This window comes from Gopherus evgoodei, chromosome 7, assembly GCF_007399415.2.
Source record: "Gopherus evgoodei ecotype Sinaloan lineage chromosome 7, rGopEvg1_v1.p, whole genome shotgun sequence".
In the NCBI taxonomy this organism is placed as follows: Eukaryota; Metazoa; Chordata; order Testudines; family Testudinidae; genus Gopherus; species Gopherus evgoodei.
In genome coordinates, this window is record NC_044328.1 from 109,973,783 (window position 1) to 110,045,604 (window position 71,822).

The 71,822-nt window shown below is 45.9% G+C and overlaps 1 protein-coding gene across 8 annotated transcripts; it reads right to left on the bottom strand.

Moving 5' to 3' along the window:
- Nucleotides 1-5,461: 5,461 nt before the first annotated feature.
- Nucleotides 5,462-43,265, bottom strand: SLC41A3 (solute carrier family 41 member 3). Of its 8 annotated transcripts, none has more exons than XM_030570072.1 (13): nucleotides 43,140-43,265; nucleotides 40,577-40,749; nucleotides 37,560-37,709; nucleotides 36,910-37,226; nucleotides 23,061-23,168; nucleotides 21,523-21,594; nucleotides 20,430-20,574; nucleotides 16,711-16,857; nucleotides 13,520-13,664; nucleotides 12,845-12,924; nucleotides 9,204-9,338; nucleotides 8,073-8,221; nucleotides 5,462-6,410 (listed from the first exon to the last, which is right to left on the bottom strand). In XM_030570072.1, the coding sequence occupies exons 4-13, from the start codon at nucleotides 37,198-37,200 to the stop codon at nucleotides 6,225-6,227; spliced, it is 1,458 nt and encodes a 485-aa protein (XP_030425932.1). In that variant the 5' UTR covers nucleotides 37,201-37,226; nucleotides 37,560-37,709; nucleotides 40,577-40,749; nucleotides 43,140-43,265; the 3' UTR covers nucleotides 5,462-6,224. The 8 variants fall into 8 exon arrangements, with proteins under 8 accessions (XP_030425932.1, XP_030425933.1, XP_030425931.1 ...); XM_030570073.1 differs by lacking the exons at nucleotides 40,577-40,749; nucleotides 43,140-43,265 and adding exons at nucleotides 39,089-39,133; nucleotides 40,072-40,265; XM_030570071.1 differs by lacking the exon at nucleotides 40,577-40,749.
- Between the last annotated feature and the right edge of the window lie 28,557 nt (nucleotides 43,266-71,822).

Consider the following 71,822-nt stretch of genomic DNA (forward strand, 5'->3'; position numbering starts at 1 on the left):
CTGTACCCTCCATAATATTTGTGAACGGAAGGGTGAAAGATTCAGTGAGGAATGGACCTCCGAGGTTCGACACCTAGAGGATGAGTTTGCTCAGCCAGAGAGCAGGGCTAATAGGGAGGCCCAGGAAAGGGCTTCCAGGATTAGGGATGCTTTAAGGGAGCAATTTGATGCTGAGAGCCAACAGTAATGTTTGATGCATTTGATGTGCTTTGCTTTACCTTGCTGTATAATATTTACCACTTCCAGCAACAATATAATGTAGTGAAATAGAAAAAAAGAACTTTATTCAACATACAGTACATAACAGGCAAGGGGGTTGGGGTGGTGGACTGTAGATTCTCAGGTTTTAATATGTCCTATTTTGATCACTATTCAATGGCTGCTGCACTTCAGGATTACTATGCTGCAGGGTAATGGGGGTGGAGTGAACAGAGTAAGAATTATAGTTCTCAGGGCTGGTAGGTGATCTTACAGGTGTTGGGGGCAGCTGGGGATAATAAGGAACTGGCTGCTGGAGAAAGTTGTTTTGTGGAAATACTGGGGAACAAGGACGAGGGCTTTGGGAGGGCTGTGGGTTACCACGGTACATATTTGTCTGCATGGCTACAATAGACTCGAAAGACTCAGTTTGGCGAGCCAGGAGGCTTATCGTCTGCTTTGTGTTTTTTTTGGAAGACAATTCCTTTCTCCTGCTTTCTGTTTGCCTCCATTCATGTACACTCTGTCTCCATTCATGTACAGTCTTTCTCCATTCATAGGTCTTCTCTCTCCATTCCTCTGTCTTCCTACTTTCTCTGTTGTAGTGGCTCATAACAGATTTCATCAATTCCTCTTTTGATTTTCTAGGATTCCGTCTCAAGTTCTGCAACCTACGTGAGGCCGGTGATCCGGCTGCAGTAGTCAAGGTCACTAGACAAAAGAGAGATAGAAACATGTAATACACAGAGGCTACATTGTTTATTATCACTTGGTGAAGGACTTCTTAGACTTTTGGTAGCATCCTTCTCACATACCTCACATAACACAGAGAGGGCAGGCAAGCTAAGTCATGGCGAGCAATGGGGTGAGTGGTTTTGCCCCGATTTCCCCTTGGGAGTGGGAATTGACCAGTGGGTCACTGGGGTTTATCAGCAATGGGTACAGGAGGTAGCTGGTGTCCTGAAGAGGGGACAGTAGTGAACAGGAAGGTGGTGAGCTAGCTGCTTGGGGGGGGGTGGTCTATGGTCCGCATTCACGCTGTCCTGCTTGGGGGGGGAAGCAACGCGGTGCTGGATGCCTGCTTGGAGGGGGGGGTGGGGAACACCGGAGCACACCGCGGTGCTGGATGCCTGCTTGGAGAGGGGGGTGGGGAACACCGGAGCACACCGCGGTGCTGGCCCTGCTTGGAGGGGGGAGTGTGGAACACCGGAGCACACCGCGGTGCTGGATGCCTGCTTGGAGGGGGGGGGACACCGGAGCGCTCCGCAGTGCTGGATGCCTGCTGGGAGGGGGGGGTGGGGAACACCGGAGCGCACCGCGTGGCTGCCTATGTGCTGGGAGGGGGGGGTTAAAAACAGAGCGCCATGGGCTGGGGAAACGCGAACCTGGCGCCCTGCACTCAATTATCCCTGAACTCTCAACAAGGTTTCCTACTGCCAGACATATCACTGCTGCGTGTTACCTGGGAAGAGAGGGAGGGTCTTCTACAGGAATGTGGATACCGCCCTGGCCCCTATGCAGCTTGCCTGTGTGCAGCCATGGTCCCCCCACCCCTCGCTGCACAGTGGATCGGACGAGTTAGCCTGACCCGGACAAGGACCACGGTGGCTCTCCCGATCAATCTGAGAAAGCAAATTGCAAATGCTCTTGCAGCAACATTTCAAGAGATTACCGAGGCAGATTACAGAGACGTGATAGAGCAAATCAATGGGCTATTCCACGTTTAGGCATGCATGCAGGCAGCCATAACCAAAATCCTCCTCTCCCAAAACATAAACATCTACTTACCCCGAGCACGATCCTCAGCTTCTTCCTCAACATCAACTTCCAGCTGCTGCGACTGGCTAGCCTCCTCCTGGCTTGAGAAGAGCTCCTGGCTGCATGTGTACTGGGACTCCGGGGTGTCTCCCTCCACGCCAGTAGCCTCACTGTCGCCATCCTCTACACCCTCCCCCACTTCTCCCTGCTCTGAACTCTCCATCGTGCTCCTAGGATTGGCAGTGGGGTCACACCCAAGTATGGCATCCAACTCCTTGTAAAAACGGCAGGTTGTGGGGGCAGCTCCTGAGCGGCGATTTCCCTCATGGGCTTTGCAGTAAGCACTCCTCAGCTCTTTAATTTTTACCCTGCACTGCAACGCGTCCCGTTCATGGCCCCTTCTCATCAAGGACTGCGATATCTGCCCATAGGTATCATAATTTCTCCTTCTGGAGCGCAGCTGTGTTTGCACAGCCTCCTCTCCCCAAACACTAATGAGGTCCTGCAGCTCTGCATTGGTCCATGCTGGGACTCGTTTGGTGCGTGGAGGCATGGTCGCTGAGTGATTGATTGATTGATTGATTGATTGCACTCCAGGCCTGGCTGAGCAAACAGGAAGGGGATTTTTAAAATTCCCCGGGGCATTTAAAGGAGGGGTCAGGTGAGCCCAGGGCAGTGGAGTTTGCATGATTACCAGAGAGGCTTCTCAGGTATGCTGGGATACCTGCTTATGCCACGGAGGTCAGTAAAAACGCTGGTGAGTGTCAACACTTGATGACCAGTGCTGGTGATCCAGCGCTGGATCCTCTACACCCGAGGCTCGACTGAGTGTACGGCCAGCGCTGCAACCAGGGAGTTGCAGCGCTGGCCGTGCTGTGCAAGTGTGTACACCACCTAGGTTGCAGCGCTGTAACCCCCTCACCAGCGCTGCAACTCTGTAGTGTAGACAAGGCCTTAGTCTTGTTATGGAAGCTCCTTTGAAATAAGGTCTGATTATATATATATCTCAATCGAGAGAGAGAGAACAGGGTTAGAAGACAAATAAATGTCCCTTTAATATGCACTTTTACAAGCCCCTTGTACAGAAACCATTTTCTCCTGTTTTCAGTGGTTCTCAAACTTCATTGCACTTTCTGACAATAAAAATGGCTAAATGACTCCAGACAGGGGCATGGAGGAGCAGAGCCAGAACCAGAGCCCTGCTGCCCTGGGCTTCAGCCCTTGGACTTCGGCTTCAGCCCTAGGCCCCAATGAGTCCAACGCTGGCCCTGGCGACTCCGTTAAAATGGGGTAACAACCCACTTTGGCGTCCTGCAGTTTGAAAACTGCTGTGTTATATCATATCTCTGGAGGATAGAAAAGAACCACTTTTAATTCCTAACTCTGTTCCTTCCAATACAGCAACACAATTATTTTGCTGCTTGGCCAAACAGCAAGCGTTTCAATACAGCCAGACCTTAACGAGCAGCCTCTCTGTCAGTGCCATTTATGTCCCAGGCATATGACCTCAACCACCGAGACACATCTGGGATTGCCAAACCCTCCTGCACAAAAACATGTCAGCTAAAAGGTATAACATTTGCTTGACAATCATGCCCTTTTTACATAAATAGCACACAGCTGGGACTAATTACATGTTCCAGCCCAAGGACACTGTCAATATTTACAACCAGAAGAAGCTGGTCATTAAGAAATATTGTTTATTAAAAAAAATTAAAGCAATAATTCACTCTCCTAAATTCTAAGTGCAACCATGTGTCATTTACTGGGAATCATAAATCAGGAGAGTGACTGGCCCACAGTCACTAGGGGTAAAATTCAACCCCGTGCAGAGGGCCAGTACCAAATAAGGGTGCATTAGGCTTGTGCTGGCCCTTTCCTCCAGCATGAATTTCTCCAGGTGACTATCTGTAGGAAAAACTGCTGTAGGGTCAGATGATGGGAGCAACCACCTCTTCAGTGCTCTTCTGAAAAGAAGGAAAGATTTCTCATTAGGATCCCACCTGTAGGTTCTTTTATGCCCCTGTTGGACTGTGCTAACACACTAGGAAGAAGCTTGCCTAAGTCACATAGACCCCCACCCTCGTAGGGAAGATAGCAAAGACAAAGGAGTCCTTAGAAAGTCTGCACAGGAAGTTTGCCCTGCTGCTGCCCATGCCGTACCTGTTCTGTGGCAGGAGGACTTTGTTCTGTAGGGTCTCTCAAGCCAGCATCACAGTCACTTCTTAAAAAAAAATTGGTTATAGGCTTCAGATCTGCAAACTCCTAGACTGCATGGCGCCCCCTACCCCACACATCTGTAATTGCTCATGATGATGTTTCAATTTGAATGCAAATAACCCGTCTTCCTGTCTATGCTGTTGCAATTACCACACGTCCGCTCGTGGTTGAAACTGAATTGTGTTGACTTCACACAGGTGGCAGATGGTTAGATAATGCACAAAGGGCCGTGATTAGAGGACAATGTGACGTGAATGCTGTAATGCAACCATCCAGGAAGCTAACGTTCCATTCAGCCTGGGCTGCAGCACTTACAGTTGTGAACGGAAAAGGGGTCACTGGAGCTATGTTTTCAGACAGAACACGGCCTCAAGCAGTACCGCAGAGCTGAACAGCCCAGAATTTTAGGGGTGTTCACAAGCTAAACTGGGATCCGAATTTTGCAAATACCTTTCTTTATAATGGTCTGTCATAGGAAGATCCAGGCAGCACTAACGCTGGGATGTGCAACAGGGCCTAACAGTTAGGCACCCAAATCTGTTCATATTCAATGGTGCTGGTTGTCTAATTCTCATAAGCTCCTTTGAAAAATCTCAGCCTAAAACCTGAGGGTGCTCAAAAGCCAGATCAGGAGTTTAGGGTTCAATTCAATCTTTAAGCCACTGAAACTCAGTTTGCAATCTCTCCAGCTGCTGCATCTGTTAAACGTCTCGCAGACAAAGCACCTAGGCACTTCTGAAAATCCCCTTGGCTGCCTACCTGCATCTTTGGGTGTCTACATTTCTTTACAGATCTGGCCCCACATAATTTGCCTAAGGTCACAGAGGAGCGCTGTAGCAGAGTAAGGAACTGAACTGTGGTTTTTAGACTCCCAAGCTAGTGCCCTCAACCACTGTTCCACACTTCCTTTCTTAGGGCTGAGGAACACGACCAACCAAAGATTTCTACAGAAGTCAACAACTATCAACAGTGTGACCTATTGGACGCTTTTAGAATAGTCTGGACAAACACCTGCCAGGGATGGGCTAGGTTTACTTAGTCCTGCCTCAGCATGCCTCAATGGACTAGAGGGCCTCTATAGGTCCCACCCTGTCCTGCATTTCTATGCTATATGGTGTATTTTTAAAAGAGGTGGCTGGATTATGTATCCTAGCTGAAATGTGGCCCAAGCTGTGACAGGTCCATACAGTGCAGGTCTAGGTGCTAGTGATCTAACAGTTCCTTAGTCCAGTGCCAATAACAGTAATTAGGAACAACAAAATAATGGCAATAACCTGCCCCAAACTACAAAATGGTTTACATTTTATTTGTGTTTCAATAAACCATAAAAACTACTGAACAGATGTTCCTTAAACTGTCAAACAAAGAATAATCCACCTCGTCAGTTAGAGATGTTTGTTTAGGCAGGCCCTGGATGATTTTTCAGTGCATTGCAATCCAATGAGGAACATGCTCTTTGAGACACTGTATACAGAAGTTATGGAGAGAGAATTTTAAGGCCCTTATTGATTCTCCCTCCCTGAAGATGTGGTGGGGAGGGAGGAGGCAAGAAAATATTTCTTAGGCTCTAACTGCTGATCAGAGACATTGCAACATCCTCAACTAGGATCTGATCCAAAGACTAACTGAAGGCAATGGAAAGACTCCCATTGACTTCAATGGGGTGTGCATTAGTCTCCTACTTACCAGGTGGTTACAGTCATACATTTTTAAGCCAATCAAAATGCAGATTTCCCAAGATATGATCTGTTTTCCTTAACCCCTGGTTTTCTAGATGCACACATGAACAGAGTATACTGTTTTAGGATGTCGAGGTCGCTTTCAAAGCTGTCTAAGTCCAGACGGGTGCTGCTCCTTTTGATCTGAATTCAACAGCTGTAAGGCACTGCAGTGGTCAATAGGGGAGGGCAAGGATAGCAGACCCATTCAGTTTAAAGACTTAGTCTGAGACATAGTCTCTAACAACCGTGTTGGACCATGTTAAAGCACCATACTGAATGACTTGCTTGGTGGAGCAGCAATGGGCCAATGCTGCAGCAGATGTCCTGTTAGTTTCCCAGTTTCATCTCAGTCCCATTGACAAGCCAAACCAAGCGGAAGCAAAGTGCCAGGAATCCCGTGCCCAGGAGGTCGCCCAGGGCAGTGAGGTAGGGGATGGAGAAGTTGTCTGGATCCAGGGCCTTCCTCCACACCAGTCGCACAATTAGATCAGCCATGTAGAGCAGGATTCCCACCTGCCCAGAGAGAAGACAGACCCAGCTGTCAGTGACAGGCATGCATCAGGAATACGGTACCTATTGCTAGAATACAGTCATTGTGATGGAGGGACAGAGTTTCTGCCACTAATTAAGACAATGGGAGACGTAACCGTGAGCAGGATTGGGCCTAAAAAATTTTAGGGAAAAACAACTGGCCAGCCCTTAGAAGGTAACTTCTGTAGGCAGAGGTTTTATGCTTCTCTTTTACATTAGCGATTCAGGTCTTGTCTACCTCGTTTTTCTTGGCAGTCTCCCTGGTCAACTGGAGAACTAGTAGGTTTTTATCACATCGAAGATACGAAGCAAGTGAACCCTGAGCCACTGAAAAGAGAAGTGATATTTTATCTAGACTACTTAAAAATCTGTGTGATTTTTTCTGTTTTTCATTCACCTTTAACTCAAGATCCTGATAACCAGCTGGAGGAAAAGCTTGTGTTAAAGATTAAAGACTGCCTTTTTAATTCAATTCAATATTGCGAGAGTTCTCCCACTCCGTATCTCTCGGCCCTCCAAGGGACACCTCAGTACATCAGGGACCACGAGACTGCGCATTTCTAAAGGGAATAAACCAAGCAGAAAAAATACCAAGCACAACTTCCCTCCGCCCGCACCATTTCCTAGTCTTCATAGATCATAATGCAATTAAAAAGAGCACAAGCCTAGTGTTTTCTTCTCTGCTGGGTCCCCTAGAAATCAGCTCTTATGTTGCTCAAGTTCTGTTACTGGTGCTGTCATTTATTGCATGTATTTTCATATTTGGCTCTGAGTGTGGGAGTGGTTTTGCGATGGTGCATATGCACAATATGCACTTTTTTTTTAAACTATTTCAACTGTGGTGCCAGGGTTGCGGATCATATAAACACAGGCTAAGGATGGCAAGGCCAAGCCAACTGTGCAAAGAATTCACACACAGCTGCAAGCCTGACTGTAAAGGGAATCAAAAAGAGGAACAAAATCTTTTACCCTGCAAGCTAATGAACTTGTAGAATGGCTCATTTAAAAGGGTGAATGAACCAAGAGCATCAGTGAGTGTAAGTGACAGCGCCGTGTCTGTGAGGAGGACAATGGAGCGTGGGGGTGGGGAAGGCAGAACAGTGAAAGTATAAATGGGGAAAGGCAGAACCGATCGAACTGGTGGCCTGAGGTTTATGTGTGGCTGTTATTTTTGAATGTGGGCTCTCTTGCCATCTCAGGCCTCTTAGTGCTGGGTTTTCACCTTGCTGAATGTAGCTCTGACCCACAAAGTCCAGTTCCCCCATCCCACAGATTTTCACTTTGGCATGTGAAATTAGCCTTGCCGAATTATCATGGATATTTAACCAGCCTAGCACAAAACCTGCTCACTTGCCTTTGGCTGTGATGACCAGCAATAATGGGGGAGAGGGGGAGCAAACTAGAGATAGTTATTTGCCCACTAAATATATAATATTACTGCTGCAGTGGGACAAAGAACTACACGAGCCTGTACGACGTATCCAACATCTGGCACAGGGATGCTCCTGCCATTAATAATTCCTGGGATTATGGAGACTGGGTGAGGATGGCAGTGGGAAGTGACAGGGACTAAGGGACAGCGATTGGGATTTTCATTGCTGGCTGACAGATTCACCCTCAGCTCAGCCGGGCTCTTTTTATTACCTGCAGCAAAGCAGCAGTCAGATAAAACATCACAAAAGTGAAGGTGATGGCTGTGTGCCCGCCCTGCAGGAGGCGAATGGTGTACAGGAACACCAGGTGTCCGGGGATAACCAGCAGGAACAGGACACGGGCTGACTTGGAATTCACCCCTGCAGAGAACACATGTATTAAAATAAACCAGAGCGGTTACTGCTTGAGGGGGAAAGCAGCATAAAGCTGTACATCTTTCAATGACCACACACATATCTGTGGATGTTAAATACCACTGCCAGGGGAGTAGGAGAGAGACATGGACTGTTGACAACTCATTTCTGAATGATACTCAGCTCCTTACTCATAATCCCTAATGTTATATTAACTATCTAGTTGTTTTATCCATCCCTCTGGATCCCACTCCTATCACTATATGAAGTATTTCTGGGACTGCCTCCAGCAGCTTTTTCTGGCATTAACCTCATAATAAAACCACGTTCTACGTACATACTCAGCTCAGTGATTCTCTCTTGAGCCTCTTGCTTAGCTTCCCATAGCTGTTCCATTCAGATGTTCTGTGCAGCTCCGGTTCCCACTCAGCTCCTGCTATGAATCACTGTGATCCACTTTCCTAGCTCTGGCTCTGCCCTATCATCAGTGCACAAACTTCCAGGGCAAAAGCAACTCATCTAAGAGTAACAGACCAGATTCTGATTTTGCTTGTGCCAGTGTATCTCCATTGCCCTGATTTTCCCAGCATCAGCGAGATCAGAATTGGCCGCACTGTGTGCTACAATCTGCTACTAATTCATGCACTGGGGCATCTAGGACGGCCCCAGTTACAGTGGGTGACTCTCCATGAGAGTGGATTTGAAGTTTCTTTTCCAATGATCCGTTGCCAGTGACAGATACTCTGGAGACCAATGTTCCTGCTCCATTCATGGAGCAAGTACAGCACAGGCAATATATTGGAACAAGCTTCCCTCAACCTGCCCCTTGCCAAGGTACCTCAACCCTGCCCTGGAGGTTCCACTGTATGGAAGAAAGTGGAGCTCACTCTCCACAACCCATTCGGTCCTTGGCCAGCCAGGGTGACAAAGAGTGCTCTCGTTGGGATGACGGGTTTTGTGATGTGCACATCTGGAGTTCATTGTCTACCTGACATGAAGAACGTAGTGCATGGACCGGGCCAGTTCTGCCTCATCTTGTAGGGCAGGACTCCAGGCATACTCCAGAAGTGCAGGAACGTGGAGATGCGGCTGGCTTGGATGGCTACCAGATTCCCACCAACACCTGCAAGTGCAAAATGCAACAATCCCGTAAGCCTCTCCCCTAGGGGCAGCAAGAAGCACACACGATGCATTGGTCTCTAGGGACTTAGCAGAAGCTTGGCCAATCTGCATCTGCTCAGATGCGCAGTGGGGGTGGTGGTTAAGGAAAGATCAACCCAACCCATGTGTCATTGTGGTGCTGTTTTATTCACATGCTAGGAACACTCACAAAAATCACAGCAAGAGTAAAGTTCAGATGAATGTCTCGTTTTGGTGGTTTTATATAAAACATCTCCCCTGGACCTTCTGCTTGCTATGACAAGTAAAACGTTGCATGATCTCCAGCGATGATGCAAGTTCAGCCAGCATGAACTGATCTCTGGGAAACACGTGGTGCAAACAGCCAGTGCAAAGGCAGCAGCTGCTGCTCTCAGTTCTGCTTCTCGGAGGGACTCAGCTAGAGAGACTTTATTGTTTAAATCACAAGTGAAACAGACAGTGATCATCCTGTTCATCCGGAGGCACCTGACACACTTATTAAGTGAGAAAGCATCAGATGAGAATGAATCAACCCTCACCATGTTGGTTAATTAAAAGGCAATTAGTTCCTTCCCAATTGTTTAATTCTGGCAAATATAAAACAGCAGCTACATTCTCCATTAGACCACTGACTATATTCTAGGGAGCAATCCTGCATTGCCTATGGGTCTATATGTACACGTGGAGGGAATGGGATGCACTGGATAAAATAATAATGAGCTAAATCCTGCAGCCTTTACTTGTTTCTTTTCTCAGGCACTCTCTCTCTCTCTCTCTCTCTCTCTCTGAACATAAGAACATACGAATGGCCATACTGGGTCAGACCAAAGGTCCATCTAGCCCAGTGTCCTGTCTTCTGACAGTGGCCAATGCCAGGTGCCCCAGAGGGAGTGAACCTAACAGGTAATGATCAAGTGATCTCTCTCCTGCCATCCATCTCCACCCTCTGACAAACAGAGGCTAGGGACATCTTTCCTTACTAATCCTGTCTAATAGCCATTAATGGACTTAACCTCCATGAATTTATCTAGTTCTCTTTTAAACCCTGTTATAGGCCTAGCCTTCACAACTTCCTCCAGCAAGGAGTTCCACAAGGTGAAAGGGGAAATTTGCCAGAATTAAAACCAAGTAAAGTCTTCAGGACTTGATTCAATAATAATATGACTGAAAGGGTGATATTTGCAAACCGACTCCCTGAAAGGGAACGCTCAAACTGTTCATGGGCATCTTTGCCCATGCAAACAGGGAATGCACAAAAACAGGGGCATGCTTAATTCTGCAGATGATTTTGGGACAATAAATTTTCACTCTGAATTAGCAGTCTGTGTTAGCTTTTATGAACTCTGATCAATGGAATGGCTCTGATTTGATTTCCTAATATAGCTTTTTGGCTGATAGCGCTGGAAAAGGTTTGTCATAAAGGGTACATCTGCGCTACAAAGTAAGATCAGGGTTAATAGAACCTGAGTTAGCAGACCTTGGGTTTGTTATTCTAGGGTCTGAACGTCTACCCTCATTTGTAACCCCAGGTTAGGAACTGCTGAACCCTGGGTCCCAGCCTGGAGCTCCAACATCTACACTACATTATGCAGCCCTGAGTCCAACCACCCATATCCCAGGCCTTGTCTACACTATGTGGGAAAGTGGATCTAAGCTACACAATTTGAGTTACGTTAGTAGCGTAACTCAAGCTTACGTAGCTTAGATCTACTTACCACAGGGTCCACATTACACTATGTCGACGGTTACTCTTCTCGTTCTGGTAGAGTACAGGAGTCGACGGGAGAGTGATCTGCGGTCGATTTAGCGGGTCTTTACTTAGGGTGACCAGATGTCCTGATTCTATAGGGACAGTCCCAATTTTTGGGTCTTTTTCTTATATAAGCTCCTATTACCCCCCACCCCCGTCCCGATTTTTCACATTTGCTGTCTGGTCACCCTATCTTTACTAGATCCACTAAAATCGACCACCATTGCATCAATCACCACAGCGTTGATTCCCCAGTAAGTGTAGACAAGCTCCCAGACTTCCCAGCACCCTCCCAAAAGATGGCCGCTCTAGCTCTTTGTGTAGTGTGGGAAAAGCCGATTGTCCACCAAACTTGACTGTCCAAAGGACAAAGAAAGTTGGCCCATGGGACAGTGGAATACTTTTGGTGGACTCCCAGAGCACAAGTCCAGTGGGGCAGCATCTGCACTGCAAAGCAACAGGGTTTGAACCCTGGGTCCCAGCTTGACTCAGGCTTGGACCCGCCACCCCCGTGAGGTCTTGGGACCTGCGTCACTGCAATTTGTGTGTAGTCAGAAGGGGGGTTAGGCTTGAGCCTAAGTTCGAACCCTGGGCTTACACTGCCTGTAGACAGGTTAGCAAGACCTCTTGTGGGTGTTAGAATCACCGCAGCTTAAAGAGCCGCTAGATGACAAAATGCTTTGCAGATGGAACATCGCTGTAATTTCTTAATGAATGCTGGTTTCCTCTAGAAAGAGCCTGACTCACACTAAACATTATATCAATCCAAAAGCCCAGGTTGTTTCCACAGTGGGCTAATCTTGATCATCAACATGTATCAGAAGCTTGGACTGATTGCACAGCTCAGAATGTCAATTTGAGATTGGAAGGAAATGGGATTTATTGTGATATTTTTGCAGAGATTTAATGCTTATGAAACTCAGGGTATGTCCACAGTGCAATTAAAAACCCACAGCTGGCCCTGTGCCAGCTGATTCAGGCTCGCGGGGCTTGGGCTAAGGGACTGTTTAATTGCAGTGTAGACGTTCGAGCTAAGGCTGTAGCCCAAGCCCTGGGACCTTCCCACCTCACAGGGACCCAGAGCCTGGACTCCAACCTGAGCCCAAATGTCTACACTGCAAACAGCCCCTTAGTCAAACCCCAAGAGCCCAAGTCAGCTGCCGTGGCCAGTCGCAGGTGTCTAATTGTGGTGTAGACAGACTAACAGCAACCCCCAGAAGTTGTAGGCTGGGGTTATGCAGGCTTCCTCCCCACAGCTCTGCCACCTCAGTCACACCTGCAATCCTGACCTGCAGCACCTCCTGCTATTCCACTCCAGAGCCTCTCCCAATCTGAGGGCGTGTCTACACTGCAATTAGAGGTACGACTGCAGCTCAGTTTGGCAAACTTGCACTAGTTTTAACCCAGCTAGCATGGCTCAAAATAGCAGTGATTGGCACAGACCCCGGCGCAGGCTAGGAGCGTGAGTATATACCCAGGGTTCTGGGCTTGTACAGGCCACGCCACTGCGTCTTCACTGCTATTTTGAGCCATACTAGCATGATTACAGCTAGTCTGGTTATGCCTACACAAGCTGCAATCACACCTCTGACTGCACTGCAGACATCGGCTGAAACTGCCAATTGTGCTGCAATGTGTGATGTGGACGAGACCACCATGTTCTCTGGTAACATGAGCTGGCATGTGAATCCAGCCCTCTGGGGGTGAAAGGACAAAAATATAACCCGCTCTCAACCTACCATTAATCACGGGTGTAAAAACCGCCATGCCTTCAAAGTTCGGGTCAGTTACAGTTTTGTCCAAGATCAGTCCACCAATGCTGTTAAAAATGACACAAAATGAAAGCTTATTACCGATCATCTGTTACCAGGTGCGGAATACAGAGACTGAGACAAGGACTAACTGTCCTTTTTGTTCTCAGAGTAGCAGCCGTGTTAGTCTGTGTCCACAAAAAGAACAGGAGTACTTGTGGCAAAGAAGCGGGCTGTAGCCCACGAAAGCTTATGCTCAAATAAATTTGTTAGTCTCATAAGATGCCACAAGTACTCCTGTTCTTTTTGTTCTGTGTTAGTACAGAACCTAACATAATGGGGTCCTGAGCCATGACTGGCATTCCTAAGTGCTACCAAAATACCAACAATGACAGTTATACAGGCTGCATTTGACTATGCAGCAGATGTGTTTGTTTTATGGAAGACATTGGTCCAACAAAGTGCCTCTAACAATGACAGGTCTGGAGACCAGAGAATTTAAAACCATGTCACTATAAATTATCACTGGAATCTCAGACAGGCAGAATTTTTCTTTTTTGGGGGACACTGTCCTGGACCTTGGATTAGGTTGACTGTAATCCCTGAAAGGGAAAGAAAGATCTTCACAGGGTGGAGAGCGGGAAGGGTGGTTCCTAGGTTTACCTGCTGATGCTCATTGCAACAATCACTGGCTGCCATCCAGACTTCAGGACTTCAGCAATAGAGGGACTTTGCTTGGCAATAGCAACCCAAAGAGGAATCATGATAACAAACACAGCGCAGATCAGAGGTGAAAGGTATTTCACATCTGGCATGGAAAAGAAATTCAAAATTATATGCGATTTACATGTCTCCAGCTCCATAAGATTGTAAAATCTGACTGGACACCACCATTACATTCTGACTGACTAAAAGAAAGGAAGCAGTGCTTGGGACTGAAGTCTTCATGTTTTCCCCCACCGTCCATAATTCACCTGTGAAACTCACCAGCACAGACAGTACAGAGGCCAAGAGATCAGGAGGATTTGAATCAAGTAAGGTAGCTAAATGAATCAGGATGTCTATGCTGTTTCATTAGATTGGATAGAAATGTATATGGGATATAAACCGTTTTATTTCAGGGATAAGTCAACCACTAACTCACTGGGGCTAAGAAACTATTCCTCTGGGCAAGTTATGCCATAAATAGATATGAGGCGGCATCTCACCCCTTCCTCTGAACCATCTGGCACTGGCTAGTGTTGATGCCGGAGCAGTAGACTAGTTGGACAACTGCTGTCTTCTGATGCTCCACACATCAGACAGCTGAGGGGCAGATTTTTACTTGCTGGTTTACATGCATTTCTATTAGTTACATTTCCCTTTGGCAGCAGCATAACCTTGAAACGATCTTCAGAAGCAAATGGTACTTAAAAAATGCTGCCCTACAAGAAAACAAACATGACTCAGCACCAGAAACACCTTCAAGCGATGGAGATTGTGCCAGGCCTTTTGATATGATAATAATTTGTCTACAGGGCTCTCCATCTGCTCTCTGTATTAAGTCCAAAGCTGAGCCTGCTGCAACACAATTTTTGCAGGTATTCCAATATATAAAGCAAGCTTGATACGTGCATTTTTCCCAAGATATTGTCAGGGCCTTAGGTTAGAAATGTAAGGTAGGAGCATTAACCTTCATAGAGTAACATCATTATGAAAGTTTTTTTCCACAGGGAGGTACTTACCATTGTGCACTTCACCCACCACTGAAATGCAGCCTCTTTTGGGGTGCAAATGGCAGCTGTTTAACAGTGCACAGCACCCCCTCAAGCCAGCCAGGGCAGGAAGCAAAGACGCACGATGGGACACCCAACCAAGTCAGGTGCTCAATATCCCCTTGCTCTTTTGAGCATTTGGCAATTAGCTTATTTTTAAACCCCACACATACAGGCTGTTCACATCTATAACGTACGATCCAATGCCCACTGTAACGATTCCCTTTAGAATCTGTGTGTCAGGCCTTTGGAACCAGTTCTGACACCCTTCCTCAGGAGTAGTATCTTACTCGGTAAGCAGTCCACTGCTTATTACTTGTTGAGTGAAATACTACTCAGTGCAAGGAAGGATGGTGTAATCAGCCCCGAAGTATTAAGAACTGGAAGGAGACACGTTGATTTTAAGATTATAAAATACTCTACTGGAACGAGAGCATTATACCTCGGGGGAAAATGTAACTTTCAAAGGTATGTAACATTCTGGGCCTTCTAGGACTTATCAATATCCTTAAGGGGAATATATTTCTCTGTGATCAAGGCAGGGTCACATGCCCTGTCCCACTTCCCTCTCACCTCCATTGAAATACAGAAGATTCTGGAAACCTGGGAATTATGAAAACCCACCAATTGGGTGATGTCACATTACTGACTGACGCAATGTAACCAATCCCCTTCCAGAGCACTGCTGAATAAAACTCCACCAGAATTTATGTCCTCTCCAGCCAGACTACTTGGCTGCAATGATAGTCTCCTAAATTAACGGCTGCTCATTACTGTATTTGTACACTATGGTATATGTTATCACCTTATTCCATAATGCAGTCCCTGAGAGATATTACTGGAGATGGAGCTGCTGAAGGCCACGCCCTTTTTGTGTAGGCAGATCCCACGGCATCTTGGGAAACTGCATACTGAATGAATACATTTCTGAAGTATAGGAGAACTGGAACGAAATGACTATTGGACTTTCCCCAGCCTCTTTCTCTCTGGGATATGGATTCAATTGTTCCCCTATTTGTAGGCATGTGGAATAAGTTACTGTAACAGGAAACAGCTGTCTCACTCACCATTTCTGCTTTCAGTTTTCAGTGAAACTTTGGGTTTAGTTGTTACCAACTTTTTATTTTTTAAAAGAGCCTCAACAGATTAAAAAAAAACACACACACAACCCTGAACCTTTTCTCTTTCTAGGTCAGGCCCATGGTACTTTGCTTAGCAATTTTCAAACATCAATCAAAGCATAAATCATATTTCTCCCTTGCTCTAAAAACGTACTGTGCATTTTCCAGGCTCATAGAGGAGAAGTAGTTCAGGTGCCAAGTTTTTTAGCCAATTTGTCGCCTCTAGGATTGTGTCTACACAGCAAAGAAAAACCTGTGGCTAGCCTGGGCCAGCCGACTCAGGCTTGCAGGGCTCGGGCTGTGGGGCTGTTTCATTGCTGTGTACACTCCCTCCCACCTTGCAGGGTCATAGAGCCTGTGCAAGCCAGACATTTACACAGCAGTGAAACAGCCACGCAGCCCGAGCCCCATGAGCCTGAGTCGGCAGGCATGGATCAGCCATGGGCATCTGCTGCTGTGTAGACATACCCCCAGGGCATGGTTAACACAGCAGTCACAGCACCAGCCTAGAGTGGGTCTCTTTGGAGAATATACTCTCTTCCCCATTGCAAGATTATAATAATGCTTTGGGCTCCCACAGGATCTGAGACATCAGCTAAGCCTCACAATAATTTTATGAGGTGGGGAGCATTATTATTCCCATTTATACGTGGGAGTGCAAAGGCAAAAGAGAGCATAAGTGATTTGGCCAGTGTTGCAGGAGTTAGTGACAGAATTCCAGTCTTCTGCTCTAACCACATTATCCACTGAATGGTCCCCAAACCCTTACAATAAACCAGACAGTCATAGGACTTACCTACAAAGCCTTTTCCATCTCTACCTCCATGGCCTACGAGACCACTCCCTGTTGTAATGCTGTGTCCAGTCTAGCTTTAACATTCCCAGGAATGTGGATGCTTCCCTCCTCCAACTGAACAGCACTCCCTATCAGGAGGCTTCCCGGAGAGCTGAGCCGCAGGGCCTCTGCTATGTACCTTACCTATGTATTTAAAGAGGGTGCTGCTGATTCCTGCTAGCAGAGAAAGGGTTATCAAATCTCCAAGGCTCGCTGCTATGGGAGTGGCGACGTTGTCCGGGTTTATCCCCACCTTCCTCGCACCGATGATCACGCCAATCATCACCAGACCTAGGGGAGACACAGACCCGGGGTTCAGACTCAGAGGATGATGCTGTTTTTGGTGTTGGCACCACTGCTCCACACTGTGCCAAGGGCTACCCTGGTTCTGGGATGGCCCATGGTGGCTTTGCCCATACTTGGATGTTGCACCAAGTGGAGTTTGGTCACCCTCAGGAAATGGGCCCAGTGTTCTCCTTGTACTGAAGAATACAGCTCTTCCACGGGCCCATACACAGCAAAGCAAACACCACAGCTCAGTGCAGATACCGCTGAATGGCCCAAATGTAGATGCTTTCATCCCTGTCAGAGAGTCTCTACTGGCTTGAAGTGGGACCGGGAACAAAGCACATTAATAGATATGCACACAGTGAGTACCCAAGACCAGGCAGCAGAGGCAGGGGACTAGAGTGGTGCCATTCTCTGGGGTCACATCTAGATTCCACAGCACAAAGGCATTTTCCAGAACAGTATTCAGTATTATTCAGATTTTTTTTACTTGCTTTTAAATCCCCAAGTGGCATGGGGCTGCCATTGCAGGTCGTAACCAAGCTCCATGTCCCCAGTGTAAGGGTCTTGGCTGGGTATCCATTTCCCCCAGCGATCCCTAGCTGCCAGAACAGTCACTTGGGGACCACAGCTTTCTGGGCTGCTCTAATTTACAATGGGCCTGGAAGCTGGGCAGCTTCAGGATCAAGGGGGTATAAAAGCAGCTCCTAGCCACGAACATGCCTCCATCCTGAGGTGTGCTAAGCAAAGTTCAGGATCTGGGGCACAGTCTCAGGCTGGTTAGCGAGGGTGGAATTTTGGCTTATTAATATAAGCTGGTAAGACCAAGGCTAAACGCCAAAGGCCAGGTGAGAGTCAGACTGAGAGAACAAGAGAGCGCCCTGCTCTAGCAGCCCAAACCGGAACAGAGTGCAGCAAAACGCCTTGGAGAGTCACAGCAGCAACAATAGCTCATTTCGCTTTACTTGAGAAAACGAGACCTTGGCAGAGATCAGTCAAAACTCTTATCCGTGGGCAAGTCAACTGACAGACACATCTACCAGCCTGACTCCAGTGCTTTGTGACTGTTTAGGGCAGTAGCTGATCTCCAGCCTCCAAAACAAGCCCAGATGAAATGTCCTGAGCGCCTCCCGTGGCATTCTGCCCTCTGCCACTGCCCCCAGGCTGACCACTGATGGTATGGCGCTGAGGACGCAGGCCAGGAAAGGATAGCACACTCTGGCTCAGAAACCTGTGTCTGCTCACAAAGGCCTGGGAGTGCTGAGTCTCCACACGTGTCTGGAACATACTCCACTTTTCTGAACCCCAAACCTCCAGAGAACAGCTCACACACATGCATGCGCTAGCCCCTCCCCTCTAACACACGCACACAATGCTCCCCCCCAAAAAGCACACACACTATACCTTCCCCCCCATGACAACAAATCACCTGGCTCCAAATACAAACACGACCTGCTTCCTTAAGCTCACAACAGCGACCTGTCACCGCAGCTAGGAAAGACCCTAACATTAGCTGAAGGTATGTCAGCAAATCCTTCCTTTTTACATCCAGTCAGATCTTTGGGGGAAACAGAGGTTAATAAAAGCTGTGAGGTTTTTTAAAAACTTCTGAGATCTTGTCTAGTGCTCCTCAGCACAAGCACCTCCATTGTTCTTGGACTCTGGCCTGGGTACATCCATATTCTTGGACTTGTCCTCTTGTTCTTAGAAGACTCCATGTGTGCAGGGCTGCTGCATAGGGTTGCCAATTTTAGTTGGATGTATTCCTGGAGGTTTCATCACATGACAATCTTTAATTAATTAAAGACTAATCTTTAATTCCTGGAGTCTCCAGGACAATCCTGAAGGGTTGGTAACCCTAGATACACAGCACATTGCTGCCCACTCACTCACTGATAAGGATGTCATGCTGCCCTCTTGTGGCAGACATGTGAATTCCTACTCTTCCCTTTAAACAGACCCTCCTTACAATGACATCATTGTGGAATGGCCTGCCAAGAACTCAGCTCTGATTATCTTCATCTCACAGAGAGGGCCATGAAGATAGAGAAGTGAAGTGATTTGTCCAAGTTCAAAAAGTGAGTCAGAGATGCAGCCAGGAATAGAACTCCAGAGTGCTGACTCCCAGCCCCAAGCTTTAAACACTCTGTCACACTAATCTACCCATGACCTTCCATGAGGAAAGGGACAGCGCTGACAGCCATTCCCCATCACTTGTCAAAAGCATACCACATTTCCCTAGATCGGCATGCTCCTAGAGAGAAGTGTGTGTGAGAGAGATGCTGTGAAAGAGCAGTGTGTGTATGCGTGCAGTACTCTTTATACTTCAGAGAACCCAGGGCATTTTGCACTGTGTGGTACCAATTTTACCACACATCCTGGCAGCAAGGTGATTACAACACCCACTCTGCACTCAGTCATCACTCACACTCAGTTCCAAGTGTTACAGGCTGTCTTACTGCAAGGTGGAGAACCCAGAGCTTTTGGATGGCCACTTTTATGTATCCATCAGTGAATTGCATTACTGATTGGCTGGAACGCTGGGCTTTGGATCTGCTCAAAGATCTTCCCTGGGGTCTTCAAAATGATACATGATTGGCCACCAGGGAGAGACAGGAAGGGACTCCTCTGAAGGATGGTGCTTTTAACGTAGAGCACCCCTTTGGTGCTGCCCTGCAGTGGAAGTGAGCCCTAACTGGTCTGAAGAGAATCCCAGTGGGGAAGGAGTGTCTGAACTTTCAGAGCACTGAGAACACAATGAATTTCTTTCCTTTCTTTAAAAAAAAAGTGTGCGAGTTTAGAGTGGATGGATGGTGCCAGATATCGGAGGACTGGCACTGGGGGCAGAGCAAATGAATGGCCCACCCTTTGGATGCAGCAGAGGCCACAGAACCCAGAAATCAACAGATCATGGGGGACAAAAATGAACGAACAGGACAGGGTGCAGGACACAGTCACTGGGATTTTAAGGGACATGGAGAGGAGGAGCACAGACAACACCTGCAGCTTAAAGAAGGCATTCAAGGAGTCAGTAGACACCACCCATGAGAATTCTGCGCAGATGTGTGCATGAATGAAGAACCCAAAAAAGGCCCCAAGTCACAACAAATCCTCACATCCAACGTCCTTCTCTTGGACTGATGGATGGCACCACCTTGGCCAGTGCCAGGAGGAGGCTAAGGAGGAGGTTTTTGGACTTTCCCTGGAGACTGAAGTCTTCTCTCCACGGCACAGGTACAGCGTGGATGAAGCAAGGCAAGCTGCCCTCATCACACCAGCATGCCTCATCCCCTAACTAGAGGTGTGAGGGGAGCGTTCTCTCTACAGTGCATTCAGCCCTTGGCCACCCTAGGTGTCAGTTTGTGGTGGTGATTTCAATAATCCGGTAATGTTTTGGGGATGTGGCTACCTGTCCACTGGAAGTTTCACCAAGACCTCAAAATCATTTCATGTCAGTTACTGAACATTGTCCCAGATGGGAAAGGAGCAAACAGTTCATGGAGAGCAGGTGTGCATGGAAAGGGTGGTTTCTTATGTCTTAAGTTACCAGGTGTGGTGGGGTTAACAAGACTCACCTAGGCAGAGTGCAGCTATGAATGCTGTAGTCACGCTGCTCGCACAGAGCACTGCAGCCTGATTCAGCTCCACGTGCCCCTTTGAGATTGCTCCCAGGATGACAGCAGCTATGGCAGCCAGCAGCCCCACTACAGTGGCCTGTACCTGTTGGGCAAAAATCAGCTGGTAGGCAGTGTTCCATGTTGGGTCAGTGACCCCAAACACACATACACAGGAGACTGCGATCCCATTCATCACCACCAGCATGGCACTAATAAGACGTGGGGATCATCCCACCCCCCCATTCAGGAAACTGCACCCCTGAAAGCCAAACTCCAGCTGATTTCCTCTAAGAGAAAATTCCAATTCCATCAGAACATTCACTAGAGAATGTAATGAGCTGGGTAGAGTGGATGTGCTCCATTGCCCTCTACTGGATCCACAGTGTGTCATATGCCTTATATTGTTAATGGAGATTCTCCTTTAGATTAAGTAAAAAGAGCCTGTGCTTTAGAAGCAGGAGGCTTTGAGTTCTGTCCCTGCTGTTGCAATGAAGTTTTGGGTAGGCAGCATAATTATGAAGTGACAGGTGACCCCAGATTTGTTAACGATATTTAGGGGCCCTCCTGAAAAGGCTCCAAGGGATGCAGGTTCAGAAATCCCAGCTGAGCATTTCAAACCCTTACAGAGGCCTGAAAAGTCCAGATGTCAATACAGCAGGAGGTGTTTACCCATCAGCTGTGGGATATCCTGGCTCACCAAAATGTGGAATCCCCATCTGCAGAAGTGGTGCTGATTGCTGTGAGAGGAGATGAGGAAGGGTTGCAGAGGCATGGTGTAGTACAAATGCCACCAGCACAGAAGCACATCCCCTGATACCACCACCACATGCAACCTCTAGGTTAACTGCTGGATTTTAACACATCACTCCGAGAATCAATAGGTTTTTCATAGGGACAGATTCCGTGCCACTAACAATAAATTTCTGATACAGCTGGCAGGAGACGTGAGCTCCACGCTACACCTTAGTACGAATTCCCGAGATTGAACAGCCTGAGAGGGCAGTTTAGCAAAAGAAAGGAGCCTTTTCCAGCTCCAGCTGGAGATGCTAACCTGAATCAGGGCTAAATTGCAGGTGGCCATTTTCCACTGTTCCTGGGTATCATCCATCTGTCCAGTGTTAGCCTGGAAATCAAGAGAGAAAGTGAAAGGCCTGATACTCCTGTGGCACTGGCAGCAAGAGGGTTTCACGTGGACCCTCCAGCAGAGAGCATGATGACAGATGCTAGCCAGTGTCCCCAGTCTTCCTCACTTCCCCCTTTCTCATTAATGAGAATCCCCCTGCCCTAGCCTCTGAAGGGCACCAGAGTTCAGCTCTTGTCTCTTGCAGTGAGGGTAGGATATCAGCAGACATGCTGGGCCAGACTTTCAAAGGCAGGTACCTGAGCTGCGTGCACCGTGTCTGCAGGAGGCGATCCCACGTGTGCATGCCCACTTAGTGCCAACATCCCAGTGCAAGATCTGCAGGCGCTACAGACGAGCATGCAAATTCCAAGCTCGCAGCTCAGGCGCCTGCCTTTGAAACGCTGATGTACAGCGTCAGGAGCCCAGGGCTGCCAAGGGACGGGAATACGTTCAGAAAAGCCCCATGGTTTAGCCACTTCTTTCAGATACCGGAGGCTGACTGTGGCCTTTGACAGAGCCCATAACTGTCTGGGACCATCTCTACTGGTGCTGCTGATGGAAACTACTGGGGTGATGGTGCTGTGCAAACTGAAGAGAAATGACACAATTAAAAAACAAACAAACAAACTCAGCCTTCTTCCCACAAGGGAAAAAACACCCTTCAGAATAAGGTGGAAGGAATGGGCTATAGATGCCAAATAGTCTCTTCCATTCTCAGGCTACTCAGATTCCAGTTCAACCCACGTCAGACTCAGAGCACAGCTGGGCCTTTTTTTTTTTACTATATATTCCTTACAAGCAGTTTTGTGGCCTGGCCTGTTTCAGGGGCATCCCCTAAAGCAACAAAAGAGCTCCCAAAGGACAGGTCACGCTGCTGCCAGAGGGGCTAGATCATGCAATGAGTTGCAGAAGCTCTGAAGGTCCCAAGAAGTCTTGGGGTGGGGGTGGGGGGGACTTAGGAACATCCACGCGCTGGTCTGCTGGGACAGCTCACTGCCAGGGATGGGAAGAAAAGCTTTGGTATCCATAACAGTCAGCAGCCATAGTGAGGGATATCTCAGTAGTGCAGCTCACAGCTCGCCACTGGTGGCCACTTCGCGTACAGCCAATGTTCTCTTTGGTCTCTCTCAATTTTTGCAACACCCTCCAGCACTGGCAACTGGACATATATGGATGAATCATCCTTTAAAAGCCAACCAGCCGCAGAATGAGGGCACGAACCTTATTTAACATTCGCTCATACCTGAAACACCTTGTTTCAGCTTAGCAGGGAAGGGGTCTCTGTTTCACACACACACACACACACACAGAAGAGGATGGGTTCTTTGTTTCTTTTTCTTGGTCGGTCACACACACACACACACACACACATACACACACACACACACGAAAGTAGGACCCTATCGGTCAAAGGATTCCTTCCTGCTCAACCCCCCCCCCCCCCCCCCCCCAAGCTTAACACTTACAGCAGTAGAGAGTCTGGATGCCAGGGTCATTTCAAGGTTACCCTTCAAGCCAACCAGGGCAGGAACCAAGATAAAAACTTCTGTAATTGTCCGAAACACATCCCAGTGCTAAAAAGGAAGGCAACATGAAGAACATCAACTTCATCTAACACCATTCTGCCTACTCCTTGTTTTGACCGGATATGGGTTCCCCTCCCCCGACTTCCTGTCCTAAAACATAGGGCATGCACTGTGAACAACTGGCATGCTCCAACCCCAGAGGCAACTATAATTTGATGGTGGGTGAAACAATTTTTGAGTTTACAAGTGTTCTCTGACCTCTTGGGCAGATAGCCATTAATAATCTCTCATATTTATGTAGTACCTATTATCATCCAGTGTCACAACTGTCAAAACAAAGAGAGATTTTGAACAGAGTATAAAAAATACTTGTGCCTTAGGGCTTAGGACAATCTCTATCTATTAGGAATTAGTATGACACCTTTCTGGAAGCATCTTCCCTGAGTTTCTGGAGACTGAACTCGATGGACTGCAGGTCTAATCCAGTATGGCAATCCCTATATTCCGATGATTGCCTTGGAGTTGAGTTACATGAAGCTGATGTTTCAAACTGTGATGTTCTATATGATCTGAAATCTCAAGTACAGTAGAACCTCAGAGTTACGAACACCAGTATTTCGAATTGACCAGTCAACCACACACTGCATTTGTAACCAGAAGTATGCAATCAGGCAGTAGCAGAGACAAGAAAGAAAGAAAGAAGCAGATACAGTACTCTGTTAAACGTAAAGTACTAAAAAAAATAAAAGAGAAAGCAGTATTTTTCTTCTGCATAGTAAAGTTTCAAAGCTGTATTAAGTCAATATTCAGTTGTAAACTTTTAAAAAGAACAACCAGAATGTTTTGTTTTGTTCAGGTTACGAACAGCCTCCATTCCCGAGGTGTTCATAACTCTGAGATTCTACTGTGGCTTCAGTGACTAATGCAGAAAGATAACGTCTGGCCATGCACTGAACTACTGTATATTCAGTACGTAAGGAGTCATGCTATACCCAGAGGAGATCCTAGCAGAGAGAAATGACACACCAGACAAGCTTATCAGAAGTTTCTGAAGTCTGCAGAGCTATTCTGAAACTGATCCCAGCGCTGCAGCAAGACCCCTTGTCAATTACTGTGGAAAATTTGATTCTGGGATGAACTGTGAGGTGGACTATCGAAGTGCCTCCTAACGTCGCTTCCAAGTGCACTGTTGCCCAATGGAGCCAGTTAGAAATACAAGGATCAAATTTACTCCTGGCATAAGTGAATGTATCTCCCACTGACACCATTGTACGGACGTCAGTGGCCTGGCATCTCAGCAGACGTTAATCCAGCTGAAGACACTGGGTGCTGCAGGTGTTCAGCATCTTGGAAAAATGAGGCAACAGATAGACTTAATTTAATAAACACCCACAAGTGAGGAAGTGGTGGGCAAAACATTGCTTCTGATTCTTCTGCAGTGATGACCTGGAAAAATAAGCTACAGGATGTTAAGAGCTAACAGGAGAAGGGAAAGACGTACTAGTCATACTACCTGAAAGTCTTTAACTTTTGTTTGATTTTGTCAATACCTAACTCAAACACTTGGAACACATTTGGGAAAAAAAGAGATCTTTGTTAATTAAAGAGGTGGAGGGATGTTTGAATCTTTAAGAGCTAAGAAAGCTTCCCTCCAGTACACATTTCATCCTTCCAGTGAGTTTTCCAGAAAAAACATGAAGACCAGACTTGATCTTCTTACTGTAAAAAAACAAACAAAACAAAACAAACAAAAAAAACAGGAATAACTTTACCTCCCGCCCCCCTCCTTCCCCCAAGTTTCCAGGTTTTATACATAAAAAGAAGCCCAAAAAGGACAGAAACACAAGAGTTTAATTTCTTTTGCAGGCCAACTTTAAGGAGCATGGTTTTGTCATACCAATACGTTCTTGAGTTTCTACTGTCTTCTTCAAATTCCTGTATGGATCTTGCAGGCTTCAAGCCACAGCAGGCTAAGTTAATGGAGTGCCTTGTATGATTGGCAATGCTTCGTTTTACATATTGTATCTTTTATATGAATTACTTTGTGGGTCCACAGACAATTAATTAAAAATGAAAAAATGGAAAAAAGGAAAACAATATTCAGATCACTTCATTTCCCCCCCATTAGAGAATCTCATTGGTAACGTGCCAGGAATCCAAGGGCAGTATTAATGATTATTATTTGTACTGCAGTAGTGCCTGGAGCCCCATCCTGGGCTAGCCCCCCTTGTGCAGGTTGCTGTATAACCTGAACAAAGAGTTTACAATCTAAACTGAATGAAACACTGTCATAAACAGATGGTAAAGGGTTAATGTCTCTTGTACCTGTAAAGGGTTAACAAGCTCAGTAAACCTGGCTGACACCTGACCAAAGAACCAGTCGAGAGACAAGATACTTCCAAATCTGGGTGGAGGGAAGTTTTTGTTTTGTGCTGTTTTCTTTGTCCTCTGTTCTCTCTGGGGTCTAAGAAGGACCAGACATGTATACAGACTCTCCAATCTTTCTGAAAAAGTCTCTTCTATTCAATACTGTAAGTATTAGATAGCAGGCAGATTAGGCATTTGTTTGTTTTCTTTATTGCAAATGTGTATTTTGCTGGAAGGATTTTAACTCTGTTTGCTGTAACTTGTATACTTAGGCTGGGAGGGGGAGTCCCTCTGGTCTAGGTGAAGCTGAAAGACCCTGTAACATATTCCATCTTGATTTTACAGAGATAATTTTTACTTTTTTCTTTCTTTAATTAAAAGCTTTTCTTTTAAGAACCTGGTTGATTTTTTTTTTTATTCTTGTGTGAGACCCCAGGGGACGGGGTCTGGACTCACCAGGGATTGGTGGGGGGAAAGGAGAGAAAGGGGAGGGAAAGGATAATTTCTCTCTGTGTTAGGATCACTGTCTCTCTCTCAGGGAGAATCTGGGAGGAAGAAAGGAGGAAGGGGAATGGTTTATTTCCCTTTAAGACCCATGGGGTTTGGGTCTTGGGTCCCCCAGGGAAGGTTTTGGGGGACAGAGAGTGTACCCAAACACTATATTTTGGGTTGGTGGCAACGTAATAAGATCTAAGCTAGGAATTAAGCTTAGAAGGGAACAGGCAGGTCCCCACTTTCTGGATGCTAAAGTTCAAAGTGGGAAAGAGACCCTGACAAACACAAAGATTGAAGCCAGTTTTAACACAGAACAGTGGTTTTCAATCTGTGGTCTGCGGACCCCTGGGCATCCGTAGACTGTCTAAGATTTCCAAAGGGATTCGCACCTCCACTTGAAATTTTTTAGGGGTCCGCAAATGAAAAAAAGATTGAAAACCACTGATATAGAGGAACAGTCCTCAGCGACAACTTCCCAGGTGGAATACTCCAGCTAGATTCTGTGGCGTTACAAAGGGGTATGGGACCAAAAGCAGGGCAGGGGCCCTTCACATCTGCACTGGGGACAGATCAAAACTGAAATGAGCTGGCCGGTGCTGTGCTGGAATACTGTGTGGTGCAGCAGGTCAGGACTGAGGTGCATTAGCAGAGCCGGATTGGGCAGCTGGTCTGGAACAACAGATGGGTGCAGCAGGTCAGGACTGCAGCCCAAGTGTGTGTGTGTGGGGGGTGGGGGGAGGGAGATGCCTGAATAAAGACTTCAGGAATGAGTCTAAGAATAGTAACATCTTCATGATTCCTCCCTCCCCATCAACTCCAAGTGAACTGAAAACAAGTTTAGGAGGAACATGAACATGCCCTGCAGTATCGCAAACCTACACTGTGTTAATGTCACGAAACTAGGAAGCGAAACTCACCAAAAACCCAAAATAAAACTGACCTCCTGCATTTCACTGTCCAAACTAATCGAAGCAGAAAAACTTAAACATAATACACTGCATAAAGCAAATCATTTTATAAAAATCCCCATCAGGGCTAACAATCTCATGTACTACAAGCAACAAAAGATGAAAAATACTTCACGCATATGGCTATAATCTGGACAGCATCTCACTGAGGATGAAAGAGAAGCTTTATTCCTGAATTTTCATGCTTGAAATGCAATCCTCCTGGATCAAACTTGATTCCTCACATTAATGGAACATTAGTGGGCCAGATACCGACCTGTGGTCTGCAAGGTTTGTGCTTCTCTAGCAGTGCAAAGCCATCTGGAAGCCAGTTCAACAAGTTGGCTGGGAATTCCTGTGGGGTAGGTGGAGGTGTCTAGCCAGAGCAGTTCTAAGCCATACTCCAGCCACAGTTCAGGGAGCACATCATGGGCATGACTAGAGCACTAAGACATTCTGGTTATCCCCAGAGGGAGGAACAGACTCTGAGGGGCTGCTATCAGTCAGGGCATCCTAGGGCAGCCTTGAGGCTACTCACTGGGGATGCATAAAGCTGACTTACCTCCACCTTCCCAGCCCCTCTAGTTGTGTCAAGCACAGCTAAAGATTTGGCCCTCAATACAAATTCTGTTTAATTTAAAGTATAAATAGATTAATTTGCATACATCTCAGATGTGCTATCATTTAACATTCGGAACCCGTCATTGTGCCAACTTCAGCCCTGAAATAAGCAGGTGCACAATTCCAGGAAATGTACAATGGAGTGACAGAGTACAAAACAGGTCTCATTGACTCTACAATCGATTTCAAATTCAAGCTGAGAACAGTTCATTTCTCCCTTACCTACATGTTTTAATTCCTCTGTCCTGCTGCTATTACTTAGCTGGTAACCTGGTAAAGCAAATGGGATGCAGTTCAAAAAGCAGTTACTTTTACTATAGTTTTTTTGCTGGTGTATTAGCCTCTGATTTGGGAGCTGTTCATTTGACTGTATTTGCTTTTCTATCATCTCAAAAGACCCATGGAGTGCATCTGGCAACTTCCTCTCCCAACCTGTTATCACCATGGATCAGCTGATGCTCAGAAGAAACAGTGTGGCCTCTCTCCCTGGCTAAGCTTGCAAAGTGGAATAAAGGAGTTATCTTGAAGAGCAGCCAAAAATAGAAAGCATTGCTTGGTGCAGTTCCCATCCCCATGGCTTCTGTAGGAAGCCAAGTAAATTGGAGGTGCTTGCAGCCACAATACAAAGGCATTTACTTTCCACCTGCCTTCCTTCTTCCCCTCACTCATTCACAGCTTGAAAAATATTGGCAGTGAAATTCTTACTCCACTGCAATCAGTGGCAAGACTCCCTGGGTACGTCTACACAGCAAGGGGCAGCTCGCAACAGCAAGTCTCAGAGTCCAGGTCTACAGTCTTGGGCTCATGCTATGGCACTAAAAGTAGCTGTGTACACAGTCAGGCATGGGCTCCGAAGCCGAGGGACGGGGTAGGGTTCACAGCCTGAACTGCAACTTCTACATAGCTGTTTTTAGCCCTGTAACACTAGAAGCGGCTCTGAGACTCGCTGCCACGAGCCACCGCTTGCTGTGTGAATGTACCCTGTTAAGCAACTGCTTGCGGCCCTGTGCTTTTGGGGGTTCCCTGCAGACTTATAATCCATGGAGTGGAGTGGCAACTCACCTCTCAGTCTTTTGGCACTAGGACCAGAGAAGGAGGCACATGCCTTTGCATGCCCCTTTACTGCAAGATAGGGCCCTGAAAATTATATATAGCCAGTCCCAGCTTCCAGCACAGAGCCACTCCGCTGCTCTTTGGCGAAACAAGGGCAGTGTAAGTAAAGTCACATACACTCACTACACACCATCCACTTCCATTATCGAGGTGGTAATGTCTGTGTGTGTTCACATCTCTCGAACAAGGGTAAATAAGTGGATGCTGAAAAGTACTTTGTTGCAGTAACTGGAAATCCTTAAAAGCAGATTTCTGAGTGTCAGACTGTCTCCTGCTAAAGGGCGGGGCACAGAGTCAGAGTTATGAGAGCTAGAAAGGGCCCCTGGGGTCCATGAATCTCAATGTTATCAACTCTCACAATTTCATGGCAAGTCTTGAGGTATTTTCCATAAGACCACAGCTCTTGGGGTCACATGAATATACCAAAATCTCAGCCTGTTTAAAAACGAAGTAAATTTCTAGTCCTCATGGTTACGGAGAAAAGCTAGAAAACATGAATCTTGCCGGCTCAAAGACCAGAACACAAATAAAAAGCACCCCAAACATATTATTTTTTGAAATCTCATGATTTTTAAGTCATCTAATGATGTTTTAGGGTCCAACTTATGATTTATGAATGCTTCGGGTCAGAAATACTGCAATCTATTGCAGAAACGGTCTCCTCTAATATTTTTGATTCTTAGCAGCAATGATGCCTTAACCACCTCCTCTGGGAGTCAATTCCACTGTCCAATGGTTGCTTTTCCTATTAACTTAGAAACATTCCCCCATTATTTTGCTTAATGCACAACACCATCCTGTGCAAGTTTCTAAGACCCTAATGTGTAAATAAATTAAGTATATATTAAATACAGAGTCTGGTATTTATACCACATGTACAATATGTTGGAATGTGTACCTCAAATACGTGTCATATATTTTCTACCTAGAGAAAGGTACAGCAATGTTCTTGAACATGGCCCTGCTTTCCAGCAAGTCTAAAGGATACATTCTACATTAAGGGAACGTTTACACTTAAAATGCTGAAGCAGCTCAGCTGCAGCACTTCTGTTTAGAGACTCCCTACGCCGACAGGAGAAGCTATCCTGTTTGTGCACATAATCCACCTCCTTGAGTGGTGATAGGTAGGTCGGCAGAAGAATTTTCCCTAGTGCTTATACACGGACTTAGTTTGGCTTAAATGCATCACTCAGGGGTGTGGATTTTTCACACCCCTGACCAATGTAGTTAAACCGACAATTTTCTAGTGTAGACAAAGCCTACAATTTACCTACTTGACAAGGGCTTGGTGAGGATTAGTATTTTAATGTCTGTCTCCAGCTCTGAAAGATAAGGCTGCAGATAAGTTCTAAGTATTATATAGCACAGGAGAGATGAATAAGGAGAGGAGCTCCTCTAAGACTAAAAGGTAGGTCTGTGCCTTGGAGCAGAGCACAGGCAGGTTGTTAGGCACAGTACAGCAGCAGTTAGCCATTCTTCCTTTGCTGCTCCTCACATCATATTCCCTTGAATCAATTCATTCTTTGCACCATTATTTTCCTTGGCCAAGTGACAGAGCAAGACCTCCCACCCCCAAAATAAAGCAGTGCTCATACTTGGCTCCTGCTGGGGTACAAGTGCCAGAGAATCCTATGAACTCCAGCTTGCTTTTGAGCACTGCAGATAACAGTGGGACACAGTCTGAAAGCAGCGGAAGTTGTACCAACATTTTGATTTGCAAATCCACCCACATAATGTATCCAAACAAGATCAAATGTTGAGTTTCTATTCGTGCCACCAGTACAAAGGAAAGCTAGATGGGCCAGATTCTGGTCCCGGGCACAGTAGTGTAAATCCAGCATGACTCCACTGAAGTTAGAGGGAGTTATGATGAATTTACACCCAAGAAAATGGGATCAGAATCTGGCCCAGACACATTTAGATTCTAGTCTGGTTATTTCTTATTCTGTGCCTATCACCAAGATAGCTGAGTGCCTTCAAGACTGAAGAATAATCAATGAAAATAACCTCTAGTATCGAAGAACTGAAATGATAATCTTGGTTCCAAATGTGAATATGTGAACACAGCTCTGACCTGGAACTCTCTCACTGGTGATCTCCCGGGGGACAGAATGAATATCGTACAATAGGTGAATATGCTGTAGCATTTGTTTGATCCCAGTACTGTGGCCTGGTGCCGTTTCATACAAGTTGCCCCAAAGTGTGTGGCTGGACACAGAATGGGAGGAACTCTTCCTCTACTGGACCTAGGGTACTGTCTGTCCAGCTGCCCATCCCTAAATACAAAGCCAAAGACCCTAACTTAAGAAGAGTGGTTCCTAGATATTGACACAAAGAGGATGCTCTTTAGCCTGGGCAGGATCCGATGGCAATCATGCTTACTAGACACACAAATTACAAATGCATATTGCAAGGTCACCCAGGCAAACCAGCCCCTTGCTACCAAGCTGCTTAATCACACATACGTACTTGAACAAGATCCATCAACAGGCCAGCAGCCACCATGCCCAAACCAGCCAAGAGGAATGGCACAAAGATCTGGGAGGCAATGGAGAAGGACGTCTCTGGGAGAAATCCATTAGCCGACCTGGTCAGCTTGCAGGTGAAACCTCTCAGTTTCTTCCCATGGAAGCACAGCTCCAGTTGTAGCTGAGTGACCACCATGATCAAATGCCGTTAACCCATATTCAAACAGGCAGAGCACAAAAAAAAGCCAGGAACTCACATGCATCACATGTCCAGCTTCTCCCCAACCTAGCAGTGAAGCCACAGTCCTTTAGTTTCCTCTTCTTCTCCCTTCCAGAGAACCAAGCAAGCTTATCTTCCAAAATCAGCTTGACTTGGTTGAGCTCAGACTGCAAGGAGCCTCATGGAAGCTCTTTCTCCATGTTACATCCAGAAGAATTTAAAAGAGAAGAAAGGAAGATTTCTGAGATGTTTGTGGGTAAATACTGATGATCCCACCCTGCTCCAGCTTCCCCCAGCTCAGCAAAAACCAGAAAGACCTGCTCCTCAGGCTATGGCATAAGAGTGACAGGCCATGCAGGAATCTCTCAGTGTTCTCAAAGGCACAAGTGTCCTTTCTCCTCTGGTTACATTTCTTCGCAAAACACGGCTTGCCTTTGATACAATGGTTTAATATATAAGCTGGTGCTGAAGTAGCCCCACCATGTGGGGCATTGAACTTTTCTCACCGTTCCAAGGCTAACGTGTGGGGCAATTAATATCCAGGTTTCCATTTGGTTTCCCTCAAGGTCGCGGAGAGCAGGAGTCCACGTCTGTTACAACCCCGGCTATTACCCAGCTCCCATCGGGAAAGGCAGCAAAGCTGCACTGGCTGTGAGAGAACGTTTGCCCCGCCTGACCCCCTTTTTGCTCCCCTCTCTCCAGTCTCGTCTGTGGTGTATAAGCTCAGGAAGGAATAATCAGCTTATGTCAGCTGTATCTCTGAATGACTGACTTAAAAAAATTCCACAGAACCAACCAATGAGCTTCAAAGACGAATACCCTTATCTGCTGTCATCACGTCAACTTTCAGCTACCTTGCAAAGACCAAGATAAAAGTCACAGCAGGAGCTTATTTAAGGCAGCTCTATAATCTCACTAGACCATGGGGAAAGAAGGGAGAAGTTTCCAATAGTTACTATATGCTCTTTCACTTCCTGTCCTAAAGATTAGTGCAGCATTGCTGTATGCTGCTGAATAGCTCTTGCGTTCCGCCCCACAGGTGGCTTCACCTCAGTGCTTCCTGCTTAAAGATACATGGCCAAAGTCATTGGCATATGCCCATTGACTTCAGTGTGGTTGCGCCCATTTATGCTAGTAAATTTGTACCATTCTTTGTAGAGATGGGCCTAAATTGTAAAGCTCAAATCCAGATCCAAACTTATCCAAACATGGGGGGTGGGGGAGGGCGTTAATAGATCTTGGAAGGAGTTTTGTCAGGGATCCTCTGTGACAGGATGGATTAATTTAAATCAGCAAAATAGGAAACCTTGATTTAAATCATCAATTTTAATCATGTTTTGAATTTGTACTTTTCAGTTATTTTCCTGAAGAAAAGTGATTCTCACAGGTTGATAACTATTAAACCATGTTGATTTGCAACTAAATATAGCGTTTACTCTAAATTTGGTGCTTCTTTCTACTAACCAGGAGGGTACACTATAGCTGTATACATTATATAGCTTAATGTACAATTATTCAGATTCTTCATTTTTATAATTTTTGAAAATGGCAACTGATTCATTTCTTATTCACTGTCTGGTGATTAACTTTAGTTTACTTGTGATTTATGTCAAGTCCTATTTGGATGGAAATGCAAATTCAATCAAAATGCTAAAAAACTGCATTTTACTTGTTTTAATTAAATAAATGTGCTGGAAACACAAGGGGAAAAAGCATACCAAAAAGTTTATCAAAACGTATTTTGCATTTAAAACTAACCTGTTTATTAAATGAAGTATTATCTGCAGTTCATGAATTGAACCGATTATTTCTGATCGCTGTGTCCTTCAAGATTTTAGAACTAGTAGATCTCATCCTCTCACCTAGTTTCTATACGTAAATTGGAAGAGAAAATAACAAGCTTTCCTGATTTTTCAACTCCTAATTGGCTTCTTAATTTTGAATGAACTAGTCACTGAACTGAACGAGTTGAATAAACTGAAATGAAGAAAATATTCTCTCTGCAGTCAAAAGTTGGCTTAAATACGTAACAACTCTACTCTCAGGTGCTTAGCTAGTGGCTGCCACCAATTCAGTGGCTCTCTCTCTTTCAAAGTTGGCACCAAATATGTACTACTGAATGTACTTTTTTGTATTTAATTTAAATTATTTTAATAGATAATATTTAAATTTCAAAATTATTTTTAAATGGTTTTTTAAAAATACAATTTAATTTAAATAATCTGATTTCAATTTAAAAAGTCTTTTTTTAAATCTTCACTTTATACTCATCTTTCTCTGTAATAATTTGGATGACATGTTAGGGTCTTGGGGTCAAAAGGTTCTATATAAGTTATTTGTAATGAAAGGGAGTTTGGACAGCCTGAGGTATTAGAAATTGGATACTGAGCCTTTCACTGATCAGTTGCTGGTTTAAATCCAGACAGTTAGTAGTGACAGAAATTGCTAGTTGTTTGATGATCAGTGCAAAGAGTTGGTTGTCTCAGTCCAGTTCCTAGCATTCAAAATCAACATTGAAAAACCCTCATTACTATATTTGGCATTAGCTGGCCTCTGAACAGGCATTCTCAGCAAGGAGATTTAAGGACACATGGGCCACGGATTCTGAACTAGTATTTGTCCCCAGCGCTACACTGGCTGGGAGTGTGGATACCTTCCCCAGCCCTAAATTCACACGAACACAAACACACACACACACACACAATTATTAAGTCTATAGGGTTTGGCTGCACAAGAATCTCCAGGTACGTGTTACAGGCCACAAAGCAAGAGTCCTGGCTCCAGATTCCTGATTCAGTCCTTTGCTGTTCCCAGATGATGACCAGGAGCAATGCAGGGAGGCAGTATCCTCAAAGCCAGTGGGATTTGGGACTCCATCAATAGCAGCATATGGTGGCTGTCAGGAAGCAAAGAAGGGCAGTCATTTCAATCCTCCCTGCTGGAGGAGAGCTCAGAGGGATGGGAACAGGGGATACTGAACAGAAAAGCTCTCTCCAATGCCTACAAAATGGGTTTTATAACCCAGTCTGCTTCTTCCCACCAACAACTTCAAGGTAATAAGATGAAGCTCTGGTTCCACGCAGAAGTCTGAGGTCAACTGAGTAATGAATGCAGGACTGGTTCTAGGCAGCAACCTCAGGATTTCAGGGGTTCGCATGCATGATGCAGATAATCAATATACACAGTCCTAAAAAGTCACTGTACGTTGTGAATCGCTCGTTCATATGCAACAGCGTTAGTATAAGGAAAGTATCAGATTGTTTGAAAGACCCAGGTGCCGTAAAGTGACATAATAGCTAGTATCTCCTATATTAAAGCTTCAGCAAGCTGGGGTGAATGAGTTTATCACTCTCTGTCACGCTCCATTACTAAGCAAGCATAATGAAAAGCATTCAACTGGCAAATCGCCAGGCAGAAAACACAGTTAACTTAGGCAGCCCATGTTTGCACACCGGCTTTTTTTATTGTACACTTAAGGAACCTCTGATAGAGAATCATATATCCAGAGCCTCACCCCTTCCAGCACAAACTGTCCCACAAGGCAATATTTTGTTTACACTAAAGTTCTTTGGGAGCAGAAAACCATTTCTGGTTATGTGCCTAGACAGCACTTAGCACAGTGGGGCTCTTACCCCTGACCGGGGCTTCTAATGAATAACTTTCACAAGAAAATCAGAAGCACTAAGAGGAGCACAGGGAAAGACACAAAATGCCAAAGAACAAGATTTTAAACACATTTTGTTTGGATGAGACTTATCGTGGCGGCAGAATGTGGTAGCACAAGCTGTCCCCCAAAAGTGTTGTTAATACCACTATGGCTGGCCACCTTCCTGTCCTCCATGTTCAGATCACTGGAGGGCAAGGCTCTTAAGCACCAGTGGGGTCCAGGAATAAGAACAGTACTGATACTGCTAGTTCACTGCCAGTTTGGGGCAAATCATTTCAATTTCATTTGTGATGTATTTATCTCTCTCTCTCTATTTGAGCAGCAACAAAAAGGAGAGCAGGGAGCATTTACATCCAGGTGGGCTGGGAGCAGGAAGACCACGGGTGAACAGGGGAGGAGGCCAGAAAGGAGCACCAGGGAAATGCTGAGTTCCTATTCATTCAGCAGAAGCAGCAACAGGTGGTTTGGGATAGGTTAGGCTGGTGGGGAGGCAGAAAAGGGAAGAAGAATCCAAGCAGCAGTGAGTCTGTCTGTGGGGAGAAAGGAGGGGGACTCCAAGTACTAGCAGCTGGAGCACTTGTCTTTCCACAAGTGAGCTTGCACTGGGCTGATTTCTTCCCTGACTGCTTAGGAACTTGGCATGAGAGGGAAGGGTATTATGTAATTAATAGTTTGTATTTTCACTTCCTGTTCTAAACTACAGAGTGTCCTTGCTGTGCAACTGTTTAACAACTGGCACGTGCTTCCCCAGAAGTGACCGCTTTTCAGGAAACACTTGACCCACCACTGTATACATGATTTGCAAAGCAGTTGTGTGAACATTAGATAAAAAGGTAATTTATACTAAATATCAGTTATTAATAAAAAAGGAAAAAAATCAAAATAGAGATTAAAATTTAAAAACCAAACCAAACCCGCTATATGTTAAAACTCCATTAAGGGGGAGACAAAACCAGGATCAAAAAGGACATTCTAAATTAAGAGGCCCTCTGCTGAGCTATTGACACATAGCATCTTCTGTTCTAGGAGGGTTCTTACAAGAGTGGATAATGTGTGCTGCAGTATCTGGTATCAATTGGTGAATTAAGGATACCGTGCCAGTCTTAAGAAGCAAGTTCCTTTGCTTCTATAGGTCCTAGCTGATCTCCTTACGCCACAAGAGTAATCAAGGGACTGAAGAGAAATAACTCCACCTTTTTAAAAGTTGTCAATACCAGCCTGGGGCTTTCAGTGTCACCATATCAGATAACAAAGGGGCACGCTGACCTGATAGCTTGCTAGTCAAATACACAGGGAGGAAAAATAGGAATGCAAAGCTGAAAAAGCATTACCCATTAGTAACAACACATTGTGACCTCTTAATTGTACTATGGGATGTGAACTGTAAGTCTAAGTGAAAATTTCCTACAATCAGTTCTTAACCTAATCAGAACTTAGACTTTAAGTAATGCCTCTCACAGAAAACATGTTACACAGGCTGGAAAGCAACCCAAGTCATTCATTAGAAAGCCTTAGAAACAAACATGAAGAGCAACTTGGTGCTCAGCAGGTTGCATCTGGCACTAAGAACAGCACTAGGGAGCTCTGGGGCTTGGAAGCACCATAGTGATGCTTTTCATCTCCAAGGGAGCTGCAGGAGAAGACATTCGACAGGCCTCACCTAGAGATAGCCAGAGCACTCTGCAGAAGTAGCTGTGTAATGCTGGTTTAAATCTGGGGGTGAGGAAGGAAATGAACATCCAAAATGAAGGGAGATCTTCTCTCCCATATCCACCCAACCTGCTGTAACCCTTTCACTTGTGCATATCCAGGAAGGGAGAAAAGGCAGGACCTCTGAAGCCTGGTAACAGCACACCACACACACTCATACAGAAGAGCTTTTTACTCTTACCTGAACATAGTCCAAAACCATCCCAGCCAAGACCATGCCAAGCCCTGCTAACAGGTAAGGCAGGAGCACCTGCAGGCCAATTGCAATGGCTGATTCGTCCTGCAGCTTTGCCATGGGCCCTTTCCCCTCGGCTGGCTGCTTCTGCTGTGAGACCAAAGGGACATTCTCTGCTTCCCGGCTGCCAAGTCTGCTGTCTTTGTGTTTACCCTTGCTCTTTGCTTTATGCTTGGATCGCTCTCCATTTTTCGTCCTGCCCTCCTTCCTACGCTGCCGAGCTTCCTCCTCTTTCATCTTGATCCTCGCAAATCAATGGCTTTCTGAAGATGCAAGACAAGAAACAGGCCAAAGTGAGAGGTGATAAAAGGGAGAAACTCATTAGGTTTTTTTGTTTTGTTTTGTTTTTTTTGTTTTTTTTTTTGGAGAGGAGCCCTTTGTATTCAACCCCAATTACCTCCTTCCCATCAGCTTTAGGGCAAAATGCCACCTCCTCCTCCAAGCAGTGGCACAGATTATTAGTTGATCCAAGTATCGGTCCTTAGACTTTCATTTTGCCTCTCATTCCAGACCACTGGTTTTCCTCGCCATAATCCCATGTCCCTGCACTGGCACGGGGTCATGCCACACCTGCTGCCATGCATTCCAAAACTCACTCAGTAAAAGGCCAGGCACTCGCCAAGGAGACTGCAATCCAGTGCTGTGGCCATGGATGTGCTGGCTTCCCACACTCCGTGAGTTTCCCCAATGATTACGAGAGGGGGACTCAGAGGTAGACTCAGCAATTTGTAGGCTCAGGACCTTACCTGGTATAGGAAACAGACATATTATATCCGGTAGGGGGCAGCAGTGCCAATGCTAGCCCATTGGGGGCCCTAAGCAGGAGTATTTTGAGATTCCCCCTCCCACAACATATACTAATAATTAATATGGGGGCCCTTGACCTGCTCAGGGCCCTAAGCAATTGTTTAGTCTGATTATACCTAGCGCCAGCTCTGGGGGGCAGTACAGTACAAACATATATTACAGCACAGAGTAACTCACTAGCTGATGAGCTGATTTTTATTTGACCATGTGTCAGATCTCCATTATACCATTCTTTCACACCTATCCTAACACATACAAATATGGGGATCTCAAGGTCAGGGTCATCCCTAGACATTTGGGTGCCCTATGCAGCCCCTCCACAGCCTTTCCCTCCCCCAGGGTCTGGGAGGCAGGAGCTGTGGGGGGCCACTTTTGGGGGCCCCACAGGCCCAGAGTGGCCCAGGGATTAGCAGAGGGCTGGGAGCAACCCGCTCTGCTTCCCTCGCCCCGGCCCCAACTGTGTCGCTCGGGGGAAAGGATCCCTCACTCACCAGCAGTGGCAGGAAGCGCAGCAGCTTAGCCTCAGCCCGCTCTACTCTGCCAGCTCCCAGCCACGACGCTCTGCTTCCCGCCGCTGGTGAGAGCCCAGGGCAGTCCTTTCCCCAACCTGAGTGACATGACTGGGGCCGGAGCAAGGGAAGCGGAGCAGGCTGGGGCCGTGTCTCTCTGCTTCCCGCCACTGGTGAGTGCCGGGGGCAGGGGGGTTGATCCTTTCCCTGCACTCACCAGTGGCAGGAAGCGGAGCACCACAGATGGGAGCTGAAGGAGTAGAGTGGGCTGGGGCCAGGTTGCTCTGCTTCCCGACACTGCCAGTGAGTGCGGGGTTGCTGGGGGAAGAGGCGGAATGGGGTCAGGCCAGAGGCAGAGGAGGGGGAAAGGGTAAGAGGCAGGACAGAGGGAGTTGTCTGGGGCCCCACACCCCCCTAGGGATGGCCCTGCCCCTTGCGGGGGGGCCAGCTGAGGGATAGGGCTGGTCGCCAGGGCTTCCATGTATGCAGCATGCAGCTACCTAGGGCATCGTGAAATTTGGGGCAATTTGGTGCCGCAATTTTAGGGTGCCCAACACAGCTGCGTATGCCTAAGGACAGCCCTGCTCAAGGTCATATCTGTCTGCAAAGCATCTACCACGCCTAACCACAGTGCCATATTAGTGGCAGATAACAGTGCAATGTGACATTTATTTGAAATAGACTGGTCTCAGCCTGCTCCTTGGTCACGTGGCCATGTCAAAATTGGCACTAACTGGCCCCCATGTTGGCAGGCGCATTACAGAGGCTACGGAGAACTGACTCCCAATCCCACTGGTCTGATCCAGTACCTTGTCACTGGCTGGCTGATGTTTCGCGATCTGCAATTCAGAGAGCTGTGGATCGAATGCATGAGATGCAGGCCTCAGACAGATACATCCCAACCCTAAATTCCTCTAGTTAAGGTAGCACTGAACTCTCCTCTCAGCTTGGCAAACATCTGGAGAGTCACAGAGTGTAAGGCCAGATGCCTTGGAAGACCAGACCATCTAGTCCAGTGGTGCCCAAACTTTTCCTCTCATATTTCCCCTTACCAGTAATGGAATGTGTCTGTGCTTCCCCCCTAAACCTCTGGGCCAGGGGCAGAGCCATGGCCAGGAGCGGGGCTGTGGCTGGGAGCGTGGACCAGGAGTGGGGGCTTGAACTGAGGACAGGAGTTGGGGCCGGGGGCCGGAGCAGAGCTGGGGACAGAGCGGGACTGGGTAGTGCTCCCTCCCCATCCCCCATGTGAGCTGATCCAGACCCCACCACACACCCTAGATGTTTCTCCCCCAATTTGGGGACCACTCTAGTCTGATCCCCTATGTACTGCAGGCCACCAACACCGCCCAGGACCCACGCTGAACCCATCAAATCAGATTAGACTGAAGCAGTGTTTTTTAACCTGTGACCCAATCAGCACACAGCTGCAGACCATTTGACATCCTCAGGTCCATACAGATAGTATTGTACCTGGCCCACAACAGTAAATAGGTTGAGAACCACTGGCCCAAAGCATCGCTGCCTAGAGAAAACAGTGTGGGAGGAGGGTACACACCGCTAAGGGGTAGGAAATACAGCTGTGGAACACAGCTGGAGCCAGGGCACTGGAACAATTTGTACAGTGAGGGTGCTGAGATCAATTGAACTAAACTCTAAACCCTGGATACGATGGAAATCACTTCAAGCCAGGGGGTGCGGGAGCCTGCACCCCTAGTTCCAGTGCCCTGGAGCAAGCGGCTGGGGGAGGGAGCACCCTGACCCAGCACGCCCCGCCCCCGTTTCAGGCACTCACCAGGCTCTTTGTCCTCCCCTCCCAGGGCAGGCCTCTACCTAGCTCTCGCCCCGCGAAGAGGGGGGCATCGCGCAGCTGCCCAATATGCAAATGAAGGAGGCGAGGGCGCCACATCTGGAGCCGGGCTCGCAGCAGCGGCGGGAGCCGGAGCCCGGGCTCTGCCGCCGCCCGAAGGGCGCGTTACAGCCGGAAGCGCAGCGGCAGGGCGCCGGGGAGAGCGGAAAAGACAGCGGCAGCAGCTGGGAAAGGCCTGCCCCTCCTCTGCTGAGCGGCGGGCGGTGAGTGACAGGCACGGGGCAAGGGAGGCCCGGTCTCAGCGCCGCTGCCGCAGGCCTGCATGCACGTTGCAATTATAGCCTCTGCTTTGCCACAACTGGTGCAAGCTGCGGTGGTGCCGCTGGCCCGCCTGCAGCCATCAAGGCAAGCCAGGGCACGGGTAGCATCTGCAATCCAGTACGAGCCCCCACCCCCCCAACTTCTGCAGCCGACCCTGCAACTTCCTTACTGACTGCTGCTACCCTGCAGTGCACGTCGTCCCCAGACCCCTCTTCCATTGTCTGCAATGCAGCTCCCAGCCGGGCGTTAGTCCATGCGCTGTCTGCAGTGCACAGCCTCTGGCCCTGTCCCCGCAAAGCTGGGTGCATAAATGTCAGCGCTCCAAAAACCATGCCTGGACACCTGAAAAGAGAGACCCTATGTTTCAGTTATGCAGTGCCCTTAACTTCCACTAACATCAATAGGCCCTGCAGGTGCCCAGCACTTCAAAGTCAGGGTGCTTTCACTTAGGTGATAGAGGGCTTCAGGAGATTTTCTGTCAGTGTAGTTAATCCATCTCCAGGAGAGGCAGTAGCTATGTCAACACTGCCACTGACATAGCGCTGTTTACACCAGGGGTTAGGTCAGTAATAACTAGGTTGCTCAGGAGTGTAGATTTTTCACAACCCTGAGCAAGATAGTTATATTGATGTAAGTCTGTAGTGTAGACCCGATCTAAACGTGGAGTTTGGTAACTACCTTTAGGCATCTACATTTGAAAAAATTTGCCTTTAAATGTTTGCCTTGATTGTGACTCAAAACCATAGACTGAGTCCATCGTCAGAACTATGATTAAGACTCAGGAGTTCTCTTTTTCAAAATCTTATGCTCACACCAGGAGATTTTGCTTCTGATATATTAGCATTATTAGGTATATCACAAAAGAGAGGGCTTTATCTTGCTTTTGAAGCATTCTGTCTTGGCCACTGTTGGTGAGAGAACAGCAGACTAAATGGTCTATTTTTCTGCTCTGGTATGGCAGCTATTATTAATTGTTTGTTAATCACTAACAGTGTGCTAGGCCCTGTACAAAACGCAGAGGAGGAGAGATGATTCTTGCCTCAAGGAATTTACAGTTGAAGACTCTCATCCTGCAAGTTGTTCAGTAGATCCCTGAACCCTTCTATGCCTCACTGAAGTTAATGGAGGTCTGTGCAGATGCAGAGGGTTCACTCACAGACTGACTTGCAGGGTGAGGGTTTACACAGACAAAACAATCCAGGCATAGGTACACTGACTGATCTGTAGAAGCTCTGCAGCTTAAAGCACAGTTAGTATTTGTATTGGTTACGATAGGTGTGCAACAGCTTTTTGACAGATTAACAGTGTGTTCCCAGAAGAAGTGAGTTTTAAGGAGGATTTGAAGGAAAAGGGGTTTTTCCCTGTATATCAGGGACTGGAAAGGGTTACAAATATTATGGCCTTTTTGCTGTGAACCTGCCCCCAAAATGCTTGTTGCCGACCTTTTTAATGAGAGATAAAGACAAACAGAAAAATAAAAAGTTAAACGTAAAAAGAGCTATGTGCATGAAAAAGTCCTACTTGAGGTGAGTAAGGGATGCAGAATGAGTTTCAAAGGAAACAGAGGCATAAGACAAAAATGGAGAAACGTGTAACGGTTAAAAGACTCACCACAAATTCCCAGCTCCCCAGAAAGCCATCCACAAAACAGGGGAAAACGCAGCAAAATAATGACAATAATTTACAAAACAACAAGACACCGTGTTTAACTAGTTACCTTTTAATATAAGTGCTAGTACGTTTACACACACACACAACAGTCATTTACAAGCTAGACCCAGGCCTGTCTTTCCTCTCCAATAACACTTCTCAAGAGACTACCCACTTACTCTGTCGATTCCTGAGGCTCAGCTGTAAATTGATAAGCATAATAAGAACGACAAGTCTCTCTGTGACTCAGTTCTCTATCTGTCGCATGAGGATAATAGCACTTCCCTTCCTCACAGGAGTGCTGTGAGGATAATATAGCCTTTTGTGAGCTGCTCAGATACTATGGTAATGGGGATCATATAAGTACCTAAGATAGATAATAAAAATAGTAGATAAAAAAAAGAGTAGAAAAACTCCATTAAACATAGACTTTGGCCAAGTACAATCAAAAAGGGAACGTGGCAGTTGCTGAAGTTTCTTTCATCCAAGAACATTTCTTTCCTTAGGACAGTAAAACAGTTGGATATCAAGAAAAACTTCCCGACAGTGAGATCTATCACATCGTGAAAGTCTTCTCAAAGGAAGTAATCAAAGCCACATTTGCATTTAAAACTAGACTGGACAAAGCACTGGAAAATATACTGAAGGCAGCAATCGTGTAGCTTAGCCCTTTGGTGGAGAACTAGATGGGATCTAACAGAACTTTTCTCTCCCACAATTCCATGATTCTATAATAAATGCTGTTAAAAGTTAAAACTTTCAGCACTGGCCTGAGTGAATGAGAGGCTGCCGTTGTGAAGGGGAGAAAGAAATTTCCTCATTTTTAAAAGTATTTACATCCCTCATGTTTAAAGTTTCCTGGATGAAATCCTGACTTCATTGACTTCAGTGAGAGCAGGTTTTTCTCTCCTTGATATTTGTTTCAACCCTCTCTAGAGTCAATGTGCTAGAGATATATTTTCACTACTCCTGGCATATAAGCACGCAAATCCCATTAAGCATGTTTAATCATTGCACTCATGCAAACCGATTGAAACATGCAGTTTAAATTTTCAAAAAAATTCGGGATTTAGAATCATTACCTCAATGCCAGAACTGTGTTGTATCTGAACGAAGTCCGTCCTGGAGGTTAGGTTGTTATGCTAAAGGTTTCATAAGGACAGAATGGTGTCTCCTGGCCTGGGAGCCCATGGTTTGAGCAGGGTAAATCTGAGTTCTGTGAGCCTTTGCAAGTGACAGTAACAAAACCCTGCAGCTGCTTCTGTGCTGGGACCAGGCATTACTTCTGAACGTCATTTCTAAAATGATCAGGCTTAAATTTCAGCACACTGAGCATTATTGTGTGTCTTATCTTCTTCGTAAATGATGCCTCCCTTACAGTGTCAGAAAAGTTTTTTTTTTCCTCAGGGGAAAGCTGAGGGATGAAGTGCCAGTTAAAAATAGTGGTCTTGACAAGACATTTTAAGACTTGTAGCTTTTATTATGCTATCAATTTACAGCTGAACCTAAAGAATCTATAGAGCAAGTGAGAAGTCTCCTGAGAAGTTTCACTATTACGAAAGTCAGAACTGGTTTCAGCACATAGATTAAATCAATACTCCAGTGTTCTATGGTACTGGTGCAAATCATGACAGTTTCCAGAAATGCTACAACAGTATTATGAATCAATACTATAGGAGATTAGTGTTCTGTGTAAGGGAGTTGTGTGTGATAGTTTAGATTCTGTGCATAAGGACAAGAAATATATTGTTTGATGGCGGGCAGAGGACTTTATAGGTGCCAAAGTCAGACATCTGTGTGATGGTGTTGACTGTAGCTGATGACAAAGAGATGCAAAGCTGGATATCAGGAGCCAATGATATCACCACCTCTCCAATGAGTTTCTTGTATATGTTGAAAAGGGGAACGGGCAACATAGATTCCTATGGGAGTCTATAATGTGGGTCTTGGGGAAGAGAAGCATTTGCCAATTATGAATCTCTGGAATCTAAGAAGAATGAGCAGAGCTGTCATAGTGCTGCACCATCTTCTTCAAGGTCTTTTGTGTCCTGATCAGCAACACCCTTCAGCTAATAATAGCAAAGGCAGTTTATGCATCCAAGAGGTTTTTCCATTGAAAGAGATGCCCTGCGGGACCTAGAAAGACTCCAGGTGATTGACTCCAGTTTGCTATGTTGGAGGAGCGTGTGTAAGCAGCCAAAGCAAAAAAGATGGACTGTTTCAGAGAGGCTCTTCACGTCAGCCTGCTAGAGCTCACAACAGTCCATCTTGCACTGATCAGTCTCAAAAAATCATTGCCACAGTCAGTGCATTCTTCTAAATGCAGACACCACTGCTGTGCTGGTGTACAGAGATCACCAAGGAGCAAAGAGCAGACCCCTGCTGAAGGAGACCTTTCTGGTCAAGTAGAGGGAGTTCCATCAAGCTGAAATAAAACCTGAGGGTTAAGCAGAAAACTGATATATTCAAGGATCTCAGTAAGTAAACTCTCAGAGGATAGAGTACAAGCAGGGTACACTGGGTATCGGTTTCTATCGAAAACTGAAAACACAAAAAATTCTGGAGCAGATACAGAGACAGGTGAGAGAGAAGGTTTCGGATGCCTTCCGGAGGCACTGGAACTTCCCTCCAGTCTATGCATCCTCTCCAACAGGGCCGCCCAGAAGGGGGGGCAAGTGGGGCAATGTGCCCCGCGCCCTGCAGGGGCCCCCACGAGAGTTTTTCGGGACCCCTGGAGTGGGGTCCTTCACTCGCTCCGGGGACCCTGGAAAACTCTCATGGGGCCCGGGCCCGCGGAGCTTCTTCTGCTCCGGGTCTTCAGCGGCGGGAGGTCCTTCTGCTCCAGGACCCGCCGCCGAAGACGCCAGGACCCCTGAATTCTCTGGGTGGCCCTGCTCTCCGATGGCTCTCATTTGGAGGGTAATAAAGAAAGTCATTTGGGATAGAAACAAGTTCACCCTCCTAGCTCCCACATGGTCAAGAAGATCATGGTTCATGTAAAATGGCTGGTAGTGGTTGGATTGAAACTTAGTGTCACAGAAACCCTGCGTTTATCACAATCCAGCGCAGCGTATCTATTGGACTGGCTCCTGTGGGAGCGAGAGCAATCAGAGTTCTAGCTGCTCTCCAGAAAGAATGGCACATCATTTGCTCATAGCAGAGCTTGGGCAGTGTTCATCTAATTGTGCAAAGACAGGAGGCCAATTTATGCCAAGTTGTTCTCTGTCCCCACCAACCTAGAATTACTGCATGCTGCTTTTCCATAGTCCTACCAGAGTGTGGGTAGCAGCCTTGAGAGTTATGAAGGAGTTTGAGGATTGCTTCCAGCTAGGATTCCACCCCGTAGCATCTCTCTCCTCTGACCTCTTCTATTCTCCCTGCTCCCTCCACAGAGCCTTCACTTAGTGCTTAATAAGCTCTTTATTCCCCCATTCACAATATTCCACTTTTGCTCCTCTCCTGGAAAGTAATTTTCCTGGTAGCTATTACTTTAGCCAGGAGGGTAGGAAGCTATCAGCCCTTTCCTCTATTCTGTTCTATATTATTTCCCACCCTGACAAAGGAGGCCCCTTTGGCTCTGCTGTGAAATAATTTTCTTCCCAGGATCACTTCAGGGTCCCATATTATCAAAAACATTTCTCTGATTAATCTCTTTTGCCCTAGGCAGTAAAAGTGAAGCCTGCATTAGCTAGCTAGCCGGAGTCTACTTAAGAGATACCTCAAAAGGCACTTTACAGATAAGATATGTCTTCACTGCAGAATTAACTCAGGTGATCAGCACCTGGGTTTGAGCACCCAGGTTAACCTAGCTTGCATCTGAGCAGCCACACTGCAAAACCATACCTGAGTTACTGGGGCCTCACTTCCTCATGTATGTCACTAGGACTTCTGGGGGCCTAGCCTGTGGTTCTTTGTGCTGCACTAAGATGAGCTGTGCTATGATTCTTTCCCAGTGAATTTTGGGAGAATTGGTCTGTCCTTCTGGGAGCACAGGGGAATTTGTGGGAACATACTGGAGGACTATCAGCACTTAAGTAATTAGCCTGCATCCTCACTGCGAAGTGGGCGGGTTACCAGCCCAAGTGAGAGCAGAATCTAAGATCTAACCCCACTCAGGCCAGCTAGTCTGGGTTTAAAGCACCAGGAACTCGAGTGTGAGGTTTGTGAGTGGATAGGAGAGAGGTTAGGGGAACACCCAAATCAGAGCTTGTGTTAACTCTGCAGCGAAGGCAGAGCCTGGGAGGTGTGAGGACCCTTTCATTCTTCTGAAAGGTTTAAAGAGAAAGAGCCCGGGGAGGTGGCTGGGTGAGCTGGCTGGAAACCTACCTGCTTTCTGTGAGAATTTCAATAAAATCAACATTTTTTTAAATCGCCTTCCTCTGAAGCATCAGGGATGGCTATAGATGGTGATGGGACATTGGATGAAGGGGGCTATGGCTTTGAAGTGTTACTGAGCTTTTTCTGTCTCAGGTGCTTGGTTGGCTGGTTCTTGCTCACATGCTCAGGGTCTAACTGATATCCATGTGGGGTTGGGAAGGAATTTTTCCCCAGGTCAGATTGGCAGTGACCTTGGGTTTTTTTCCCCCCCTTCCTCTGCAGCATTTGAGTGTGGGTCACTTGCCAGGATTATCTGGGTATATCTCACTTATTTCCCTCCCTTTACAGGGGCCTTGGGCACTGGTGCACCTTGGGCTCTCCTGTCCTCTGCCTGTGGCACATAATTGTTTAGTCTCCTGTGGGCTGTAATACTTTGGTCTAATTTCAGTTGTTGGGTTTAGTGTATGGGTGCTGGGTGGTGTTGATGGCCTGTGATATACAAGAAGTTGGACTAGATGATCTGGCCTTAAACTCTATGATACTATATTTCCATGAAACGTTTCAATTCTGTCATTTCAGCATTTTCCAGTGGAAAGCTTTTCAGCGGAAAGTTTTCCACCGGCTCTGCTCTGAAGTTCCTCACAGCCGTCTCTGTTTTTGACTGACTCAAATGGCGGTATGTCATCAACAAGTTTTGTCACCTCACTGTCACTTTCACAAGAAAGAGATTCTGTGTATACCATAGAAACTGGAAGAGCTGAAAAGGAAGTTTTTATCTGGGTAACCATGTCTGTATCTTAGTGAGCTGTTTGGTTGATCAGGGTTCATTAGAGAAAGGGCCAGACCCAGCACTGAGTAGGTTCCCAGTATTTAATGGTGTATCAGACCCTAGGATTCTGTGTAGGATCATCTGTTGAGGTATCTTGTTATCCGGTGCTTGAGTCCTACAAGAAGGAGTAGTGGAATTATTGCTAAATCATGACTAGCATGTGGACTAGAACAGATGGAACTTGAGACTGGGCCAGAGGTTGTCCTGAAGGACAGCTCTAGGAACAGCCAAGTTTGGAGAGAAAGTGTAGACTGAGGTTTGTGTCTGAGTCATCAATAAGGTCAAAACAGGAAGGGGGTAAATGTGGATTATGTAGGTATGCTGTCTTCAGAGCAATGTGGCAGCTCCACCTGCTTAACTTGTATTTGTGATTGAATGGAGCTGGCATGCTGGCTGGCTCAGTTTTCTAGACGTCCCCTTGGAAAATTCTCCTTCCCACCAAAAATTGCAAAAAACAAAATACACTGCAGTGAGCGGGGCAGTTAAATATTTATCATTATTAGCATGATAGACCACATGAATGTGCAGCAACATATATCTGGCTTATTGCTTTATACTTCTCATTTCTGATTTTAGTTTAGATTTGTAAATTAATTAATTTAATTAATTAATTTAATTTGTAAATTAATTTTAACACAGATAAGGCCCAATACAGGATGATAAGCTCCATGAATATTAGTTAAAAAATCCTGTCAATATTGTTTTTATTAATGTAATAATGTACAAAAGACTGTACATCATAAAGCCTATTGTATATCACACATGCATGTAATACATTCAGGGCATTAGATTTTAGTGTGATTTCCACCCATTTTGTTGCCCACATGAATTTATTTGTTCTTCTATGATACTCAGGTGACATGGGAAACTTGTACCAATGTGCCACTAGATGGCAGCAGCATAGCGTGACATCATGTTCAATCCCACTCTCAGCGGGATATATTGTCCAGCATGCTGATTTACTGGAAGACTCATAGTCTTGGGATTCCAAACCTGTCATTTGTAGGTCAGGGATTCAAATCTGGCCCAGGTCAGGAATGGTTAGAAATCTTTACAATCTGATGCTGTTCAGTGGCCCATGTGAAATGAGTTTGTGGATTTCCATTCCTGTCTCATGGACAGGTGCCCATATGATAATTGGTACTAATTGGCCCCATTGCAATTTCCTAGCAGCATTTGCAGAAAAGCTGAAAGACTGAATGGGCCACAGAGACTAAATTCCCCTCTCACTTCTCTGGCTTGTTCCACAAGGCAAAGGATTCATCTCTGTGCACAAGCCTCCCCTCTGTAATGATGCCAGAAGAATGCCCTGGCTTTGTTCCTTGAGGGAGAAAACCACTGCCTGAAATGATCTCATTCAGGATAGGGGCACAGAAGATAGGAGGGGAGATGTGTAAAGTCCATTAGCAGCCAAACATTAAGATGCCGTTAATTTAGTACATGATACTTAGATATTCTAGCAACGGGGCTATTCAATACCATTAAACATGTCAGTAACATGTGTTGTTGACAGATCAGCATAACTACACAGACAGACTTTACCCAAAGCGTTTAGACCAGCCATAGTGGTGATCTAGCTTTAAAAAAGAAAATGGATCTGAAACCCTTTTCTCATCTTGAGAGTCTTCAGGCTTCAAAGATTGAGGGGAGAAGGGTCTTTTTGGATCCCACACCCTGGAAGACGTTTAGCTGGCCATGCTCCCTACTTACCTCTTCATAATCCCATGTGGGGTTGGAGCAGCTGATACTCTCAGGACACCCCGTGAGATAAGCAATGAGCCTAGCCAGCATGTGACTGTGAAACAGTTCAAGTTTGTGTGTCACATAGCTTGTTCCATTCAGATTTGAGAAGCATGTTGCTAAGGAAATCTCTCTGAGGAGCTGAGCACCTCTCCAGTTCACAGATTTGCCTTGCTGCTAATGAATCAGCCTCTTTTGCTAATTTACCTCCCAAGCTTGTTTACTTGGAAACCAGGGGTTAAGGAACAGGGCTCTCTCCATGCATAACAACAACCTATTTTAGATGGTCTTCCTCTCTCCGTCATATTTCTGGACGGGAGGCACAAGTGAGGGTGCCTGTTTCCAAGAGGGACTTCCAGGAAATAGTCCTAAACAACATCAGTCCATGTCCATTTTGAGACCTGACATCTCAGGGTGCCAGCGCTTCCGCAAAACAGAAAATGCCGGTGAGAGCCTGTGCTGGAATTCATCTGCCTTGTACCAAGGACCCTATGTGGTCTCAGACTCTCAGCATATGTTTGTTATTTAGCCATTTCCCTATTTTAGTGAGGAACACAGCCTAATATTCCCACACAAGGGCTGATCATTCACGACACTTTCACAGCCACGCAAGGGCAAAACGAACACGCCGCCTACCCTTCCTCCCCTGAACCTACACAGGGCAGGACTGCAAAGGAGATGGCATCTCGACGGGGAACATTCCAGATGCCGTCCCATCTACGGGGTGCAGGGTGCTCTCTCAGAACAGCCCACAGAGAAGACAAAAAGCTCTCCTTTGTGGTTTCCTCATAGGCATCCCTAAGAGAGAACTGAAGACAAAACCATTCAGTGTAATTAAAAAACAAACAAATCAACCACCACATTAGAAAGAGAGAGGGGCCTGAACTGAAACCCCTGACCTCACCAACTCTAAATGTGAGGTTTGGATCCCATTGTGAAACATCTCTAGCATAAGCCTATTCTTAATCAATACACGCAAGGAACACGAGAGTGCGATGACCAGTGCTGGATTAACTCTCCTGTTGGCCCAGGGCTATTAGATTTTGTGGGGCCCCTGTATATAAGTTTTTTTCCTAATTTAAAACAAATTTAAGTTTTTTCCTAATTTAAATTCCTAATTTTTTCCTAATTTAAAACAAAATTATCCTAATTATGTCATTGAGGCTATTAACGCTATACTAAACTTGCTTTCTAAAGCCATTCTGTGGTTACATTTCAGTCTTAAAATAATATATATAGTTATATATATAGTTATAGTTATATAATATATAACTAGAATATAGTTAAGTTAATTTGAAATAGCCTACTTCTTACCTTAGAACAGCTGTTATATTAGTTTCTCTCTGAGAGGGAGTTTGGGTCTAGGAGGGGGCTCCAGCCTCGGGCAGGGGGTTGGGGTGGAGGCTCTGGGAGGGAGTTTGGGTGCAGGAGGGGATTCTGACCTGGGGCAGGGGGATGGAGTGCAGGAGGGGGTGTGAGGTGTAGCCAGCCAGGAGGTTCTTACCACAGGTGGCTCCCGGACGGCGGCGCAGCAGGGCTTAGGCAGGCTGCCTGCATGCCATGGCCCCACGGCGCTCCCAGAAGTGGCCGGCTGCTGGCACGTCTCTGCACGTCCCTGGCAGAAGGGGGACAGCGTGTCTCTGTGCGCTGCTCGTGCTCCCAAGAGCCTCCCTTGCAGCTTCCATTGGCTGGTTCCTGGCCAGCGGGAGCTGCAGGGACGGTGCTGGGAGCGGGGGCAGCACACAGAGCCGCCTTTCCCCCCTCCAGGAGCTGCAGAGACATGCCAGCAGCTGGCTGCTTCCAGGAGCAGTGTAGGGCCACGGCATGCAGGCAGCCTGCCTGAGCCCTGCTGCACCAGGGACCCCCTTAGCCCAGGGCCCTGGGCTGCAGCCCCTAAAGCTCATGCATTAATCTGGCCCTGGTGATGACCTGTGTCTGTTAGGATTTTCACCACTGATCCATCTAATCCAGTGTCCCCAATAGCTGATGTTTCAAAGCAAAGAGAGAGAGAAATGTGCAATACACCTAGCCATAGAGGGGAGAAATAGTATTTAGACTTTATCCAGCATGTTTCACCTTCCAAGTATTTTAGTGATATTAACAAATACATTACATTCAGCTCAGAGTCAGTGCTAGCCCATTGGGGCCCCTCAGCAGGAATATTTTTGCACCGCCCCAACACATACTAAACAAGTGAATGGAGGCTCCTTTCAGCTGCTTGGGGCCCTAAGCAATTGCTTAGTATGCTGATGCCTAGCGCCAGCTCTGATTCACCTCACGTGATTAATCAGTTAAAATTCCTTCCTGAGTTGGATATTGCATCATCTGCGGTGCATACATCAGACATTATTTCTAGACATCCATTAACTGGGCGTTACACATCATGGAGTGTAAAAGATGCTAGCAGCCCTAACTCAGTCTTTCCTGGGCTTTCAGTGGTCTCAGATTTTTTAGTAATTGCTCCTCAGAAAGTGGAACAAGAGCAATCTAAGTTGCCTTATTACGTAATGGTGTGCGGTGCTGTGTATGCACACAGCAGACCCCACAGTGGTAACCATGTGTTTTCATAGCAGATTTACAAGCTATTGAGAGGGCTTTATGAAAGAGGAGAGGGACTCTCTTTGCTAGAACAAAGCAGCTCCAAAGATGGGCAAGGATGGTATCGTTTCTGCTGCTCAGTCCAATCTGAGAATGATTTCCTATTATAAATACATGGGGCAATGGTTCTGTATCTTTCTATAGCTTCTGTTTTGCACTTGTTAACATAATCCATCATTCTAAGGCACTCAGCCCCATGGTATGCTGGGTACCATTAAATACATTTAGAAACACATCATTGCCCTGAAGGAAAAGGAACAATGCTTCCTTCCAACCCTCTCCTCCCACAGATTAATGCCTCATACTTAAGAGGAATCAGATCTAGATGGTTTATTCCCCAGAGCACATACGTATTAAAGTGATTTTATTAAGTGACTCACAAAATGATTGTTTTGAAGTGTCTTTCCAGTTTGTTAGGCTATTTCCTTGGGCACCTATTTTATCCTTGGGTTTTGCTGATCTAGTTCCTGAACCTTTGCATTTAATTTCTTAGCATTTTTTGTTGTTTAAAATACATAAATTGTTCTAATGGATGCTCTGTCTGTCCTGTATTTCACAATCTGTAGTTTTGTGGAAAAAATAGACGTTATTAAATTTGTTTTCGAATTATCTGGACTGCATGATTCAGGGTTTTGGTTATGAGTGAAAGAGCCTTTCAGCTCCATGTTGCCAGTGCTTGTCTTACTCAGGTCAGTAATGGCTGCACGTTATTACTGTCTGATGATTATTTAGAGGCCTGTGAAATGAATTGTTGGTCTCGGTACAGTTCCCAGTGGACCGGTGTCCACAGCACAGAACCCACCAGCACAGCTAACCTGGCACTAGTTGATGGTCGCAGCAGAGAGGTCAAGGCTTGTCTGGATCGTGGAGTCTAAGCATGGATAGAGCCATTATCACAAAGAGGAATTCAAAAATAAAAAGGAAATGATACATAATATAATTCGTGGCAGTTAAAGAAATTCAGCATTTGAGTGTCATATTTGCAAAATCAGCCTCTAAAATTGCAGGTTCAGTTTTACTCACCTCCATTTTCACATATCTGAACCTTCCATTCCGTGCATGCAAATTGCACGCAGGTATCATGCAGATGCAGTTTGCACCAAGAAAAATTCAGATGTGAATCATTGCATTTGCAGTTTCAGTGGCCACTTTTGAAATCCTGGAAGGTGCTGAGCTCATCTCAATCCATTGAACTTCGAAGTCCGCACCTCTCAGGATGTAGCTCTAAAATAGGGACAATCAAATCTCAGGGCATAAATTCTTATTGGTTGATTTCACTTTGGTTCAGAAAAGAATTGCAAAGCCCTCCAACTATCAAAGCCCCACGATCGGTACCACCAGCAAATGCCTAATGCCGGAAGGGTTCTGTGCCCTAAACTCACATGATTTGGCAGAGAGGGACTACATACATTTACATGGATCTGCTCACTCTGATATCTGAACAAGTGATATGCAGGGGTATGGCCACTACTCCAGCCTCGGGGTTGAACTAGCAACTACGGAGCCTGTGCTGCAACTACTCCACTCCCTGGCCCCTGGTTGTGTGTACGAGTATATGGATTTCAGTTCCCTTGTACTTCGCCCACTAGAAGTATTGTGGACATATGAGCTGTGTAGTACATGAATAATAATAATATTCTATGCTTCTATAGCACTTTCCATCCGAGGATCCGCAAGCAATTTACAGGATCCTCAAGCAGATCAATTAAGGGTGGGATGGCATTTTTGAAAAATAAATGAAATGCAATATAAATGTGTGTTACTGTTATTTTTAGAGAAGGGCAGAATATGGATCCTGATCCAAACTTTCTCAACGTTCAAGGTTGTTCACGTCCAGAGCTTTAATTTCTTCACATCAATTATTATTAACATTAACTAGTTATTAACTATCCATTAACTAGCTAAGCCTCATAAACCTATCTGACAAAGATCAGAATTGTTACGCCTACATTCCAGATAGGGAACTGAGGTGCAGAGAAGCTAAGCGACTTGCCTGAGGTTATGCAGCTTGTCATTGGCACGACGGGAAATAGAAATCCCAGAGTTCTCCCACAGCAATTCTTCTGCTCTAACCACTACCATACAGCACTCTCACCCACTGTTCCAATGCAGTGCCTTTTCTGAGTTATCGGCTCTCTTTAGGGCCCACTCTTGCTCATGGTTCTGAGCAGTTCAAGGTCTGCTCATGTGAATAAGGATTTGAAGAACTGGGCCCTTATTTTGAACACCTAAAGCAATAACTGTAGGCAGCACTTCTAATTATATTTCATGATTTTCACACTCCCTTTTCCCACCCACAAAGCACTAATTTCCCCTGTTGGCTCTCTCCCATAAATACAGTTTTTTTTGACAGCCCAGAATGGCAAGGGAGCAAAGATGGAGACAAATGCTCAATGCACAGAGCAGATCTGTTCACTTGGCCTCATTGCCCTCCCCAGAGCTCTGAAAACAATTAGAGGGATCCTCTAATTGGGAAGAGCTAGGTGTCCCCAGTCCCCAGCTCACCCGCCAGCCTGGCAGGTTGCACACACTAGGCTCCCAAGGTTTACAGGCAGGTGTTATTGCTCAGTGCCTGAGGTTGCTCAGTTCAGCTGGGGCCTCGCCAGGCTTTCTGAAGAAAGATGTATTTATTTAGAACTGGCTTATGAGATGGAAAACTGGTTTCTATATTTAGCAGGAAGCACCATCTGCAGATTAACACCAGCAGTATCTTCTTTGGAGACTGCTGCATTCTTATGGGAAAACGTGCCACTATCCTCTGTGGCCTTTTTAGGCATAGTCCTCCTCAGAGTTGTGAGCTGGTAATATACATATTAGCCATTTGTAGATCTTTTTCCCTTCAAAAGCCTTGGACTAAGAATTAAATAGCCTCCTGGAGCACAGGAAGATAGGAATTTTCTGAGCCATTGAAAGACTGTTGTGTAAGATTTGCTGGGAGATTTTTTCATGTTGAGAAACTCCTTTGAATGAGTATGTGAGTACTCCTTTGTTTGTCAACCTTGGCCGTTGTCACAGGCTAAGCGGGGCATGCCACATCACTGCTTGAAGGGGAGACCTCCAAGGAACCCCACGATTCTGCAGCAAGAAGTGATTCACTATTATTGGAATCAGTACCGTGCCAGTGCTCCAGTATGGTGTACGGGAATGCTATGGTGTCGGAGGTACCGTCATTTGGACGAAATGTAAACTCACAGCACCTTTTTGTAAGAGTAAAGGTAGCATCCCCCAACTCCAACCTGAGTGGTTACATTCTATGTACCTACACTTCCACTGCCTGTGCAAATGCATGCAGGCTCTGTCCTCTCTTCTTCTGCTGGCTAAACTCTTGGGTAATGTTGCAGGGCACAAGTGTTATGCCTTTTTATTCCCGAGGCAGGTACATAGTTCTTGTATATTCCTTCCAACCTACCCATTTAGGCTTGTTGTGAACATTACTTACTGTTTGAAAAAAAGCATTTGGATCCTTGGATGAAAGGTACTATAGATGTGTAGACATAATTAATTAGGCTTCACTACATCCTTGTAAATTAGATGGTATTATCCTTATGTACTATTTAAGGAAACTGGGGCACAAGAGGTTTAATGACTGGCCTAAGGGTATATGAATCAGTGGCAGATCCAGGAAGAAACTTTCAGTGTCCCAGTTCTCATGCTGTGCCCACAAAACTAATAATTCCCAGAACTCCTCATGTCCAGTCCCTTCTCCCTTGTAATAACAGCAGTAAAAATATAAGTAAGATCTTTAGGGCTGGGACCGTGTCTTTATATGTATTAGTACAGCATCCAGCGTAATGGGACCAAATCCCGATTTTGTGACCAGGATGCTATTGCAATATCAATATGAAATAACAGTAAAGCTACATGACAACATTACCATAGACAACTATTGTGCAAGGAAATCCTGCACTTGTGTTTGCAAAGTGGACAGCTGTGAAGATCATACGTTCTTGTTTGCATGGAGTTACTCATTTAATGTGTGCAAATGCTCAGATTATGTATACAACAGGTACACATGTAGGTTTTGCAAGTTAGATGCCAACATTTGAGAAACCTAGCTTAGGCATCACATTGACTAGCTGGGCCTCAGACAAATCTGCATACAAATTCAGTCTGTACCGAATTTCCCCAATAATTTCGCAGATTTTGAAAAAGCAAATATTCAGGTTTTACTGATTTTAACACAAATTTTGCAAGTGCCAGCACTCGCCAGAGCCAGTTACCCCCACACAGAGTCCCCACAGGACAACTCCAAGGAGGAGGGTAACTGCTGGCTGGCGACTGCTGCTGCACAGGGTGGGAATGAGATGGGCAGGGACCTGGGTGATAGCCCCCACATGCTTTCCTGGCAAGACAGAGCCCCCTCCTAACCCCTGCCTTCAGCGCAGCCCTGTCTGCTTCCCCTGGTCTGTGAGGGAGTGAGAGAGGAAGCCAGGTCCTGGCAGCTGAGCAGAGCTGCCCAGAGGATTGAGGGGGCCCGGGCCAAAGCAATTTCAGGGGCCCCTTCCATTAAAAAAAGTTGCAATACTATAGAATACTATATTCTTGTGGGGGCCCCTGTGGAGCCTGGGGCCTGGGGCAAATTGCCCCACTTGCTCCCTCCCCCCGGGTGGCCCTGCAGTTGAGACTGCTCGTCCACTGTTGTGACAGGCCCCAGGAGTGGAAGGATCCCACTGCACCCCTGAGAGTACTGGGAACCCCTCATTTTCCACCTTCTGCCCTCAATAAGTACCTTGCACCTGCCAGCCCCCACCCCACCAGCTTAACCCCCATGAATATCAGAGACCCCTCACCCTGACTACTACCCCTGGGAGTACCAGATGCCACTCATCCTCCTGCCCCCTCCCCCCTGAGTACTGGGAACCTCTCACCCCTTCTGGCCCTTCATTTTAGTTTTTTTAACCTGTTTTCACCCATTTTAAAATTTTTTTTTAAATAAACAATAAGTTCCCAGATGTTTTTTTTTTTTTAAAGCCAGAAACCTAAAGCCAAAGGCCTTACAGATCCATCACCTGCACTGGCTTTTCAGAAACCTGCACACTGAATGTTAAACAAATCACTGACATTCCTCTGGCCATAACCGGAGCCTTATTTTCTACTACCAGCAGTGACTGGTTTACAGTATCTGCCAGGCAGCCAGTTCAGGAACAATGAGGGTTTGTAGCTATTGGGATAGGAGACATGCTGAGGTGGCTAATTTAAACTCCTTACTGAAAATCTTGAACCTGCAGAGAGAGAGAGAGAGAAAGAGAGAGAGAGAGAGCGCGCTTGACATGTATATGGCCTTGCCAGGCAGCATGGTCCAGTGGTTGAAACGTGAACCTTGGAGGCAGGAGAGCAGGTTTTACTCTCAGCTCAGGCACAGAATTGCTGTGTATCCTTGACCAACATTTAGGCTTTTGGGCCAGAGTTTCAAGGATATGTAGGTCCCTAGGCACTTTGGAAAATCCCACCTATCTGCATTTTTAGCCACCTGAATACTTTTGAAAATCTTGCCCTTTGTGCCTTAGTTTCCCAATCTGTAAAATTTGGCTAACTAAAATTAACCAGTCAACATGGGCTACTATAAATCTTAATTTGAGGATGTTTGTAAAGTATCTTGAGATGCTTACATGGAAGTTGTTGTAAAGGTTTATATTGTATTGGCAGATTTTTATTCCATTAGTAGCATCTTTCTGCCTCAAATAGGATACAAAATAGCTCTGGTATCTTTAAGGAGAGATCTATTTATGTCTCTGTGTGCTAAGCAAAAAATCTAAAGACTTTGGATTGACAGTTAAAGCATACTTCTGAACTGGGTATCTGCACAGATGGGCTAACGGGGGAGAATATGCTTTACAAGAATGCAGTACAATAATACAAAAGAAAGAAATTCTTGTGAATAGAACAGGTTCCCTTTTCTGCCTCCTGGAAACTCTGATCTGGCAGCGAGTGTTTAGGAGTAACAAGAGCCATAATAGGTATGAGACCCTTGTGCTTTCTATATTTGTAATGGTCTGGCCTGTTTAGAAGCAGCTGCATTAGCGGCCGCATGTTATGTCTTGTGATCTGCTCTCTGATAATAAGCATAAAAGGACAGTGACGTTGAGAACTGGCAGAAGCCATTTTTGGAGTGTGGAGGGGGATAGGGCAATAGTTTATTGAACTTTTGAAGAATTTGTGCCCTCCCAGGAACCTCTGGCCATGCATCCTCATTGAAACATAATCCTGAGTGAATATTCCTTTAGCTGAATGCCAGATCCTGAAGCTAAAACCCCAATGTGAGGCCCATGCAGGTGTGAAAAGGATCTGTCCGTACTTTTATGCTTATTATCAGAGAGCAGGTCACAAGACATAACATGCGGTTTCGTCCAGTATCAACTGAGAATTCTTTCAGGATTCTCAGGCTCAGCCTGGACCAAAGAGATTGGAGGACAGAAGTGGCTACTGCCTGCTTTTCTAAAAAGGCACAGCAGCACCGTAATAGCCCAATCATCAAGAAAGTCACCACTTTGAAAGTAAAAAATAAGGCACATGGAGATTGTGAACCTGTTTCCCCAAAATTAGCTCCCCTTTCCAACTACACACACACACAAAAATGAAAAATTTCAACCAGTACTATAGTTGGCTGAAAATAGGAGGGAAAACCCCCCAGTAAAAGATGTGTCAAAAATGTTTCCCTTTTTTTTTTTCAAATTTGCATCTAAATTTTTAAAAAATCCAACCCGCTCTACTTGAAAGATTTAAATGATATTCAAAATCGTTAACAGTTGTGCTGCAAGCAAACTTTTTAAACATAAAACAAAATGCCTCCTCCTTACCTCTCCAAATTAAAAACCTCCAAAGTATTAGATGCGCTAATTTGTGTCTTGGATACTTTAGCTGTTCAATAGCTGTTCAGTTACCAACTTCCAGATGTGTCGGCAGTAAGCCTCCCCTACTTCTATCTTACCATCATTTGAGAGCCTTCCATGTGTTTCATTGATCATTAATGCATCAGATTAATTATCTAAGTTCAATTGCAAAAAGCAGGGAAGATATATGGAATTGGCTAATTAATAATAACTAGCTAGGTAAATACTGACTCATTATCATCCAGTCTTAAAGGAACAAACATTACAAGGCAGATCCTTAGCCTTTTGCTAAAGTGATGGAGTTCAGTTAAACTGAATATTTAGGTAGCTTAAACCAAAACTGAACCCAAATGTCTAGTGGAGGAATTCTCCAAATGAAAGCATTGTATATCACCAGGCCCACTTTTACTTCCAATCATCGTTCTTCTTGAGCCACTGACCCTTCTCTAGAGCGTGCTGGCAGCCAAACATGGACTTTGCAGAAGTTAGAAATATTGACACAACAAGGCATATAAACTGACTGTGATAATACATTCAGCAAGGGTATTATGCGTTTGTCTGTCTCTCTTTCACTCTGTGTCTCAAGGTGCAGACAAAGAAGTCTACAAGGACCAAGAGAAGCTATGGGCTTCTAGAGAGATGGTTGGAATTCCAGTTAAGATTGAGAGTGGAAATGAGTTGGCTAATCTCACCCATTCAATCCACACTACAGAGCTACATTTTTGCACGACTGGTAATGTGAGCTCCAGAGATATCCAGGATCAGAACACAAGGGAGTGCAGCACTCACAGAGCTGTTTAGGGGAAGTTTGCCCAGCCTCTGCCCAGACTACAGCCTTATTCCTGCAAGATCATGCATGATGCGCAACAGGGTCTCCAAGTTTGTAGGCCAGTGGGTGCCCAGAAAGTCAGGAAAAACAAGCCAGGAAAAAGATCTTGGCGTCATCGTGGATAGTTCTCTGAAGATGTCCATGCAGTGCACAGAGGCGGTCAAAAAAGGAAATCAAACAGGATGTTAGGAATCATTAAAAAGGGGATAGAAAATAAGACTGAGAATATATTATTTCCCTTATATAAATCCATGGTATGCCCACATCTCAAATACTGTGTACAGATGTGGTCTCCGCACCTCAAAAAAGATATTCTAGCACTAGAAAAGGTTCAGAAAAGGGCAACTAAAATGATTAAGGGTTTGGAGAGGGTCCCATATGAGGAAAGATTAAAAAGGCTAGGCCTCTTCAGCTTGGAAAAGAGGAGACTAAGGGGGGGATATGATAGAGGTATATAAAATCATGAGTGATGTGGAGAAAGTGGATAAGGAAAAGTTATTTACTTATTCCCATAATACAAGAACTAGGGGTCACCAAATGAAATTAATAGGTAGCAGGTTTAAAACAAATAAAAGGAAGTTCTTCCAATGTGAGCCAGCATGGCTGTTGTGTGCCAGTGCCCTTGGGCTGTAGGGGAAGAGCTGGATTTCAGAATCAGTAGCTGGGGTTACAGTGAACGTCACTGCACTGAAATGAGATGTGTTGCTCTGCAGTTAGACCATGAAACTGCCTCAGGGCAGCCGCTGCTCTTCAACTGGTGTGGTGTTAAATCTCAGGTCCTTATGTTAACAACTGGGAAGCAATAGTGACACAGTTTTGGTAGGCTAATAAGGGCCATATTGTGCTTGGCCACAGTGCAGATACAGAAAGGAATTGTGGGGTGTCAAGAAGTGTCGCTATCTTTGTATCCCATGCAGGGGCCACACATCTTCACAATCCCTGCTCAAAGAGACAATCCTGGCTCACCCATTGGCTCCTAGACCTGTATCTTAACCACAAAACCATCCTTCTTTCCCTTCACTGATGCTTTCACAGGTCCAATAATTTAGAATGACCAGATGAGAGGAAGAAAATATCAGGACACATGGAGGGGGGGGGTTCCTCCAGCAGAGAAAAAAAAAAAGCCAAAAACTGCTGGCGGAGGAAAAAAAAAAACAAGTGCTGCCAGCAGAGTGAAATATTGGGACAAATTGCATCCTGACCAAAGATCGGTTGGGATGTGGGACAAACACCTAAATATCAGGACGGTCCTAATTTTATCGGGACATCTGGTCACCCTACAATAATTCAGTATTCTAGTGTAGCAACACAAAATGCCAAAGAGTGACACTCAGTCCTCAGTGGTTCAGGAGCCAAATTAGCAATCAACATTATTCATAAGAGCCACAATAGATACATAAGAACAGCCATACTGGGTCAGACCAAAGGTCCATCTAGTCCAGTATCCTGTCTTCTAACAGTGCTTCAGAAGGAACAAACAGATCAGGTTATCATCAAGTGATCCATCCCCTGTCACTCGTTCCCAGCTTCTGGCAAACAGAGGCTAAGGACACCATCCCTGCCCATCCTGGCTAATAGCCATTGACGACTTATTCTCCATGAATTTACCAAGTTCTTTTTTGAACCCTGCTATGGTCTTGGCCTTCACAGCATCCTCTGGCAAAGAGTTCCACAGGTTGACAGTAGTGTGAACTCGTTTCATTTACTATGGTACTATATATTCATATTTAAACAGTGTGACAAGGGAGATACTTAGTTTATACTTTTCTCACAGCAAAATCACTGAGTATTATTATTTTATCAACTACTATTGGTTGATAACATAGTAAAAGCATCCTGATTGGTTAATGACTTAGATCGATGAATAATTAAATCACACCATGTTTTAATATCATGTGCTGCACCTGCAAAGAGCTTCAGGAGACACATTAAAGAGCCACTTGCAGCTTATGAGCCTCAGTGTGAGTATCACTGTGCTAAGGTAATTCTATTTATGCTGCTATGTTTCAAACCTTTACCAAAGAATGACTTACAGATGTCTGGTATGCTTTACCATAATGTACAGTATATAACCATCTGAGCAGTTGGAGATCTAAGGAAGGCAATCTGCAGGTGCAAACGAAACTGTGGGATAAGCATATTTCCCCGTGTTAAACCTTTAGCTTTCGGCAACTAGTTGGGAAAATATTTGCCTTTTGCAACTGTATCCATAGAATAGAATTAAATTTGGACACTAAGTACAAAAGCCTCTAGAGCTTCTTGGGAGTAGAGAAAGAGCCGCCATACATTCTGGGATCTCCAGATTGCCTATCTAAGAATCAGATGAGTAACTGATACTGGCGTCCCCAAACCCCTGCTTTCAGAGTATTCTGAGTATCTTCACAGAGCCCTCTGAAGCATTCCCAGAATTTACAAACCAAAAATTCAGATCCAAAAATCCCTGATTCGGGGGAAATTTGAGATCTGGATCCACATTCCCATCTCTAGAAACATCCTAGCTAGCATAGTCCAAGCTGACTGTATATGCTGAATCACTAATAAGCATGAAATTAGATACTTAAAAGTGCTGAATTAATAAAGTTTCCATTGGTATCATTGAATTAAAGGCTAATGGTATTTTATCTCACATTAATTAAATACTAAATGTAATAAAGGATGAAGCCAAAAAGAATCAGAGGCTCAGTTTTAATAAACTTTATTATCCATATTATCCAGGCCTCTTGGGTTTCTAGAACTGGACCAGTAGTCTCATGAGAATAGGCTCACACAGTGGATTTCTGGGGCTTACTGCTTCTGCAGACATCCCAAGAACAGTATTTCAATGAACCTGAACCAAAAAACCTTGATCCAATTTCTTCAGAACTTTGGGGGAGTTCAGATGTGCACCTGTATCCAGATCCAAATGTTGCAGCTCATTCTTACCTCTACAGTGGGCTGAACCAATAATTGCATCAGCTTGGCACATCAGAAAGGGTAAGCGACGTGCAATCTGGATACTGTAGGGAAATTTTCAGTTCCTCCCATATTAGCAATGCTAGCAGCCCTAGTATAGGATGGGTCTCCATCCCTGGCAGCTTTCTCCAGCACTGTGTTGGTTAGACTGGCTCAGAGCCAGTTTAGATGACAAGGTGTTAAAAAGTGTCTGTGGCCCCTAGCAATAAGCCTGCAGTGGGACTCTCAGCATCAGAAGGTGCTGAGCACCCACCCTCTGGAAATCAGCTGCTTTTAAGGTATCTGATGATGGAACCCTAAAATCATTGGTCACTTTTGAAAATCTTGGCAGGGACCTTTCGTGTTGCAACCCAGTACCACAGATCACTTTGGATGAGCACAGGGAAGGTCACAGGGAAGTGGAAGCATAGCCAAGAACGAAGCAGACCATCGCCCTGGCTTTGTTTAATAATTAGCAGTGGGTTGATAGCTGTCAATAGTGCTGCTTGGGGAAACACCAAATCCCTTCAAGTTGGCACAAACTCACTGCTCAGAGGAGTGCAACCACATCATGTCCACTCCCAGATCATTCCACCAGCTTCTCATACACTTCAGGATCAGATTCAGAGTATGCAGCTTCAGGGTGCCAAACGGGGATAATGATGTACCATGGGTATTTCTCCCTCTCCCAACTCCTCTCCCTATGCCTTCTGCTGAAATAGCACAGGCATCCTCGCTGTCCTTCATTGCTGGTGTGAGAGCCTTCTCTTGTGCAACACCTGCTGTCTGCAGCTGCTTTGCGATGCCTGTTTGCCTCATCAAATCCCTCCTGAGCAAGGCGTGCAAGACTTGAATCACTGTTTGAACCAAAACAAAGAACCTGACCTCCCTTTTCCTAGCTGCAAAGATAGCCCCGATACCATTTTTCAGCTCAGTTTCACAGAAATGTTTCATCTACTGCATATATATTTAATTTCAGAGGCTAGCGTCTCCCCATGGGTCGTTCAGTGCTGGTCTCTAATCTGCTACCTCTGTGTAAAACTGTGGCCTCAGCTCAGTGGCAGTGGCAGCAGCCAGGGGACAAACAGCAGGGGGTGCTCTGAGATTGGAGCGGGGCCTGCTTGGTAGATTTTTGAATTCTTGCCAAATAGCTCAGAGAGGCTGTAATAGTAAGAGCAGTAGAAGATAAACACTCTCAGGGCAAGAGCCTCAGCTAGCATAAATGGGCACAGCCCCACTGACTTCATTGGAGCTACACCAGTTTATACCAGCGAAGGTTCTGGTCCTCTACTGCCAGCGACGACTGGAGTTTAAAGTTATACAGAGAAACACCAAGAGATGGAATTTCTAAAGCTAAATTTCCAGCAGAGATACAGCCAGATCCTAAATTCCCTATGCAGTCCTTACCCAGGCCCTTTTCCAATTAAAGTCAATGGGAGTTTCGCCCGAGTAATGACTGGAGTAAAAATAGGTGTAAGAAGATCAGGCTTTGACACATAGTCTTTAACACACACACACAGAAAACCTCATGCTGCATGATATGCTTTGACTTTCCATCTGCCACAAAAATGTTAACTATGCCACCCAGTACATTCCACAACAGAACAATATTTGTATTTGATCTCTGAGATGGTTTAACCCCGTAAATTACATAAGACAGTCATTCGCCATACAGTAATGGAAACAGACAGTGCTTGCCATGGTTTATTTTTGCATCAGGCATTCTTTGGCAGATCCTTATGGGAAACAATATGGCAGGGGAATGGCATCAGACTTCCCCTGTGTGGTAGCCAGGACAGTAGCCCAGCAGAAGAACAGCACAGCACATCCTCTCTCTTTTTGGAACTTCTGCAGAGCTCATCACTCATCTTGCCCCTTTATGTACTTAAAAGGTTTCAAGCTTTAGGAAAATAGCAGCACGACACTGTGTCAAAAATAATTGTCTCTGCAGCTATCTCCACTCCATTCACAAACGAACAAGCTGTCATAGCCACAATGTCATCACTATGGTGAATGGAATTTATTCCAACTCTCCCATGTGCAGGTTTGCCCTCCTCACAGCTGTGCACTCATTTCTCCCTTATCTCTCTGGGAACAACATCCCTATAGAACAGGGGTCTCAAACTCAATTTATCTTAGGGCCAGTGCCAGTCCTCAGACCCTCCCAGTGGTCCAATAATGTCACCGAAAATGGTATTCAGAAAAGAAAATGTTTATATTGTATTTTTTATTTCAAATTTCTTAGAAATAATAAAACTGCCATGCAACTTTATATAATTCTTCACCTGCCAGAGAGTTTTCAGTGTTTGCCAGATGCTTGGCAATGCTTCAGTTCTGTCAGTTTGTTGATGTTTGGCCTCAGTGACTGAGCAGTTGAAACCTTCAGGATTGCAGCAAGGTGTGCATCAGATAGTTGTGTTTGGTATTTTGACTTGTTTATATTCATTGTGGAAAAAGTGCCGCTGCCTCCATGGCTGACTCTGCCAGGCAACTAATGATAGTATCTCTGTCCCTCTCTGCCAGCCAATGGGAGCTGCAGGGGACAGCGCCTGCAGCAGACAGAGCTGGCAGTGTGGCTGCATGGGTCTCTCCTCCACCAGCCGTAGTGGTGAGGTTCTCGGGCCACAGATGGCCCATGGGCTGGGACTGTGAGACCCCTCCTATAGAAGCATAGCATGATCCAGAGGAACAAGCAAGCTGAGAATCAAACTCCCAAGCTCAAATCTTGGCTCTGCTAGCAAATCACCATGCGGCCTTGGTAAGCCACTTCACCTCTTTGTTTCACTATCCGCAGAAGAGGAGATAAAGATACCTACCACGTCCAGGAACTTCATAAGGATTAATTAGTGAATGTTTACGCAGCACCTTGAACATGTACAACTGCTCAGTATTATTATCATCATTAAACAGCTTGTTCAGGTCCAGCTATGGGACATCTACTCAGCTGCAAAATTTGGATCTGCATCTGAGTTTCCTCCAAGTTCAAGGGTGTTTGGTCCAGGGTTTTGGTTCAGTCTATTACAGATATCAGGCTAGCCACAGTTCAGGCTTGTTCAGATCCAGGTTTTGGATTGAGGCTCATCACTAATAGGCCATGGAGACAATATTGGCTTTTCATCACTCACCTCATTTTGGGATACTTCCCATCATTAGTTATCCTCTCTGGGGAAGCTGAGTATAAAGAACTTGGTGAACTTTGACACTATCCCTTCTGAACCCTTTGGAAATGCATGAAAGAAGAGCTCAGTCTTGAAAGGCACTGAATCGCCTACCCTGCCTGTGAGGTGCTGAACATGCTTAACTCCAATGGAAGCCAAGTTGAAGATATTCAGCTCTAGGTTTGGGCCCTAAGTGCATGAACAAACTTAACAGCATCTGTCATGTGTTCTGATCCCATTCCTGCATGGTGCAAAATGCCTCCCAGAAGGCTTGACTTCAACGGAACGTGGAACCAGGAACCTGACCCTGGCTGAACCATGAGGTGCTCTCAGCCGACAATCATTCTTTGCAGATTTTATTTTATAGATCAGGGGTTGGCAATGGACTTTATATGCATCTTATAGGTAACCCACTGTGAGCTAGGTTGCATGATCATGAAGAGGCAGGTCTATACGCAAACCCAGATGGGAATGCATTTTCAGGACTTGGCACTCCAGCTACCACATGCATCATTTTTGCATCATTGCTGGAAAGAATGGAGCAGATCATACCCTGGGACTTTGTTACCTTAAGATATATGATGAACCTCCATGTGTGTCACATTCATTTATGCCACAGTCTGTTAGCAGAGCAAGAATGCGAAGTGCTGCAGGAGCCCACCACCTGTCAGGAGGAGCAGGGAGTGTGAAACAGGCTGCATAGAGAAGATAGGCCAAACCAGAAATAGTCCATCATGTGCCATGGGCCCCACATTCCTGAGGATCTTTTCCTAGGGGCTAACAGGGGAGTTTCAATGGGAGTTTCCAGGGGGAGGTTACAGGGGAGACCAAGGCAGAGGAACCAGGAAGGCAGACCAGGGAAGAGGCAGGGGTCTGCGAGCAGCCCAACCCTCGTTGGTGGCCTGCAGAGTGGTGTGAGGCGTGGATTGCCAGGCACACAGTTGGAGCGCTACGATGGAGGCAGAGGTAGCAGGTGCAGACACACTGAGGATGACCGGATGCGGTAGCTGCGGCATGTACATGGTCCTAGAGGGAGCACCTGAAAGGAGTTTCACCTGCATGAAGTGCCGCCTGATAGAGCTGCTGGAGGAAAAGGTCAGAGGACTGGAGATGCAAGTGGAAACTCTGGCTGAGTTTAGAAGGGGATTTGAGCAGATGATGGAACACAGACATGATGAGGCGCAGGGGACAAGCTCAGACGAGCGGATAGAAGCAAGACCAAAGGACTCTGAGGAGGGGCTGCTGGGTGAGGAAAGTGGACGGTGGCAGCATGTGACTAGGAGAACCAGGCAGAGGAAAAGACGGGCCAGTGATGGAGACATAGAACTCAGGAACAGGTTTGCTGAGTTGGGAAGTGAAGATGGAGCACAGCAGGCTGCTGAAGGACAAAGGGCGAGGAAGAAGAGGCGAGCAGCTAGTCCTGCAGAAAGAGGGGAGGAGTCGATGGAGGCGACACCAAGTGGGAGCCCTAGGAGGACTGTAAGGGCGAATACAAATCGTAAGGAATTGCGACCACCTGCTGTGGGGGATAGACCGCAGAATCGCACTGTCGCCAGGAAAAGGCAAGTTTACGTGATTGGAGACTCTTTACTGAGAAGAGTGGATAGGCCTGTGACTAGACCTGATCGGGAGAACAGAAGGGTGTGCTGTCTGCCAGGGGCTAAGATACAGGATGTGGACCTGAGGCTGAATACGATCTTAGCGGGAGCGGGAAAGAATCCATTGATTATCCTTCATGTGGGAACGAATGATACGGCTAGTTACTCGCTGGACTGTATCAAGGAGGACTATGCCAGACTGGGGAAGAGGCTCAAAGACATCGAGGCTCAGGTGATCTTCAGTGGGATTCTGCCGGTTCCTAGAGCGGGGCGACGAAGGAGTGACAAGATTATGGCGATCAACAGATGGCTTAGGGAGTGGTGTTATAAGGAGGGCTTTGGAATGTACGGTCACTGGGAAGCGTTTACGGATAGACGACTGTTCGCTCAGGATGGACTTCATCTAAGCAAGGAGGGAAATAGAATTCTAGGATGGAGGCTCGCCGACCTCATCAAGAGAGCTTTAAACTAGGAAGTTGGGGGAGATGGTTGGGAGATGTTCGGGAGATCTCCACGCCGGAATGTAACCTGGAGAGGAAAGTAAACAAAGTGAGAGGGGACACCCTTGTGGTCCCAAGATTTGATCCAAGGAGGAATAGTGGAGAAACCAGAGTAGCGGGTGATGCTGGTGGTAAAAGGTCTCTGCACGACGGGGGAAAGAATGTCTCTGATGCCAAACGCCAAAAATTAAAAGGCCTGTACACTAATGCGAGGAGTCTAGGTAACAAGATGGAGGAACTGGAGTTACTGGTGCAGGAAGTGAAACCGGATATTATAGGGATAACTGAAACCTGGTGGAATAGTACTCATGACTGGAGCACGGGTATTGAAGGTTATGTGCTGTTTAGGAAAGACAGAAAGAAAGGCAAAGGTGGTGGAGTAGCCTTGTACATCAATGATGACATTAACTGTAGCGAAATAAGAAGCGATGGAATGGATAAGACAGAGTCTGTCTGGGCGAAAATCACATTGGGTAAAAAAGCAACTAGAGCTTCCCCTGAGATAGTGCTTGGCGTGTGCTACAGACCGCCGGGATCTGATTGGGATATGGATAGAGACCTCTTTAATGTCTTTAATGAAGTAAACACAAAGGGGAAATGTGTGATTATGGGGGACTTCAACTTCCCGGATATAGACTGGAGGACGAGTACTTGCAAGAATAATAGGGGTCAGATTTTTCTGGATGTGATAGCGGATGGATTTCTTCATCAAGTAGTTGAAGTACCTACGAGAGGAGATGCCATTTTAGATTTGGTGTTGGTGAGCAGTGAGGACCTCGTAGAAGAAATGGTGGTAGGGGACAACCTTGGTTCGAGTGATCATGAGCTGATTCAGTTCAAACTAGATGGAAGGATAAACAAATGTAGATCTGGGATTAGGGTTTTTGACTTCTCGAGGGCTAATTTTAAAGAGTTAAGGAAATTAGTTAGGGAAGTGGATTGGACGGAGGAATTAGTGGATTTGAATGCGGAGGAGGCCTGGAATTACTTTAAGTCGCAGCTGCGGAGACTGTCGGAAGCCTGCATCCCGAGAAAGGGGAAAAGAACCATGGGCAGGAGTCGTAGGCCAAACTGGATGAGCAAACAACTCAGAGAGGGGATTAGACAAAAGCAGACAGCTTACAGGGAGTGGAAGAAAGGCAGGATCAGCAAGGAAAGCTACCTTGGCGAGGTCAGAACGTGTAGGGATAAAGTGAGGAAGGCTAAAAGCCGCATTGAACTGGACCTTGCAAAGGGAATCAAAACCAATAGTAAAAGGTTCTACAGCCACATAAATAAGAAGAAAACAAAGAAAGAAGAAGTGGGCCCGCTATACACTGAGGATGGAATGGAGATCAAGGATAACCTAGGCATGGCCCAACATCTAAACAAGTACTTTGCTTCAGTTTTTAATAAGACTAGTGAACCTTGGGATGATGGAGGGATGATAAACGGGAATGTGGATATGGAAGTGGATATTACCGCAACTGAGGTAGAGGCCATACTTGAACAGCTCGATGGGACGAAGTCAGAGGGCCCAGACAATCTCCATCCGAGGATATTAAAGGAACTGGCGTGTGAAATTGCGAGCCCGTTAGCGAAAATTTTTAAGCAATCGGTAAACTCGGGGGTTGTGCCGTATGATTGGAGGATTGCTAATGTAGTTCCTATTTTCAAGAAAGGGAATAAAAGTGATCCGGGTAATTATAGGCCTGTTAGCTTGACGTCTGTAGTATGCAAGGTCTTGGAAAAAATTTTAAGGGAGAAAGTAGTCAAGGACATAGAGGTCAATGGTAATTGGGACGAATTGCAACACGGATTTACTAAAGGTAGATCGTGCCAAACCAATCTGATCTCCTTCTTTGAGAAGGTGACGGATTACTTAGATAAAGGAAATGCGGTAGATATAATTTACCTAGATTTCAGTAAGGCGTTCGACACGGTTCCGCACGGGGAACTGTTAGTCAAATTGCAAAAGATGGGAATGAATATGAAAATTGTTAGTTGGATAAGGAACTGGTTAAAGGGGAGACTCCAGAGGGTCGTATTGAAAGGTGAATTGTCAGGCTGGAAGGAGGTCACTAGTGGAGTCCCTCAAGGATCGGTTTTGGGACCGATCTTATTTAACCTTTTTATTACGGACCTTGGCACAAAGAGCGGGAATGTGCTAATAAAGTTTGCGGATGACACGAAGCTGGGGGGTATTGCTAACACGGAGAAGGACAGGGATACTATTCAGGAAGATCTGAACCACCTTGTTAACTGGAGTAATAGGAACAGGATGAAATACAATAGTGAAAAGTGCAAGGTTATGCATTTAGGAACTAATAATAAGAATTTTGGATATACGTTGGGGGCGCATCAGTTGGAAGCGACGGAGGAGGAGAAGGACCTAGGGGTGCTGGTTGATAGCAGGATGACTATGAGTCGCCAATGTGATACGGCTGTTAAAAAAGCAAATGCGATTTTGGGATGCATCAGGCGGGGTATTTCCTGCAAGGATAAGGAGGTGTTAGTACCGTTATACAAGGCGTTGGTGAGACCCCATCTGGAATACTGTGTGCAGTTCTGGTGTCCCATGTTCAGGAAGGATGAATTCAAACTGGAACAGGTTCAGAGACGGGCTACAAGGATGATCCGAGGAATGGAAAAACTGCCTTATGAAAGGAGACTCAAAGAGCTTGGCTTGTTTAGCCTGGCCAAAAGAAGGCTGCGGGGGGATATGCTTGCTCTATATAAATATATCAGGGGGGTTAACGTTAGGGAGGGAGAGGAATTATTTAAGTTTAGTACTAATGTAGGCACGAGGACGAATGGGTATAAACTGGATATTAGGAAGTTTAGACTTGAAATTAGACGAAGGTTTCTAACCATTAGGGGAGTGAAGTTCTGGAACAGCCTTCCGAGGGAAGTAGTCGGGGCAAAAGACTTTCCTGGCTTTAAGACAAAGCTCGATAAGTATATGGAGGGGATGTTATGATAGGATTGTCAATTTGGGCTATTGATCTTGGATTACCACCAGATAGGTCTGCTCAATGATCTGCGGGGAGATGTTGGATGACATGGGAACTGAGTTACTGCAGAGAATTCCTTCTTGGGTGCTGGCTGGTGAGTCTTGCCCACATGCTCAGGGTTTAGCTGATCGCCATATTTGGGGTCGGGAAGGAATTTTCCTCCAGGGCGGATTGGCAGGGGCCCTGGAGGTTTTTCGCCTTCCCCTGCAGCGTGGGGCACGGGTCGCTTGCTGGTGGTTTCTCTGCAGCTTGAGGTCTTCAAACCAGTTTTGAAGATTTCAATAACTCGATCCTGGGATAGGGGTTGTTATAAAATTGGATGGGTGGGTTTCTGTGGCCTGCCTTGTGCAGGAGGTCAGACTAGATGATCAGATTGGTCCCTTCTGACCTATTAGTCTATGAGTCTATGAGTCAGAAGCAGGGCGTGGTACCACCATTCATCAGTTGATGAGTGCAGTTTGTGCTTTGGTGTTTTTCCATCTCTAGTTGTTCTTTCTGACATTACACTGGGAATTACCCTGACTTGTATTGTTTTACAGTTAGACCCTCTGTTCTTGCAGATGAAGCTAGGAGTGAAAACACTCTAGGTGAGTTCAGTAGCTGTTCAGGGATGGGATGGAGAAAAAAATGGAGTGAACTATAGTCACATTTCTTAACTGCATGTCCTAGCTGAACGTCTTGTTCTCTGTTCCCTTTCTGCCATTTAATCCAGCCTTTCTGCCAGTGATCAAAGAGTGCTGCAAAAAAGACTGCTCCTGAGTGGGCCCAAATACATTTGCAAAGCCCTTGCTTTCCAAATTCAACACCCCCCTGAGCTACTGCTTTCATGCCATCAATGGGGTTTTATGGGTGTTATCAAGAGCTAAGAAATCCTTTGCTGTTGTCAGAAGCTACTAAAGCTCACTGCTTCCCTAGCTCTTGCCTTTATCCAGACCACACACTTTATTTAGTGGGCTCTCTTCTCCAGTTTCAGCTGTAGATCCCACTCCCACTTCCTGGAGTCTAAGGCCTTGGCTACACTGGAGAGTTGCAGCGCTGGTGGTGGCTTTACAGCGCTGCAACTTACTCACCGTCCACACTTGCAAGGCACATACAGCGCTGTATCTCCCTGGCTACAGCGCTGCATGTACTCCACCTCTGCCTGGGGAATAACGACTGCAGCGCTGGTGATGCAGCGCTGCTCCGCCAGCGTGGCCACCGAAAGCACTGCTATTGGCCTCCAGAGGTATTCGGAGGTATCCCAGAATGCCTGCTCAGCCACTCTGCTCATCAGTTCAAACTCTACTGCCCTGGCCTCAGGTGACCTGCCCTTTAAATGCCCCAGGAATTTTAAAAATCCCCTTCCTGTTTGCTCAGCCAGGTGTGGAGTGCAATTAGTGAATCTTTCCAGGTGACCATTCCTCCACGCGCCAAACGAGCCCCAGCATGGAGCAATGACGAGT

What these genes read in the sequence shown, in the direction of transcription:
- SLC41A3 (XM_030570076.1), bottom strand. Translation starts at nt 37,200, where the DNA reads ATGAAAGAGGAGGAAGCTCGGCAGCGTAGGAAGGAGGGCAGGACGAAA. An exon ending in CACCCTCTTTAAATACATAG is followed by an intron (nt 13,665 to 16,710) that starts GTAAGGTACATA and finishes TTTCCATGCCAG; the next exon opens with ATGTGAAATACCTTTCACCT. An exon ending in GTTGCAATGAGCATCAGCAG is followed by an intron (nt 12,925 to 13,519) that starts GTAAACCTAGGA and finishes CATTTTTAACAG; the next exon opens with CATTGGTGGACTGATCTTGG.